Source organism: Peromyscus leucopus, chromosome 7, assembly GCF_004664715.2.
Source record: "Peromyscus leucopus breed LL Stock chromosome 7, UCI_PerLeu_2.1, whole genome shotgun sequence".
Taxonomy (NCBI): domain Eukaryota; kingdom Metazoa; phylum Chordata; class Mammalia; order Rodentia; family Cricetidae; genus Peromyscus; species Peromyscus leucopus.
The window spans coordinates 38,191,362-38,263,450 of NC_051069.1; the positions used below are offsets into that span (position 1 = coordinate 38,191,362).

The 72,089-nt window shown below is 44.0% G+C and overlaps 1 protein-coding gene across 3 annotated transcripts in view; it reads right to left on the reverse strand.

Annotated features, from left to right (window-relative positions):
• Nucleotides 1–1,890, reverse strand: part of Kirrel3 (kirre like nephrin family adhesion molecule 3) — a 559,151-nt gene extending 557,261 nt beyond the window's left edge. Inside the window, exon 1 of one of the 3 annotated variants that reach the window (XM_037207646.1) lies at nt 1,159–1,890. In XM_037207646.1, coding sequence (XP_037063541.1) covers nt 1,159–1,213 — 55 coding nt within the window. In that variant the 5' untranslated portion in view covers nt 1,214–1,890. The remainder of the gene's footprint in view (nt 1–1,158) is intronic. The other 2 variants (XM_037207647.1, XM_028879069.2) reach the window with 2 other exon arrangements.
• Between the last annotated feature and the right edge of the window lie 70,199 nt (nt 1,891–72,089).

The following is a 72,089-nucleotide window of genomic DNA, read 5'->3' on the forward strand; positions in this document are numbered from 1 at the left end:
GAAGGATGACCGCCAAGTTTGACCTGCATGGAAAAAGGGGAAATCTACAGTGACAACAGGGATCAGGGAAAGATTGAAGGAAGCCTGGTTTGACTTATATTTGGCTTCTCCTGATGAGAGAAGCAAGGAATACACGCTGTTTGCTTGCAAAGGCAGCCACCCATGGTGATGTTCTGCTTTCTCGAAAACTTTTACCCTTCATTTAATCAACAGATGGACGTTCTCTGTTGTGGATTTTTCTGAGAGTCCTGTCCCTCCAAGAGCTGGGCTGGCTGGCACAAATGCTGCCTCAGATGGCAGAGGCGGCATTGGCATTCCAAAAGAGTGGGAAGGAACGGGTTTACTTGGCCCCTTCCGTCTCAATTCCACAGGTGACTGTTGATGCCTTTAGCTAAGCAGGCACTCAGGTCTCCTCTCCCTCCACCATGACCAGCCCCATGACTCTCAGTGCCCAGGAGCCCAGAGGTAGCAAAGTTCTTTCTGGAGAGTCCACCTGCTAGGCTGCAGAAAGGAAGCAATCAGCACCAGGGGCGAAATTCCATTTCCTACACAGAATCCAGTGCTCAGTAGGATTCAGAATTCAGCCTTGCTCAGGGAAACGGGTGACATTCAATGAAACTCTTTGCAAGCTTTCTTTCCCCAGTCACGGCAAATACCCGCCCTAGTACGTTCCGTAATCGCATCCCTTTCTGCAACTGTGCAAACCTCGCACATTTGCTTTAAACACACTCGGGCAAGTTAGACCTATTGGAGCTGAAATCTCCACCTACGCCAGGCTCCCTTTCTCCAACCTGGCTGTGAAGGCGAGCAGGCTCCTAGAAGTTCCGAATGGCCTAGCCACAGGATACTACCTAATTAACATACCGGGTGCATAAAGAACTCATCTGCATCGGAGAGTTTGAGTTGGACATGGACAAGAGAGAGGAGAAAAGTGCAGCCTCCTCGGTCCTCCCAGCCCCTTCCTTCGGTAGGGAAACCAACAGTACCATTTTGTTGCATTTTCAAAAGCAAAGAAGCGACGTTACAGACTGCCTCTGGGCCGGCTCGGAGACCCGCAGCCAGTGCGAGCTCCGGAGCCTGCCCACCTCCCAGCCCTCAGCCTCCCGCGCCCTCCGCCGCCGCCGACTTTGCTCCAACTCCGGCGCGCCCTGTTCCTACCTTGACTGAAGAGGAAGAAGCAGAGGAAGAGCAAATCCAGCTGGAAAGGTCTCATTCCTCAGCGCGCGGGCAGCCGGCGGGGCAACTTGGGCGTGCAGTTAGTTCTCTGAATTCAAGCGCGGCGGCTGGGCTCGCGGTGCTCAGCCTCCGCCGCCGGTCCTCCCGGGTTCGCGCCGACCATCTATCTGTCCGTCCGTCCGTCCGTCCCTTCTCCGGTCCTCTTCGGTCTCGTCGTGTCTCCGGGTATCTGCAGGCAGTCGAAACCAAATGCTTGTTCTCAGCCGCCTCGGGAAGCCAAGATCCTCAGCAATGTCCCCACTCGGAGCAGATCCATTCTCTGGCTCTTGGCATCCCAGGCACACGGCTTCCTCTGGCGGGCTCCTCCCACAGAGAGCGAGCGAGCGAGCGAGTGACGAGTGACAGAAGGGCTCCTTTCACAGAAGCTGGGGCGGGGGGAAGAGGGAGGGGAAACAGGTCATAATTAAAGAGGAAACACTTTGCAAAGGGGAACGCTTTGCAAAACGAGAGGGTTGCAGAAAGCCCGTGCTTTCCTTCTTTTCCCTAAACAGGGGATTTTCAGCTTTTGTTACCATATTGACCAGAACGCATAGTGAGCACCGAGAGGAGCTGTGACTTTTTGTTCACACGATGTAATGTTGTTAAACGGGAGTGAAGTTACCAATGATTAGACTCATGCACATGCATCAAAATGTGCCTGCCTTGCTGTTGCTCTAGGGACTGGCAACTTGGCTAAAGGGGAGTAGGGAGAGGCCAGGAGGGGTACATCTTTCCCCAGAAAGGACTTGGCCAAGGTGTGTGCCAGGAGGCTAGGGAGTTGAAGAGCTAAGCATGCTTTGCATCTGGGGGACTTTCCTGGTGTGTGTGTGTGTGTGTGTGTGTGTGTGTGTGTGTGTGTGTGTGTGTTTAGTGGTGGTAGTGGTGTGTGTGTGGGGGGGGGGCGGGAATTGGTAAGCTCTAAGTGTTTGGATCTTAGTTTGCTTTGCATTGCTCCTAGACAACAAAATGCAGGAGCAAGAGCAAACGCAGGCAGGTTTGTGACAGATACCTATTTATTATTATTATCCCAGTCTGTGCCTTTCCTAACAAGGACAGGGAGCAGTCCGTCTTTGCATTTGGAGCCTCTCCCCTAATGAGCACTCCATCACTCTAAGCATGCCTTTTCTCCAAAAGGTGCTGTGAGTCTGATTGCGAAGGAGAGGCCAAGGTCACAGGCAACCGTTTCTTGAGAACCTGCAAGTCTTTTACCTGTCATGAAACCCACACTCAACTCAAACTCCATTTCCTCCAGGATATCGACATGAATTTATCTAGGGCTGTTTACTTGATAGACATTTAGGCATGCCTAGAATAAGCAGGCCATGGGGGGAAGTAAAATAGCCCATGCCTCCAGGAGCTTATAATCCGAAGTGGAAGTGGAGTGCACACAAGGCACAGACCATAAGTATCTTACAAAGCAGCACATAAAAATATGTAGTGTTATATAGAGTGGATGAAGGGGGACTGAAGGCAGAGAGGAAAATGAGAGATGCTCTCTCAATGTGTGCCATTCAACATTCAATTATAAAATCAATCATTACTTTCTGCAGTCCTTGGACCTTAGGGAGTCCTTTTAGGAATCTCTTACCCTTCCATCTGTATTACAGATATGGGGGTGCGGGGTGCGGCTGGGGGAGCTTTACTGACAGCAAGGCACATTCCAACTCGGAGTTTCCATGTGGATGTTAACTCAAAAACACATATCTTAGAATTTATGAACAACAAAGAAAGAAGCGGGGACACAGGCATAAAGTTTGTACTGGTAGGGGCCGACACCTGGTAGTTGACATAGGAGATCTATAAATTAGTAGGTGTAAGCTTTGTTGACTTTTCCATTCTTAACGTAATAGTTTATTTAACCACATCTCTTAGAGGTCGTTAAACATATCAAAGGGAAATCTCTAAGAAAGCTGGTGTGTGTGTGTGTGTGTGTGTGTGTGTGTGTGTATGTGTACACATGTGCGTGTGCGTGGGGGGGTAGGTGGTGGGGAGGATGCTGAATAACAGGAGCAACACCATCAGCTAAATTAGCAAGGCACAGAAGCAACATTAGCATGGCCTTGGTCCATTAGCTTGGCACGAGAGATAATGCAATAAAACACAAGAGGTAAGTCAGAAACACACAAAAGATGAATAATAGTCCCAAGCAGTATATGAAGGGTGAAAACTTGGTATGTATAGTAGTCGGTTTCCACTAAATATTCAGGGCCAGGGGAGATGAAAGGTCTGCGTCCCACTTCAAAGGCCAAACCATGCAGCGAACGAAGCTGTTAGGATGTAGAAGGAATGTACCTACCCAGGCAGCATCTGATATTTTAACTAAAGATTTATCCTCTCAGCTGTTGGTTAATTTTCATTGCAAGCTTCTAAATGGCCCGCGGCCCAGGTTTGCTCAATTCAGCCCCTCTGGGGGAAATATTACAAAAACAGGGTCATGGGGCCGGGGAAGTGTGCAATACACGGCAGGTCATCAGACACACAGAGCAGTGTGTGCACACCACACTGGCAAGGAAGGACTCACACTGGAAGTGGGAGTCCAAGGTTGGGAGGACCATGTTTTGCTTTCGCGCAAGTCCCCAAGATCCGCCTCATGATCCCCAAGCTGGTTCCGGACCTCCCCTTTTCCCAGCCGGTCGGGTCTGTGCACCTCCCTCTCCCGCTTCACTCCCTCCTGAAGCCTCCGGTCTCCCGCAGATAGAAAAAAGGCTTGGATTAAGTAATGAGCTGCCTGCCTCTAAAAGGACCAGGAGGCGTTTCAACCCTGAGTGCCGGAAAACCAACGGCAATCTTCCGCGGCCACCACGTGGGGCAGAGAGAACGCAAGCGGTACCTGCAGGACCCACAGGCTGCCGGGCTCTGGCGCCGGCCCCGACGGCGGCCCCACCATCTCCGCCTACGCGGGCTGGCGGCCTCACCTCCTCCCGGGGCTCGGTTAACCTCCGGGCGCTGCAGAATGGCCTGCTCGCAGTTCGCTGCGAGGGAGGAGGGAGGCAGGCAGCGAGAGGACGGCTCCACCTGATGGAGAAGCGTGGAGAGTCCTTAGACTCAGAGTGCGGGTCCACGGGAGTCAGGGAGAATGAGCACCAATCCCTGCAGGCAACCTCACCATCTGAGGGGGTGACACGCAGGAGATGGGGTCTCAGAGCACACAGCCTAAGGAGCTAGTAGCTATCAAGAGACAGCAGAAAACCAGCAACTTGGGAAGCTGCCCAAATTCAGCTTTCAATGCACATGCATACTCCAGGTCTCCTTGGCATCCACTGTGCAAGGCTCGGTCCCTCACCAGCAGGTGGCACCCTCTCCAGCCTTTCTTCTCCAGGCTTATAGCCTTGGAGGGGGACTTCATTAGACCCCGACCCTTTCCCCAGACCTTTAGGGCCAAACGCTGTCATTTGAAGCCCCCACCCACCCCACCACCTCCACTTACTCTCCTGCAAGGCAAGGCAAGCAGGCGGGAGGAGATCTCCCCGAGAGGCCCACGCAGCTGAGTGCCCACAGAGAATCATATCTAGCCTTTGGTGGTGCTAATTGCTGCCCGCTGCCCAAGAAGTTGCAGAAGGACCAAGTCCCACCGGATAGCTTCCAATTCCTGCTCTTTGGCAGTGAGCATGTCCTCAGGTTTTTTTTTTTTTTTTCAGAAATTAAAGGAGAGTACTACTGTCCTGAGCAGTCTGGCCGTCAAGCACACCCTACAGATACAGGCTTATTCTGGCCCCAGTGCTCACCTTTCAATGACTTCCGTGGCTCTCAGTCCACTACCAATAACATTTATGATTGCCTGGTTTTTCTGCAAAGGCTCGTTTGGAGTTTTTAAGGACGTTAAGAAAGAATAAACCAATCCCTCTTCTTGGAAAGTTTGTCCTTTACTTGGGGGAGAGAGATACATAGGTGCACATCCACGGAAAACCATACAACACCTCACTGGCTTTTTAATCAGACAGGAATTGCCCTGAAGGTCCTCTATCACAGACCATCCTTTCTAGATGGGATCGCCTAAGGCCTTGCAGGAAGCCGCTGAACTGAAGACTGCCAGGACAGGACATCTAGCCCAGAGCCTCTGCTCTTCTGTCCTTCTGGCTCCCAAACAGCACACACTGTCTTGATATGCCCATGTGTACCCTTAGGACCCCCTAAGGGGAAGGAGTGGCTTCTTTATGAGTCGACAGTCAGCACTGGCACAGAATTCCCAGCTTATGAGTTCTTTGTGGTAGTTGTGCAGATACATTATAAATCACATCCTCCTTTTGATTTTTACACGTTCTGCCTGTTCTGGTGGAAACCTTCTTGCCTAGAGAGTTAACACATTTTGAATTGGTCCCTACTGGGAGTTCAGAGCAAGCTGACTCTCCATGCCTAGTGAAGTTAATAAGGGCTGGAAACTGCATACACTCCCAGAAACCAAATGGTTTGCAGAGGCCCTCTCTGGGTGGCAGCCATCTGACCCGGGCAGGGACAATCTTCTAGCCTATTTCTTTTTCATTTCTCTGAGCCCCATTTTTTGCTCACATCAATGTAGGTGGATTATAAGACCTTAACCCCTGTTCACTGTGGTTGGTCTCTCTGTTTGCAATGGAACTGGCCTGAAGAACCAGGTGTTCAGCTTTGTAGAGTATCTTCCAGAGCGCAGGGTGTCTACCTCCCTGATTCATCCAGGATTAGGTCCAGGTGGGCGGGTCATGGTCTACCTCTGGCACAGCCTCTAGCCTGGACACTGCTAACTGCTGTACATATTTGATGAACGTGGGTATGTCTCCTTCATTTTTAAAATGACTTGTCTGAGCCCACAGATCTTTGAGATCCTCCTCAAACCTAAAACCCTTCTGTTTTTGAGAAGCCACAGTTCTCGGCAGAGAGATTTACAGCAGTCTCTCGAATGCTATCAGCATTAGGGTAGGCTCTTTTCAGGGGTCCATCCCTGAGAAATCAGCAGCAACCGTGAAGTCTGTTGGGACCCTCTGATTTCATGCCTTTCAACTTTCCCTCATTGCCTCTTGTTCCTTCTACCCTGGGCCCACAACTTGCTTTTTGTGTTCCCCCATCACCTTATTTCCCCCCTAACCACGTTCACATGAAGCCTAGGTTCTGGATTCCAGAATAGCTTTTCTTCACCATAAATCCTATCATTATGCTGAATGCAAACCCTTTATTAACACAAGAGAATGATGACATCTGTGTGGCTGATGGGAAAAAAGTTCCTTTAAAGTCTGTGAAGACCACAGCACTTTGCATTTGATCTTAACACAAGTCCTGCTTTACTGCAAAAAATATTTTTTTCTCCGATACCCCGGCTGCACCATGAGTGTAGGAAAAGTGTCACTCTAGTGGCTTGCGTCTCTGCCCTCATTCTGGTAGGCAGGAAACACCAAACGCACTGTTGAATGAATAACAAAGCTTTACCTAGTGGCCCACATCTTGCTTCCTGTTTTCTAAATCCAATTTAACTTCATCCTCACTCTGTTATTAGACCATTGTCAAACATCTGGCATGTGCCTGCCACGCTCTGGCTGTATTTTATGGGGATGGGTAATGAATTGAGCCTATATATAGTTTGTGGAATGTGGAACACACTTTAAGATGCATGGCACTATAGAAATGAAAGATATTTTTATCTCTCTTCAGCATCATTCTGCACAAGAATATGATTCTCTCGCGGCACTGTTTAAGAACAATAGACCTGGTTAGCCTTGACACAGTCATGCATTCAGGGCACTGGGTATTCAGTTCACACAGGAGAGGCATTATCTCTCTCCGCAGAGGCCCAAAGAGTATGCACTTTACAGGGAAGCAAAGATGGAGGGTGTAACAAAAGGAGGTGGTGGTGCCCCATGCTTTCTCTCATTGCTAGCTGAGTACACAGGCCAAGACCTGCATCCAAGCTCCAGGGACAGCAGTGAGGAAAAGCCTCAGCATCCTCATTCAGAGCTTGGAACAGGTCTGGTGTCATTTTGGAATACGCCGTGTGCTCTTTTTGTGTATACGAACAGGCTAATTATGGAGAAAATATTGGAAGACAAAGTGAAATTCCTGTTAGATGACTAATTTTTGGTATTCAAAGTCAGAGAAATTACACTGAATTTATTCTTTTTTTCTCTATTATTTTCAGCTCTTCCCCCCACCACCTAAGCCTATGTTATAAACTAGTCAACTTTCATGCAGCTAAGGGAATAGCTGCATTTCACATGAAGTTCCCATGAGCTTTCTTACAATAACAAATCTCTTTCTCTTTTCTGTTTCACACACACACACACACACACACACACACACACACACACACACTTTTTTTCCTTCCTTCCCTCCCTTCCTCTTTTCTATCTTCACATAGTAAAATGAAATGATATACTTCTGTGGTGATATTTCATTTGTATGTTAATAAATAAAGTTTGCCTGGAGATCAGAGGAAATAGAAAGCCATTTTAAGTAAACAAAAAGTCAGGCAGTGGTAACATATGCCCTCAATCTGATCACTTATCAGGCAGGGTCTCTGTGTGTTCAAGGACACACTAGGGAACAGAACCAAGCGTGGTGACACACGCCTTTAATCCCAGTACCAACCATAGAGACCTGGAGGTCTGTACAGACAGGCAGTGACAAGGAAGTGAGGTAGCTGGGCTAAGAGCCAATGAGAGGGCAGAACAGCAAGGTAATAAAGGCACAGGTAGACAGGAAGTAACTCGCTTTGGAAGCTGCAGCGTGCTGAGGTAAGGTTAGCTGGTCACTGTTCCTATTTCCCTGATCTCTCTAAGGCTTTCACCCCTATATTTGGCTCCATGTTTTTTATTTAATAAGACCACTTAGAAAGTTGTCTACATACTTCTTTATACAAGATATAGAAATTACAATGTGCAAAGTTGCATGAGTTTATGCAAATATAAAACTTTGAAACACACACACACACACACACACACACACACACACACACACACACACCTCTTTACTGTTTACATGCTAGCAATGAATGTCCTTTTCCAAACATTCCAAACTCCTCAACACAAGGCCCAACTTCTTTCATGGCTATCTCCTTGTAGTGCAGTCCCCAGACAAACATGCTCCCTCCCTGTCTACCCTGCTGTTCTACCACAAAAGTCTGTTTGAAATTCATTTCTGTAATATCTCCACATGTTTAAAAATGCAGAAAATAGCCATCATAGTCCGCTTAGGAGGCCATAACAATATTCTTCAGACTGATGACTTAAACAACAGGAAATTCTTCCCTCATAGTTCTGAAGGGCTGAAAGTCCAATATCAAAGCGCCAACATGGTCAGGCTCTGGTAAATGTCTCTTTCCTGCACTGCAGCCAGCCATTTTATTGTTACTTGCTCACTTCTCACTTGGACTTCCTCTGGGTTTGGGACATTCTTTCTTCTTATGGTGGCACTAATCCTACTGTTTTGTTACCTGTACCTTATAGTTCCTTTTAGTCCTTATTGCTACCCAAAGGTTCTATCTCGAAATACAGTAATATTTATCATAAATATTTGAGGGGAGATAATTCTGTCTATCGTGTCCTTAAAACTAAGTACATATTTTTATATCACATTGTATAGGACAGGTCAAGCCAACATGCCTTTCTGGTCTCAGCATCATTCTCCTTTGTGACCTGAATTTTAATCATACCAAATCACTTCACTGATTCCAGTCAGCAATGAACTCATCCACACTGTACAGTCGTACTGTTTCTTCTTCCTGGGACGCTCTTTCCCCATCACTTTATTCTGTCCCTCTAACAAATGCAGATGTTCCTTGTTCAAGAACCAGGAGGAACACTGTACTAGTCAGCTTTCTGTTATTTTAATAAAACCCCAAGATCATCAATTTATAAAGAGAAAGGAATTATTCTGGCTCACAGTCTTGGAGGCTTTGCTCTGTGATCAAAGGTTGCATCGTTTTAGACCAGTGGTGAGCAGCACATCATGGCAAAAATGCTCACCTCATGAGCCAGGAAACAAAGAGAAAGAAAGAAGGCGAGACAAGGTCTTTTATGACTCAGTGACCCAAAGGGTCCACCAGCTCTCATTAGCATCATGTGCTGGAGACCAAACCTTTACCACATGGGCCATTGTGAGACATTCATCCAAACCACAGCAAATGCCGTGTGTGTGTGTGTGTGTGTGTGTGTGTGTGTGTGTGTGTGTGTGTGTGTGGTGCTTGTTTGCTTCTTCCCCTTGGCCAAAAATGAATAGCTTCTTTGTAAAAACTATCTTTTATGGAGATTATAATATAATTATACCATTTTCCCTTTCCTTTCTTCCCTCTAAACTCTCCCGTATACACCTTCTTGTTTGTTTTTCAGATCCATGCTCTGCTTTTCATTGTTATTACATATATGTATATATAACTAAGTACATAAATACAGCTTGCCCAGTTTATATGTTACTTGTATGTATGTTATGAAGAACTTCTTCATCTAGGTTTCTTTAGTGCCCTTACAATCTCTTGTTACATAACTGTTATGTTACAATTGTATTTATTTATTTTCAAAACTAGATGTAAGATCTTCAAGGCTTAAGACCATTTCTTTTGGCTGTATATTTGCATATCCCAGAGTATATAAAACTTAACATCTGGCATATGGTAATTGTTTGCTGGGTGGTATGAAAGGAAGTAAAATTCAGCTAAAATTCCTAGTGTCCTTTGTATACCCACCCCAGTGGATACCTGTGCTTTGGAATTCTCTTTGTTCGTCACCCAGTGGCTTTAGACCCAACTGGAGCCAGAAAAGTCCACCTTCATCTGCTGGAACAAGATACACCTGAAGGTAAGAGAGAAAAATTTCTGACTACTTTTGAACCCAACCTGAGTCTCAGGCAAATGTGGGAAGCAAAGCCATCAGTCTGCATAAATCACCACCTAACTCTAACACTCACATAAAAAGAGTTAGAACCTCTGGTTATTCATATTGCTTAACCACACATCCCCAAACCAGCTCAGAAGCTGTCACACTCTATAACAATTATGCAGACATAGGTTCAAAGTAAATGAGGAAAACCAACATTAATTTTCCCTACACTAGAACCAATTTGAATAGAGTTGATGGTTCAGTGTTTTCCTGAAGTCTGTGTCTCTTCTTCATCCTTTCAGCTGCTGACTGGCTGAGATTAGAAGTAGGCAGTAGCACTAGACAATTCTCCCTGAATCTTGCTTTTCTATGGCAGCTCAGTACAGCTCCACTTGATTTTGACTTTTTTTTTATCACATAAAAATAGAGGGTAAATATAATACAGTGAATCTCAACATGAAGTCCTTGGGCTACAGCATCTGCATCCCTGTGTTGTGCTTTGAATACGGGATGCTCCCCCTCAGGCTTGTGTTTTCTTATCCTGGTCCCCATTTGGGAGAGGGGCTTTAAGAAGCAAAGATTTGCTCAAGGAAATAGGTCACTGGAGGCATGCCTATAATGGGCGTGTCTTATCCTGGCTCCCTCCTGCTGCCCCAAGAGAGCAGCTCTGCTCTGCTAATGCCCTTGCACCATGTTGTTAGGGCCTCACTGCAGCTCAGAAACAATGGAGTTGGCAAGCATGGACTAAGACCCCTGAAACTGTAACTCCAAATAAACCATTCCTGCTTAGTTATTGCTCTCAGGTGTTTGTCACAGGGACAGAAACAAAAACAAGACCAAACATCCCTGGCTAACACCCGGAGAACTTGTTGCAATTTAAATCCTGAAGCCCTGCCCTAACCTGCCATAATCAGCCTCCCTGATATCTGTGTTTTAGCAATCCTTTCAGATAATTCTGATGCATTAGGGACCTATTGCTGTGAGCACTCCTGTGTACGTGACCCGGTACAATAATCATGAAGCTGGATCTAAACCAATTTTACCTAGCTTCCTTGTTTCCCTCCATCCCATTGGATTGTTCTTAAGCAAATTCAATTCAGATATCACATGCTTTCACCCACAAGTAACCTCCCATGCATTCAAGGTTTTTGATACAGGTAAAACAATACTTTATTGTGTACATTTGTTAGATCTGGGCCAGAATCCATAGACCCTTTATCCTTAGATGATCCATTCTTAGAACATACTCAACAGTTTTAAAATGATAGTTTTTGGTCAAAAAGTCAGCTCAACTAGGTGAGGCAGAAAAAGATGCTTTTATTTGTGAAGATTAAGAATTTATTACCTAGCCAGGTGGTAGCTCATGCCTTTAATCCCAGCACTCTGGAAAAGGAGGCAGAGGCAGGTGGGTCTCAGAGTTCAAGGCCAGCCCGGTCTACAGGGCAACTTCCAGGACAGTTAGGGCTATGCAGAGAAACCCTGCGCCCCAAAAGAAAACAAATTATTACCTAGAGATGGATGGATGTTTGATCATTATGGTGGGTATCTCAGTCAGTTTGGGGTGTTATTACAGAATGCCATATACAAGTGCCTTAAACAAGAGAAATATATTTCTCACAGTTCATGTCCAACATCAAAATGCTTGTATAGCTGGTATATGTGTGGCCTTGCTTCCTGACGTGACAATGGATATCTTCTCATTAGTCCCATTCACAAGCTTTCCATACTCACGATTTTCTTACTTCCTATGGGTAAGGTCCTAAGACCTACTACCATCCAGTTGGAGATTAGAATTTCAATTAGATTTCTTTTGGATGAGGAGAACACAAACACTCAGTCCATACTGAGGAGGGAAATACATACACATCAAATAATTGGGTCCCATTGGAATGAAATATGTCTTTTGTTTGGAAGAGACTGAATCAGGGGAGTTGATGAAAGTGTTGTGGAATGTGACTCAGTTGTTTTGCCAGGATTCTGATGTATTCACAATATATATCCATGCTCCTTCCACCTAGCCTTTGTTTTGATATGTTTGCTTGTATGAAATTTGGCTAAAGGTAAGTCAAAAACCACAACCTTGACTAGTTGTTATTTGATGAAGAGGTGCCAACCCATTACTGTGCTTTCATCAGCCACATGCTCTGTTACCCCAGTAGACACCTCATCATAGGGCTGTGTTGTCTGGTCTCCCCAAGTCCTGCTATGCCTGTGAGTTTTTATTAGATGCTGAGAAACTCAAGTGAATATTTGATCCCCTCTTCAGATGTCTGTGGCATAAACTGACACTTGCATGGAGCATGATTTGATAGCAATATCTGCAAAGTGTCAGAAAGGGGAGGGGATCGATACACTTAATTTACTTGGAATAATTCATTGCCTAACTGGAGTTTTCAGTGAGGGCAGACAAATTCTACTCTAAACTAACTCACCCACCTGGCCTGGGAGGAAGGCAGTGAATCCATCTTTCCAATGAGATGTAAAGCTGAGTTTCTTGCTCTCACTAATGGCTCCCCTGCCTTTCTTGAGATGGGATGCTCATTCAGTCAGCCATTTTTCAAAGGAGGGATGTGTGCTATTGACTGAAGGCTCCCATCTTCCTCCCGCCAGAGCCAGCTGCTCTTGCCTCTGCTCTTATAGAGGGGTGTGATGCTTGCTCAGAGGTTGTTGGTTGGGGAGGTTCATTACACCTCAAGAGGCAGGAAAAGTACAGAGAATCTTTCTGTGATGGGAATGGGAGGTGATTTTTCATTCCTTTTCAGGCTGAAGCAGTAGCAAAGCTGTTTTTCAGGGGACTGGAAGTTGGAAATAAGGAATAATTGCTCATGGCAGTGAAAGGGATCTTTGGAGTGGCCTACTAAGGTCAAGGAGTCCCTTTCAGATAAACACTCTGGAGACTCTCATGACGTTTAAATGGCTGTGTAGTGATTTCTCAGCTTCCTGTCTCAAAGATCTGATGCTCACACATCTGGGCAAAATGATTTGAAGTAGAGTCTGGCATATGGTAGCAATGGTCACCTGAGAGATTTTAGCTTTTGAGTAAGAATCCACTGGAGGCTTCTACCTTAATAAGACACAACCAGCTCTGATAAATGCTTAATATTGGCCAGTGGCATTGTGTTGGCAGGGGACAGGAAGGGGACCAGAACTAGACATTCCATTTGAAGAGGCTAAAGAAGCCCAGGGCAGGGAGTACTGTAATTATAAGGTGCCTTCAAATAACTATGCTATTACCATCTAATTAAGAAGTGCCACTTTCTACTCTAACTACCTGAAATTCAGAGATGGCCTTGCCAAAGACTCTAGGGAGCTATGGATGCTCCCTGAATTTGGGGAAGAGTTCATGGAAAGAAAATAGTGGACTCCAGAAAGTTTCTTGGAGCGCAGCCTGGAATGTTTGGGAGAAAGTGGCCATTCTTTATCATCAAACTTTTTACCTTTGTGGGTTTCCTTAGAATTATCTGCAATAAAAGATGAAAGAATTACTCTTGCTTGTCAGAACGTTGTTAAATAAATCAAGATGTGATGTGATGTGTGTGTGTGTGTGTGTGTGTGTGTGAAGATTTTTAATCGCCTGCTCAAAACAGGGAAACTAATCAATAGATGTTTGTTGTGAGCTTCCTTTTTAAATACATCACAGGCAATGCAGAGGGTTATAGCTGGTAGACTACTTGCCCACATCTTATTCTTGGGGCATGGTGACATGTGCCAATAATCTGAGCACTTGGAAGGTGGAGGCAGGAGGATGAGAAGTTGAAGGTCATCCTCAGCTGCATGGCAAGTTTGAGGTCATCCTTGGCTATGTTAGATCCTGTCACCTAAATAAATAAATAATAAAGAAAGAAAAGAAAAGGAACCAAGATGTACAAGCTGCTGCCCCAAAGTACCTTCCAATCCAGTATGAAGCTATAAAAACGGAGGCATTATTTGATTTGGCCGCTATTTATGCCTTCATTCAAATGTTCCTGCTATAAATATTTATGGAGCACCTGAGCACCAAATTTGCATCAGGCACTATGTGTGGCCACTGGCAATACAGAAATGTAAACGGTACACATGTGTCCTTAGAGATCTGTCTGGAGGAGGTAAGGGGGGGGTGTGGCACAAACTTCAGCAAGAAGCCAAAAAGGATCCCGGGAGGCAGGTCCTCTGGAAAGCAAGCACTTAGCTGTTTCCCAGGGGTCCCCGGCTGGGCCTTTGAAGCAGGAAAGGACTGGATTCAAGCCTGAGCTTGTCCCCCCTGAGTCAGAGACCCTGGTGCCCTTTGCCCCCTCGTTCTCCCGGAGCACAGTGATGAAGCAGAGTGGGAGAGGCATCATGTAACTGAGGAGATTAATTCCTAATTTTGATTTCCTTTGAAGCATTTTTACTTGCCTGAGTCAAATTTGCTGTGGAAGATGATTCATTACCATCTATTTTAAATCATGATCAGGAAGCACAATGACACCCCAAAATGACAGGGAATGTATTTCAAGAGAAGAAATCTTATTTTTTTTTAAACTTTCTTTTTTGAATAATTGTTTTTTTCCCCCTTGTAGAATCTACTGGAAAGGAACGGTCTAAAAACATTGTTGAGGAATTTACTACCAGTGATAGATTCCACATAATATTTTTATGTAAGCAAAATGTAATAAAGATACTTTCACTTCTTAAAAAAACAAACATTATGGGAGCATATTGATTACAATGGGCATGTCTTTTTTAAACCTACCCTCTGCTCACATGCAACCACAGAGAAAACCACTACTGGTAATTTGGTATGGACCTTTCTAGTCTTTTGCTAGGCATTTTTACATACACATGAAAATAAGTGCCTATACACACACACATAAACGGAGTCACCCATAATAGGTATTATTTTGCAATTATATCTTCTTTGAATTTAACAATACACCTCATAGATTTTTTCCAATGATATTCTGCTTTAATATGCCTGGAGGAAACAGAAATTGAAGGATTCATTTCCTTTTGTGCTCTGCTTTCCCAGGGAAGGCTACCTTCTTCCATCCATATCTGATCCAGCCCCCCAACAAAGCAGTAATTGCTGGCCAGGTCAGGGAAGGGGGCAGGGAAGAGGAGGTGAAGGTATAGGAGATAATACGAGCCACAAAGGGTCTCCAGGTTTTAAATCCTAGCCCAAATACAGGGAATAGAAACTGGGCTGAAAATTAATTTTTGAAACTTTTGGATGAACAATAATTGCCTGGCCTTGGGGAGTAAGGTAGTCTTGATCTCAAACTGGGGAGGCCATATTTGTTGATTGTTTTTTACGTGCAAAAAAAGTGCAAGTGTTTGAGTGCCAGTCTTCCCAGCACTGCCCCTCTACTGAGGGAAAAGAGAAAAAGACAGGAAGGGAGGCAGGCTTAGAGGGACCCAGAAGGAGAAGGAGATAGGGAGAGAAAGGGGGAGGTGGCTTGGGAGGAGGGAGAGAGGGGGAGAAGGAAAGGCCTCTGTCATCGGCAGGCATGCAGTGAGTTTCAGGTATCTCTCTTATGTAATGATTGGAGACTTCATTTTCTCAGCCATGTAGAGGAAGAGAGAAATGACGTCTCAGGAGTTTGTCCTAAGCACCTGTGCTCTCCATACTCAAAGCTATCCTCTGTGGAGAGGGCTGAGTCTGGGGAAGCATTCTAATTTATTTGGTTGTAAACTCAATTAACTAGAGAACTTGATCCACTGGGTCCTGACATCTTGTCCCTTCCTTATCTCTCAAACCATAAGCAATCAACTCTATAGAAGCATTGATTTTATATCGGTAAAGGAGAGTAATTCTTGAATGCACAAAATATAAAACATCTTGGTATGGGGACTGGGGAGATAGTTCATGGGTAGTGGCACTTGCTGCCAAGTCTGATGACTTGAATTTGATTCCTAGCACCCTTATGGTGGAAAGAGAGAACCAACTTTCCAAAATTGTCCTCAGATGTCCACATACTTGCTATGGTACACACACACACACACACACACACACACACACACACACACACACACACACAGAGACAGAGAGAGACAGAGACAGAGAGACAGAGAGACAGAGATTCATAATACATGAATGTGGTTTAAATGTTTTCTTAGTGCAGCTGGAGGAACAAGTAGAATATCTAAGTCTTTGGTGAAGATTCCCCAAGTCCTGGAGAGCACAGAGGAAATGCCACCCAGGGCTTCTAGGGACGCTATCAGAGAGAATACACTTGGGGAACAGCTGGAATATGATGGTGGTCTTTGCATGGGGAAGAAATTTAGTGTTGATGTTGTGTAGTGACTTTGGCAGAGAGGTCAGGGTGACTCCTGGCCTAAGATAAGGTGCCCTTGGCACTTGGGGCCTGGAGGGATGGTGGTTCAACTGTGAAGGGCACTTACTGCTCTTGCAGAAGACAGAAGTTGAGTTTCCAGCACCCACATGGCAGCTCACAACTGCCTGTAACTACAGTTCTAGGGGATCCGGTACCACCTCCTGACCTCTATAGCCTCATTCATACATGGGGCACACACACATACACATAAAATAAAAATAACTAATTATTAAAGATAAGGTGCGCTCAGATGGGACTTTACATGAAATTTCATAAAATGACTCATTAGATCAGTGGTTCTCAACATGTGGGTCAAGACTCCTTTGCAGGGGGGTTCAAACAACCTTTCCACGGGGGTGGCCTAAGACCATAAGAAAACATAGGTATTTACATGTTCATTCATAACAGTAGCAAAATTACAGTTATGAAGTACCAACAAAAATAATCTTATGGTCGGTAGTTACCACAACATGAGGAACTGTATTAAAGGGTCACGCCGTTAGAAAGGTTGAGGACCACTGCTGTAGAGGGTCTGTGTAGAGTTAAAGAAAACCAGTGGCGGGTGATGTGAACACTATCAGAGGTGCAGAATCAAAGGTAGGCTGTTATCACTCTATGTGACAGAGTGATAAGTAGGAAAGGGAGGGAGCAGAGTAACTGAGCCTCATAAGGATAGGTCCACTGCGATGTGACCACCAGCAGGAAAGGCCTATGTAGGAGACCCTTGCCCCTCTTCCCAGTACGCCCATCTCTCCTGGTGCCTCTTGATGGCTGAATCCAAGGGGAAGGCAGGGGGCAAAGTAACCTGAAGCTGAATTCCATAGAGCCAGCGCCTGAGGGCACAGAGGAAAATGAGGAAGGTACAAGAATGAGGTTTAGTGGTGATGGTGGGGCAGACGGGATACTCATCATGTTGAGAGGAGATGCAGACTGGAATGTAGGATTGGTCAGGGTGGAGAACTCTGGCCAACTTTCATGAAGTTAGGGATCAGATAAAAAGGGCAAAAAAGGTGCTTTGTGTTTTCTCCAGTGTCACAGGAGCCTGGAGGGTACAGAGAAAGCCACCCGTCACCGAATCTTCAGAGCCCCGATCCTTTGTACAGAGCACAGGCTGATAGAGAATTCCAGAGACAAGGCTCCTGCCCCTGAGGATAAAGCTAGACTATGCCATGGAGATGGGGAATGTCAGCGTTTTTACTGACACACAGGAGGATGTGCATTTTGATACATTATCTGCCATATAGGCAAAGCAGAGAGGAATGAATGCAATTACAAGCACTTAAGCATTGACTCTGGCATGCCAAGCTTTCAACTTTGTCCTGGATACAGCAACAGACTTGCTGTGACCCTTGCTTTTTCTTCTGGAGCTTATTGTTCAGAATGAGTCAGGTATGGCGGGGGATTATAATTCTAAGTGGGATCTGATTAGCGATCCAACAGAGGCAAATGCAACATGTGCCAGGAGAACAGCAAAGTTGGAAGGTGATTCTGACTGTGAACATTAAAGAAAACAGATAAAAATGTCAGAAGTGGAGGGCAGTGATGTGACCGCAGGGAAGTGGAGATTCATATGTAGGTCATGTGTGGGAGGCTATGGAGAAGCTGAGATGCAAGGAAATGGCTGGGCACTGTGAGAATGGGGCTCAAAAAATCAGTTGAGGTTGGACCACAGAGTATTGAGGTCTGAGCTGTCTGCGACTGAGACAGCCGGTTCAATATTTTTCTCTTCTTCGTCCTTATTGCAATTGTTTGAAGAAATGTTCTCTAAAGGCCGATGTGTTGAAGTCTTGGCGGTGGGGTGTCATTATGACAAGTCCGTAGGCTGTTGGGACAGTGTCCTTGAAGGGGATTATGGGAACTTTGGGTCTTTTCCTCTTTTCTTCCTGGCTCATGAAGTGAATGGTTTTGCTCTACCAGGCACTCCTGCTATGCTGGGCTATATTACTCCAAGCCCCAAACAATGAAGTCAGCTAACTACAGATAACTACTATAACCATCAAAAGTGTGAGTTAAATAACTATTATCTCTTTGAAAGTGGGCTGTCTTAAGCACTGTCCAGTAACAGAAGGCTGAGTAACACACTAACAAAGCCCACATTTTCTTTTCAGAGTGGTATAATTTTTATAAAAATCATGACCTTCCCCAGGTAGGTTTACAGCTGCAGGTGCATCATGTGACCTCATCCTTACCTACAACATGTAGGTAGATACTTACGAGGTGAGGTTTCTTGGAAAGTTATTGTATGAGTACTAAAGAGACTCAGTTGCACATACCCTGTGCCTCTAGCTCTTGTTTCCATCTTCCTGGGTGGAATGGGAAGCCTGATTAAGAGCAGACATCTTGTGAAAAGGAAGGAAGGAGAAAGAAGCAAGGTGAAGGACTTCCTGGAACAGCTGCTCCTGTCTTGCAAAGTTTTCTCCTTGACTTTTTGTTTCACGAGAAAAAGAAACCCATAGTCATCTTTTCGTGAAATTGAACTGTATAGACTGGTCTATGAATGAATCCTGGAGTTTATGTTGCATATGTTGGAGGAGTCACTGGAACCTGGGAAGTGACAGAGCAGACCTGACATGTGTGGATTATACCTCTAATGTGGATCTATCTTTAGACTGAATAGTCTGGCATTGGAGTGTCTGGCTACTCCTAGTTTCTCTTTCCCCAGGCTTGGGCAGGTGAATCTAGGGCCTCACTCAGTGTCCTCATGCTGAGAACATGGTTTTTGCAGGAAGTCTCAGAAGGACCATCCAACTCCATGGTCTTGACTTGACCAATGTATTAGAAAGGTGATAGGTGGAAATGTAGGGGCTGATTATAAAGTGAGAGTATAGAGTGAGCCAGCCAGCCACATGGTTATTCTGCCTGGAAAGGCAGAAAACAGTGAGGTGAACCAGGGGAGTGTGGATGTAGGAAACAAAGCTGGTTATGAAATCAATGGGTCTCTCAAATCAATTGAATGGAAGCTGTGTTATATAGAGAAGTTGTAGTTGAATGACTCAAAAGGTGAATAAAACACAAAGAATGTCAAAAGACTGATTCTTCTCCAATATTACAAAAATTTAAAATAGATTTTTTTCATAAGATGCAGAAATAGCGTGTGGCCTTATTTCACACTCTTGGCAAGTCGGAGATGCAGAGGGCAACAATAACAAAAATAACTTTAATTCATGTCACACGTCCATTCCCCACCCCCTCCAAGAGCCCAAGGCAAGTTTATACAGTTGTTACAAGTTTGTCATTGCTGTGCCTTTGCACGAAGAAGTGAGGCCAGTGTCATCTCTCTAGAGTGACAGAGAGACTGTTGCCTGAAGGAGGAGGCAATCTGCCGATGGTGCCAAGACCAGACAGGACAACGTAGAGCTGGAACTAGAAAATAAGCCTGTCTCACCCCTGACCTGGGGATCCCCTGGAACCATGAGATGTGAGAAAAGCTAAGATTTGAGTGTTCCTTCGTTACATACTAATGATTCTGAACGAATATTCTAATTAGTTCTCTCTACCTCTTCCTTTGTTTTGATACATCAGATTTTTCTCTGGAGTTGGACCTTAAAGCTCTTGTCTTACGTACCCAAAGCTTTAAATTCCTACATGGAGAACACGAACAAGGCTCCTTGCCTCAGTTCCCCACACTGATGGGGTACTATGGAGGCAGTGTTTTTCTGGCTTCCTCTTCTGGCTTGTCTACCTGCTGATTTCGCTTATTCGGAAAGGTCAGCTCTCCGTTTCGAATTGTTTTTTTAACCTACATTGCACTGCACTTCAATCTCCTACACAACCCTTCCCCTAGACTTCTCTTGCAAACAATGGGGCTGAAGTGGTATATTTTAATCCCAAAATGGCATCGGAAAGCGCTCTGCAATGCCGCCAAGCCAGCACTTTCAGAAGCATCTGACGATATTAATTTCAGTCTATTTCCTGAGGTTTGCAGGAAACTCAAATGTAGAAAGCGCTGTGGCAAAAAATTAAAGCTTCATGGGGGGAAAAAAAGCAAGATTGACAGGAAGCCGGGGCTTCAATAGGACAGCTTGCAGCGAGGAGAGCTGTCCTCTTTTTCTGCATATCAACATATGTGTTGAGAAAAAGAGCTCCCTCTTCCCCTTGCTTCGCTGAGATCAGGATTGGCCTTGTCTATCTGCTGTAGGTATGTAACCACTTTGACAGACGTACATAGGGAGATGCTCTGGGCCAGACATCTATAAAAACGCACTTCCTTTCAATTTTCATCAACTTAAAAGAATCTAAAAAGATGTTATGATCGGTTAGTTTTATAACCTATGCTTATTTTAGGGGGCCTTGATGTCTCCACTCCCAAATGTTTTAAATTTAACTCTTTTGGGAAAGAAATTTTCTCCAAAACATCCACATTCACAGGTGGTTCAGAAGGATTTCTACCTCTGAGCAACCGTCTTTGGTCTTGAAAGGATCTTTCTGTGTCTGGTTAGTTTGCTTTAGATGATGGAGCAGGTGTCCTTGTCGGCTTGGAGCCCGCCCTCCCCTGCGGTACTCTGAGGGTCTCTTCCTGTTTCTCACCAGGAGACGGATGCTGCTCTGCTTGGCATAGGCAGGATTTTTTGGTATTTTCACTGGTAGGCTGTACACCTTCTTTGAAATGGCCAGAAACAGTTCACAAATATGTCATTGGTGGGCTACTTCCAAAGCCTGTGAGGGTGGGAGGTGGAGAGGGACAAGAACTGCATCTTCCAAAGATAAAACAATCCAGCTGCTTCCTCCACAGTGACATGGTTTTAAAAGGAAGACTCCTATCTTCTCCAGCTGTCTCTGCTTGTTGCTACAAGATGGCTGAGGGCTACGTGCCAGAACCTGGGAACGCTTGTGGGTCTGCAGTTTTGTGCAGGAAAGAGGACACCTTAGAGTTCAAGGAAAGATTGCATTCCTGGGAAAGTGTGCAAGGAAACCTGAGTCCCACAAAGGTGGACTCTCCGAGGGACCCACCTCCACGCAGGTGAGTCTGAAAAGCAATCAGAAGGAATCTACAGGTGGAAGGAGCCCAGGCTGTGAGGCTGGGCTCTGCCCGGGTCTTCCTGTGTCACTGGCCAAATTACACTTACTTCTCTTTTCTTTCAAATTTGTAGGTGCAAGACATGCCCAAATGGCACCGTGGATGTGTGAGGCCTGCTATGATCTGTTGTTCTTGGGACTAGGTGAGAAGATGAGGGTGTGAGAAAACAGTTTTAGCTCACACCTTGAGGCAAGTTTTAAGGAGACAAGGAATCAAATTCAGCAAACACCTGAGCCTGTAGGTGGCTCCTTTAAGGATCTGACATATTCACTCCCTCTGTTAAACATCCCACTATCAATGAGGCCGAGCCAGTTTCTCTTATGATCTCCAAGGGATGGTGGAGGAACAGACTGTGAGAGGTTAAGGGATTTTCTGAAGAAAGTCAGGATGTGATGGCCACTGCAACCCATCCTCAGGGAAGTGCATGGTCAGTGGACAATCATTCTGTGGACTTTGCTTCTTCTTGCTATTTTTAAACTGGAAGTCAGGATGTGTAGAGAAGGATAACCACTGGGTTGGGTCTGTTAAATGGATAATAGGATTAGAACAAGACGTTGCGAAAGCCACTTGGACACTACAGCCTTTGTGCTTCTGTGGTGTGTGTCCAGACAATGTGGATGCAGTAAATCTGAATCCTAATAGTGTCTAGTAAGCTTCAGTGACCTGTAAGATTCAGCAAAGGCTCAGGTTTCTCAGAGGGTTCTAGGCACAATTGTTTGCAGAGGGAAGGAGGGGTATTAAATGGTTTTTATTGTTTTGTATTTTGGAGGAATGAAGTCTCTGCAGAGGGCATTCTCGTGAGAGATCTCCAATGTCCAAGACTACTGAGCTATATGAAGATGAGCCCAGTCCCTCGTCCATGGTCTGCAGCATGTAGTCCTGGCTTGATAGCTCTTGACACAGATGTTAAAGGCCATCAGGAGAGGGACAATAGGAAGCTGTTTGGGGGATGAAAAGTAAGCGTGGGTTTGGCCCACTGATCTGACCACAATAGGCAGTTTTTATAATTCGACTGCTATACTGTCAGACACACAAAGACGTTGGCTCCGTCATGAGCTTAGTAAGTACAGTTTGGGAGTGTTCGTGGCAGGGGTGAGACAACCAGTAAGGACAGGGGGAGAAAATTGAGGTTCAGAGTACAGAGAAGTAGCTCTCAAGATTCTGAACACCCTGTGACTGTGGCTAATGACAATACATTGTGTGCTAAGATAATTGACTTTCAGTGTTTTCACCACAGAAAATTGATAAGCATATGATGTAATGCATATGCTAATTAGCTTAAGTCAGCCACATTACAAATGTATGTATTTCAAAGAAGCTGGCTATATACCATAAATATATGCAATTTTATTTGTCAACTAAGAATAAAAATTAAAGTCCCATTATCTTCTTTATGTAATCAGCTCTCAGAAAACTGCCATTTTCATAAAATGTCATAAGAAAGAAAAGGAAAAATATCTCAAAATGGAAATTGAACTGTTTTGCAAAATGTAAGCAGAATATATAATGATGTCATATTTTTATAATATTTATTTTTGTCATCATATAAATAAATGTACACTTTAAAGAAATTGAAACCCCATCCACAAAGAAAGCTCACTAGGAAGATAGTTGAAAATAATATAATGTAACTGCTTGGAATGTTAATCTGTCCTATATTTTCCTATGCGAAGTTTTCAGTATGATTAGTTAAGAAATGACTTTGGTATATACTATTACCTCTGCTGTTAAGGATCCTGTAGAAAAAAAGAAAAGAGTCTGTATATCTTATCCAAAAGCTAGTATTTTTTCAAGCCCAATTTCCCAGTGATGATTTGGAGCCCTCTCTTCCACTTTGACTAAAAACTTGGAGCCATTGCTTCCATGAATCCCCATCCTATTAAGGAGCCTGGGGTCCCCTCCTCGTTTGAACTGGGCTTCAGATGCTCCGGTCGTTTGCATTTCTCCATCTTCCTTGGTTACTGTTAAAGGATCTGAGGGCAAACGGCAAGCCTAGGAGGGGACCAGCGTGGCCTGACTGGTGATTGAATGCCCTGAGCTTCGTCATCTTCCACGATGACTCGCTGCTGTTTGGACCCAGGGAAAATCATTTGAAAAGCTGAAACCCTTTGAAGTAACAAGTGGCTGCGGTTTTTTTTTTCCCTCTTCTCATTTCAGGCATGCTGAGTTTTACTTCACAGTGGTTGCAGAGGGACCTCTCCATCATAAGGCTGGAAGCCCTCCATACTTAAGGGATATTTCATAAATTTCCTGAAAGTAAAAGAGGAATAGGAAGGGTAAAAATTTGATGTTTTCCCAGTGCTTGACCTTTGAGGCGCAGGCCAGGGCTGTGCTTTCTCAGAGCCTCTTCCCGCTTGCTTTCCTGTTGCTGCGATAAAACACTCTGATCAGAAGCCCTGGGTAGGAAAGGGTTTCTTTGACTTACATTTCCAGATCACAACCCATCACGGAGGGAAGACAGAGCAGGAACTCAAGCAGGAACTAAAATAGAAACCATCGAAACACACTACTTATACTGTCTCACTGGCTTGCTCATGGACCTATGCTCAGCATAGCTTTCTTAGTCCACAGTCTGGGAATGGCACCACCCACATCAATCTTCAGTTAAGATAATGCCCCATTGACATGCTCACTGACCAACCTGGTCTAGGCAATTCTTTACTTGAGGATCTCCTCTTCCCAGGTGACTACAGGTGTGTCAAGCTGACAGCTGAAGCTAACTAGGACAGGGCCATTTCTTGCAGCTCTGGACTTCCCTCCTCAATGCCACTCCTTTATCATTCTATTGTGTGACTTACAAAAACCTTACTCCTTCATTATGTGGGCTTGAAATTCCATGCCAGTTCCAAGTGTCTTTTCCCTTTCCTCTACAGTCCCATCTGTCCCATTGTAGGTGAGGGCAGCACTGGGTACCATCTCGCACAGATCCTCAAGAGCGAAGTAAGAGGGGAGAGATTAGCTGTGGAAACAGCCACTTCACGGTTGGGGGGCACAGTTGCCTGACCTCATTGGAGAGACACTAATTTCTATCTGCCTATGGCTATTTACATTTAAATTAATTGCAATTAAATAAAATTCACAACACTCAGTCACACTAGCCACTGGCTAAGTGCCCAGGGGCCACATCTGGTTAGTGAGGACCATACTGGGTAGGTAGATTGTGTAGTCTATTTTGTAGACCATTTCCATCATCACAGGAATTCCTATTGGGCAGAGCTCACCTACTTTCTTCACACAATCAGATTGAAGCTGGTGCTGACAGGGTTAATGGTGGACAGTCGGGGTTTGTCTCTTAGGAGTGACAGTCACAGGGATGGCCAAACCTTGGTTTGATAACAATAGTATCTTTGAGTGGAGCGAGTCAGAAATAACAGAATTAACAACAGTGCTGCCTATGTCTCTAAGTACCAGTGGAACTGAAGTCTGTTTGGAAATAAACGACAGCCTGGCCAGCTGCTGTGGACTGCACTGTGTCCTCCAAGTGCCTGTGTTGAGGTCCTGTTGTCTAATGTGACTGCGTTTGAGATGAAGCTTGTAAAATGTAGTAAAGGTTAAATGAGGCCCCGAGTGGGGCTTAGAGACAAAGGGACTCCAGAGAGCTCTCCCTTCCTACTTCTTTCCTTCTCTCCTTGGGTGCAAGAAGAGAGTAGGATGTGAACACAGGGAGATGGTAGCTGGCTGGCTGTTAGCCAGGAAGAGAGCCCTCTTCCAGAAACTACTCATGCTGGCACCCTAATATATGACTTCCAGGGGATATGCTGGTTTCTGTGGTTTAACAGCACGTAGTTTATGGTATTTTGTTATAGCCACCCGAGCAGACTAATACAAGGAACTTGTATCTGCTGCTACTAATACAGCTAGTGTTTGTGTAACATTTTATATGATGGTTTTATGCATCTTGAATTCTTTTCGAAGAAAGCCCTAAGGCTGTTAACAATTTTCTGATTTTTACGGATGAAAAAGGGAAGTCTGAAAGCACTCAGTTAATCAGAGATCATGATGATACCAGAACTCAGAGCTCCCGAGCATAAGTTCCAGGCCTGTCTCCATATTGCTTTAGAGTCCCTAGATTGCTCGGTTCAGACTAAGACTGGAAACTCTGAACGCAAGGCCTTATCCCTGGATACTCTCACACTGGAGTCTGTCCAGTAGAAACTGAGAGTTCAGAAACAAGGAAATCAATATTTCACACTCAACCAAAGAGTTGTTCCCAGATTTTAGGAACATTTTTCTACAAACGCATTTTAAAAACAAAATGAGAAAAGAGCAATTGGAAAAGGACGTGAAAAGAAATCTAGAAGGGATTCAAACAGCCAAGAAATTATTTTTAAATGTGAAAATTTGTTGGTAAAAAAGAAAATGCATGTTAAAACAAAGAAAGGTCATTTGCATTACTTTCCAATTAGAAACAACACTTAAAAGTCTTGGAATATCAAGTGCTGAGGAGGGGAACAGGAACCCTGACTAGCTGGGGGTAGGAGCATGCGTTGAGGTGGAGACGACCTCATCAGTATCTACTGAGGTCAACATCTCCATACTACAATCCAGGGACTGACTTTCAGATGGACAGTCTAAGACAATATTGCACTTGTTTCTTATCCAGGATGATCAGAGATGTTCACTGCAGTCCTATTACTGATCACAAAAATCACATAAAAGCTAAAAGTCCATCAGCAAATTAATGGAGCAAATATAGTTCTTTCATATAAAGAATTACTCATTAGCAGTTTAATCAAATGAACTTGACTTAAATGCATCAATATAAACACATCTCAAGATCATGATACTGAGTTAAAAGGGCAAATTTGAAAATATATGTAAAACACTTAAGACCAAATCACTATTACATATTTTTGTGAACACATAAATAGTAAAAAATAAATTATATAGATATAAAAAAAAGTTCTTTTCAGGGTTGCATGAACCAGGGAGAAGGCAGCTGGCTGGCTCTGAGCCAAGATATGAGGCCTTTTCTAGAAACTAATCATTCAGGCATCCTTCCATTGGTCTTCCAGCTGATGAGCTGATTGTTGTTTAACACTATCTAGTTTGTGGGATTTTGTTATAGCCACCTGAGAAGGTTTCAAGGTGGTAATTAGCTTTGGGGAAAAGTAAGCAATAAATGGTACAGGGGAGGGGAGGGCTTGGTTACTTTTTCCGTGTTTGTGTGTGTGTGTGTGTGTGTGTGTGTGTGCGCGCGCGCGCGCGCGCACGCGCGTGCATGTGTACTCATCCATGTATGTGGCAGAGGTAGATGTCAGGTAGCTTCCTATATTGCTTTCCATTTTACTTGGTGAGACTGTCACTCAACCTGGAGTTCACTGGTTTCGAAACTGGCTAGCCAGTGAGCCCTAGGGGTCTTCCTGTCTGCCTCCCAGTCCTGACTTTTAACCTGAGTGGTCAACATAGGTCCTCATGCTATCTCTCTAATTCCTCAATTACGTTAAGGAAAATTATTTAATTACTTTCCAAAACTGATGGAAAAGGGGCTCTTGACATACAAAGTTTAGGCAGCAAAAGGGTCTTTGTAGAATCATTTGGGTATTTTTATTTGTACCTAATATATATGAAGATCTTAAAACGTTTTGCCAGGCCAGTATTGCACTGACCATGTAGTATCCAAAGCCAGATTCTAGCATGTGGGCAGGAAGAAGCACTCAGAAAAACTGCCTTCCTGATAGTTCCAGCAGGTGGAAGGCAGGCTGGGGGATGATATCCTAGCTGGGATCAGGTACCATGAACACACTGAGCTAAACAGATAGGCAGCAGGGAGTCTGAGATCTTAACTTACAAAGGTGTAGAAAGGCTGGGAGCTCCCCTCTCCCCACCTCGGCCCTGGATAGAAGTCACCACATGACTTTCGATTTGGCTACAATACTCATTTAGCATGTTGAAAAGCAGACCCCAAACTTCGAATTTAAAATGAACTTTTAAAAGCAATTAATGTGAAACTCGAGCAATTATATTCTTGGGTCTAAGAGAACTCTGTATTGCTAAAAGTGGTGTGCTTGTTTTACGGGGAGAAAAAGAATAAAAAATGTAATTAGTGTTTTCCCCGAATCACGCTGCTGACATACACCTTTTCCTTTTAGAAGCAAGCACCCGAGACACCCCTCCCATTGAGCAGCTTCCTCCTTCCCTGTTGCTGCCCCTCTCCCCGCTCTGATTTCTAGTTCCTTCAAGCTCTCAGAAATGTTGTGTGATGTCCGGCACTTCAGTTATCTTCCTCGCACATGTCTCTTCTAAGTGCTTTCTGAGTATCAGCTGACAGAGACTCAGTGACACCCAGTATCACCCACTATGTGTGAGATGCTGTCTCAGTATTTTACTGGGCTAGACTTTAGTGGGATTTTATCTTATTCTGTCCCAGTGGGTGCTATCATTGATATTACCCTCCTCAACAAATTAAGAAATCTGAACCCCAGAAAGGTCAAATGTCTAGTTGCCTTGATACTTAAAGTTTTGGGTTCTAATTCATGATCACTCAGCTATGAATTCCATGATCCTGGGTGGATTACTTCACCAATCAGCATCTTAGTTTTTTTCATCTCTGAAAGGAAGGGACAAGAACATATTTAAATTTCCCCTTAATTCTTATGACATGAAAGAAGAGAAGAGACAGTTTATAGCATGTTCACCATCTTTCTTTCTCTTTTTTCTGTAGGTAATGACTTGAGAAATGAGATGACCAATTGAGGAAAAAAAGAATCAGAGAACCAAATGTTTCAGAGTCAATCAAATGTTCTAATGTGCAGTCCTCATACCTGGCTCCTAGCTCCTGCAGTATGGCGCAATTGGAAGTCAGCTCATTTATTACAGTTACCAAATGCCTATCAAGCACATACCCCCCCTCAAAAAAAAAGATCAAAACGAAAAAAGACCCCATTCACTTTCAGAAGTTGAAAAGCAATGTCTTAAACTATGGTACCTGCATGACTCCGAAGGTTCTTACCTCAGAAGTGAAATGACCTTCTGTAAGACTCTGGACTCTTTTTTTTCTTTCAAGAGATTTGAGCAGTGTCAAGCTGCTATCAAGACTGCAGCTGAGCAATCCAGAGTCTGGGACAAATGCAGTTGAGACCTGAAGACAAGGTATCTGTTTGCTCCAGTGGTGACTCTAGATTAGGTCCTGAAAGGTAAGTGCAATCTGGACATCCTATCAGATGGTGGTGTTTCTGTGGGTGAGAGTTAGAACTTCAAGATCCAGTGGATTTTGATAGAGGCTCATGATACGGACATGAGACTCACTCAAATGAAGGAGGGAGAATAGAATAGAGAACGCAGGGATGGTCTGTGATGAGAAAACACACGAGCTTGTCAATAGGCAGTGGAGAGGATGGCAGTTTAAGAGAAGAAATGTTGACCCGTGGCTGCTCATTCGGAATTCTAGTTCTCACAGTTACAGTTCTTGGCAGATCGTTTGACTCCTAGACTCTAGCTCCCCATCTGTAGTATTTGCCTCATACTGCTGTCATGAGGCATAAATAAGAGAAGCCCTACATCTTTTCACATACAACACTCAGGAAAAGCTTGTTATTGTTGGCCTGGGGTTAGGGATCATGGACATTGTGTTCAGAGAGAGCTAATGAAGGTTTGGAACATGGTAATGGTGTTTTGGGGGCACTGGCAAGATGCAATTGAGTTTTGATGGAGTCAGGAGAATAGTTAGGAGGTCATTATGATGATCTGGGGATGAGGTAATTGGGTCATGGCTTGGGACGATGTTAATGAGAATAAGAGGGAAAGAGTAAAAGTGATAGACATTTCAGAATTAAAAACCTTAATGAGTGAAAAGGACAAAAGGGAGGCATGAGTCAAAAAGGATGGAGAGTTGTTGGATGTGCCTACTCTAGTAAGCACCTATTGAATCCATGTAGGAACTGGTTTAGGGGTTAGTTTACTGATGGTGAGGGTAGGGTAGACCACCCAAGTGGACACCTTCCGTGGCCTTTAGAGCTGGCCACCCACTAAGGAAAACTGACTACATTTCTTATTTGAAAGTCCAGCCTGTGGTTCTTACATGTCATTTACCTACTACTTACATTTTCACCTGTCTCAGACATTGTGGCATTGTTTATTAAGTATTTTACTTTAATTTGACTTAAACTGATTTGATTGCTTCATCTAAGCTATAACATTCTCAGGCTTTATGTGATAGATTTTCTCTAATACCTATTAAAACGGAGTCATAACTATTAAAATAGAAACACTCAGCCATGTAACTTCTAAAATCATCCCCAATACCCCCATTGTTATACATGCATCTTGTGAAGCGGGAATAAAAATGAAAAATAAAGCTACATGGAACCCTGATTTTTCTCATGGAAACAGAATAACGAGACCAGGAAGCTAAAGTAAGGGGAAAAAGGAATCAGGGGATGAAAGGGAAAAGAGTCTAGGAGAACCATGAAGGCATATAGTCACTTGAATATACAGGGGCAGGGTGAGAGGAGTCATTGTGAGAATGATACTCTCTAGAATTAGATGACCAAGGTAGGTAATGAGGTGGGTCACACTTGCCTTGTGTTTGGAAAGTAAGCCAGCACACATGGCTGGCTGATGGATGTGATGTAGGATGACAGGGATAAAGAAGAGAAAACAAAGCACTGTGCTTTGAGCCTGAGCAGGAGGAATGTTAAGCTTGGGTATTAACAAGAGATGTAGACAACTGGAGACTGTCCAAACTGGGAGTAAGTGGGAGATCAGGATTCCAAGTTCGTCCAGTTTGTGATATGTTCATTTATTTGTTTATTTGACTATTTCTTGTGAGACAAGTTCTCACTCAACCCAGACTCGACTTAGCTTCAGATGGAGAACGACCTTGAATCTGATTCTCCTCCCTCTGCCTCCTGAGTTGTGGGATTACAGGCATGAGCCACCAGACCCAGTTTCATGAAGGTTTGGGGACTGAATCCAGGTCTTTGTGTATGCTAAGCCAATACTCTATCAGCTGAGCTACATCCCAAGCCCATATTTGAATTATCTTTGAGAATGGATTTGTTGTGAACAGTAAGAGCTCAAGTCTAGGCAGGAAATAAAATTTGGGTGTTGTCAAAATATAGATTATTATACCTAAACTAAATGTCATCATTGTGACTATAGCAGTTGACTTGGTGATTTAATACAAGCAATGTGTTCCACATCCAGGTATTCTTGGCTTATAACTTCAGGATTTTTATTTTCTGTTTATGTTGTGTATCTACATGGGTTGTCTGAGACTCTGGGCCCACTTTTTTCACTCAAGAACCCAGTATGAGGAAGCAGGCAGTAGGAAAGGAGAATTCTGGAAAGTTGATATCCACAATGGCATAATTCTGCTCAGAAGAGACACATCCACTCCTACTCACAAATCATTGAGGACATCTAGTCTGGTAACCCCATGCAAGTACAAAAGCATCAAGAGGTATAGGTATCTGGGTCCCACCATGTTCTTGGAAGCCAACGAACAGGTGCCTTTGAACTATGGAGCAGTAGTGGTGAGCATAATCACCAGGAGTTGAGGGAAGGCAACTGCACACTCAGAGATGGAGGAGGAGCACGGGGGACATTCCATTTTGGGGAGTCAAAGAAGCTCTTGTGCTTGAGTTGAGAAGTTTTCGAGAACGGGAAGAGTTGGGAGGGTAAAGGAAGTTGTCAAGGTGAATCCCACTGTTGAGTGAAAGAAGGCAGCCATCTGAACAATAGCTTCAGCTGGCTTTGATTGATTTGAAGGGAAACCAGACAAGTTCAAGCTATGCTGATAGAAATTAGGGCAGCTGATACCTTTGGAAGGAGAAGGCCAGCTTATAGGGGAGGGGAACAGATGGACTTGTTGGGTAAATGGGTGTATTCCATTTGGGGAAACTGAACTATGTATCTATCATGTACGTCTACCTCAAGAAGATTTTAAAAAGTAAAGACAGGGAGGAAAAGTCCTAAGATGCATTTTAGCTTTCAGGTAAGGCAAAGTTGGTTTACTTGGCTGGAGAGACATGTGACCTACTTGCTTTTTAATTGCCAGTTGCTTCTTTCTCTGCCAAAATGTCTGGTTCCAGCCGGGAGAATAAATATTTGTATAAATAGGATGCATATCATTTTGATGTGATTGGCAGTTTAATTAGGTACATGTCCTTTTACTGCTATTGTAATTAGATTGCTGGAAAATCCAGAAATTCCAGGTTGTTACATTTGTCTCCTGATTGCTAGGTGTTTTATTTTATTTTTTTATAAACCTATTTATTGTGCTTATGGACATTCTGGTGGTCTTGGCACGGGGGAGGCTGCACACTCACTGCAGCTAATCTTGTTATGTTTACAAGGAAATTGCAATGCTAAACAAGAGGTGAAATGGGAAAGAATTGCCCTTAAATGCTCTACCTTTCCCACTGAGTGTCAGTTAGTAGTGAAATAGGGCTCTTAGACCATTAAAAACCAGCCTTGAATTTAAAAGTACCAGCAAAAAAGCAACCAAAAGTCCTTGCCAATTTACAAGGCAATCTCTCTCTCTCTCTCTCTCTCTCTCTCTCTCTCTCTCTCTCTCTCTCTCTCTCTCTCTCTCTCTCTCTCTCTGTGTGTGTGTGTGTGTGTGTGCCCCCTCTTATACTGCAGCCAATTTACAGTGATATCATAGCTCTGTTGCTAGGAAGGAACACAGCCCAGAGCCAGTAAGACTTGTCCAACAAGGGTTAGCATAGAAGCAGAAGAAATAATGGGGACCATCTGATCCATGTCTGTGTCAGGACGGGATTGTAAAGTGTTTGCTCAGGAAGGCAAGCCACTGGAATCAGACAGATAGAGATAAGGGTTTGGTCCCCTTCCGTGACTCACATTGACCCTTTTGGATTCAGCTTGTGGTCTCAGGGAGTTAATTTTAGCTTTGTATATTTAGGATTGAGGCAATGTTTTTCTCTCTCTTCCCTTTAAAAATAATTTACATTTTCTCTTTTACATTTTTAATTATGGCAGATAATTAGAATCCCTTTTCCTCCCAGAGTAAATGAGAAGGTGTTTGAATGTAAGTAGGTATGCATTTTTAAAATTTTTATGAAGATTTCAGCTCAAATCTACACACTTTGTAAATATATGGCTCTTAGATATTAGTTACAATATATTACCTCTAATGCAAAAGATAAATGTGGGAAGGCATATATATTAAATCAAAAAATCTTTGGAGAAGATCACACATGGAAAAAATTCATCACAAATTCTGAGATACTGTCTATGCCATCTTAACCTAATTTTTGTCTTGCCCTAGATTTCTGGAACACCCCTTTCCAGGTCACCTTCAGCGCTGTCTTAGGAATGAAGGCAATCACTTCTGTCCATGGAACATCTCTGGGTGTTCCTTACATATCTGCACTTTGCTTGGCCAGTGACTGGAGGTGGGACTGCTATGGATCAAGGTATCATGGGGAGTTAAGAAGTCATTGTATTCTTTGAGGCTACGTATGACAAGAATTTGGACAAAAACACTAGGACACTTGGAAACAAGAGGACACTTGGAAAGTTGTTTAGCAGAAAAGCCAATAATATCCTGTGGAGAGATAGCCTTAGCTTAAGTATCTCCAGCTCACCTTACAACCTCTGAAATATCTGTTGCCCACTCTTCATCTGCAGCTCCCAATCCTGCCACAATATTACCCAGAAAGCCAAAAGCCACAACCAGTCTCTTCAAACCTAGAAGTTTTCTCAGACACTTGCTAGAAGGCGAGTTGAACAACCTGGAACGTTTCTTCCCATCTGCTCTTGAGCCTTTGGCTGGCAGCTCTTAACTAGCTGGAGCATCATTTAAATCCTTTCCTGCAGAACATCTTGCGCTCTGACTCTGCCTTACTTTACAGAATTCCATTTATATGCCTGAAGACACATTAGCACAGGATGTATTTTTAAATGTATCTTTACAAAACAGGTAGCTGAAGAGTGCATGGGCAGATACTAATGGATTATTTATTTATTTTAATCACAAAGAAAATAGTCCAGATAAATACATCTTAAGTGTCATTGTTAGGACTCTTAGGGTTACAAAAACTGGGCGTGGGGGACCTTAAATTAATGAGACCACAAAGAGGATTTATTTGTTTGTGTAGCACAGAGAAGAACATACATGGCTTGGTACAGTGAGGTCATGATGTGAGATACAGTCTCTGTTTCCTATCACTCTTCTCCAGGGTGGCTCCATCCTTAGCTTCTGTTGGTCAGTCAGGGTGGTAGGCAGTCATTTCATGCCTATCTACACACCTGGACTTCATCTCCATAGGCAAAACAGGGTCAGGAAGATTTGGTACTCCAAAGATGGCCAGGACTGGGAGTGACATTGTTTCCCTAAGGAAATTTCAAGTTCAGATGCCCAGAGGGAGGATGGATGACAAGCAGGTAAAGATAAGCAACATCTGCTTTTATTAACCAATTCAAAAATTCTGAAAGGAGCTGGAGACCTGAGTTATTGATTCTACGACTTCATTTGTAAGCCACTCAGCAGCTATCTCGGTGACAGAGGCAGGACACCCAAACACTAAATATTTGTAGGATGAGGAAATGAAGAGCCGAGTGTGTAAATACAGTGTGCTGTTCCTGCCAACATTGCTGTCTGACTTTTGGAATCTCAGAGACACGGTTCCCTGGGAGTCACGTGGCTCTGTGTGCATCCCCCATGTATTCCACAGTACTCTTAGAGAATGACAGTCACATGCTGTCTGAGGACATTTTGTTCAACTATGAACCACATATACAGTCAAAGTCCTGTAAGATTGTTTCATTACTGGTGACATCATAGTAGCCCCTTTGTTTGCTTAAGTGTACTCTGTGATGTGCACACAATGACAAGATCAACCAATAAACATATTCTTCAGAACAGGTCTGTCATTAAGCAGTGAATGACTGTCATAGAGGGCTCGGTTCTGCTTGTCTCTCTACTCCTCTGTACCTCTTCTGCTAGACTCAAAAGCCTGTGAGGGCAGGGGCTGTGTCTTTTCCTCTTTAAATCTTAAGGATCCAACACAGCAATGGCGCAAAATCTGTCCTCAGTAATTATTTGTTGTGTGCACGCATGAATAAATAACTAAATTAACGATCAATTGAGAGGTAGCTCTCGTGAGCCCTTCAGAATACCATTTTTCTCCTATCTCATTGCTTTCACTTAATCAATATACTGTAACAGTTATTCTCAGACTTGTTTGCACATTGGAATCACCTGAGGGATTGTCTTTACAAAGCCCAAGACACAGCCCAGGCTGATTAAATCACAATATTTTGTGGACTAGACATCAATGATTTTTCTAAGCTCTACAGGTGACTCTGGTGCACAGATAATGTTGGAGAGCAGTGCTTTGTAGCTTACTCTGAAATACAGTGAAATAAAAGTGATGTCATGATGGCTGTCCTGATGCGTGCCACAGGGAACAGAAGTGTCCACCCTGCGCCTTCTGTGAGCCAGCAGGCAGTGTCATGAGCTTTTCTACCCAAATTTCAAGTATGTCTCTATGAATATGGAAAAGTGTCATGCGCTAAAATTTCTGCACGTGGCTCTCTTAGTTATCTGTTTCCCTTTATTTACATTGGTTCAGGAGAGGAAGCTGGACTATTATTGTAGTAACCATCAAATTGGAGGCCTTTGCTTAAGGCATTGGCATATTCAAAGATCAGTGATGGTCAGTTCTGAGTGAATGTAGTCAGAATTGGTTTCTCAAACTGTCCTCAGCACAGAGGGTGCTGGCCTACAACCTAGTCAAAACTGTTCTCATTGCTTTAACAAAATGCCTGACAAAGTCACTTTAAGGAAGGAAGGTTCATGTTGGTTCACAGTTCCATGGAATACAGGTCCTCATGAGGGTGCCAGCGGCTCTAACTCTGGCAGCCAGGAGCATGAAGCAGATGGTCACATCCACAGTCAGGAAGTAGAGAGAGGTGAATGTTGATACTCAGCTCACTTTCTTTTCTTTTCTTTTTTCATTCAATCTGATACCCTGGTCCATGGTATGGTGCCAACCCATGGTGGCTCCTCCCTCTTCAACTAAACTGCCCTGGAAATGTTCTAACAGACAAACTCAGAGATGTGTAGGTGGTAGATAATTCTTACATCCAGTCAGGTTTACAATGGAGATTAAACATCACAGTCAGTTTTAAAACTTCGGTTACCAACGAATCTTTAGAAACCATGTGTTCATTCTTATGGCATTGAATCATTATCATTCAAAATACAGTGCTGGGTTTCCACTAGAAAGTTTTTGGAGAATGCAGATTTTCAGGCTCCTGCTGTGGAATAATCCTTTTGTACACTGTGAAGATGTGTTGCTCTCATTATTAATAAAGAGCTGACTGACCAATAGCTAGGCAGGAAGAGATTAGGTGGGAAAGCCAGACTCTGAGGATGCTGGGAAGAAGGATAGAGTCACCAGCCAGACACAGAGGAAGCAAGAGATGAATATGACATGTTGAAAAAGGTTACTGCCACATGGTAGAGCAAAATAGATAAGAAATATGGGTTAATTTAAGTTGTAAGAGCTAGTTAATAACAAGGCTAAGCTATTATCTGAACATTTATAATGAATAAGGAGTCTCCGTGTGGTTATTTGGAAGCTAGTTGGTAGGCAGAGCTGACCCATGGTCCTGATTACCCCGCCCCTCCACAGGCTCCCACGGATCCACTGATTCAGGATCTGCCCATTATGAAAACCTTGGTTGTCATGACTGCACCTTTAAGCAAAGAAGCATGGCCTTAGACCAGCAGTTCTCAAGCTGTGGATTGAGACCCCCACAGAGGTTGCATATCAGATATTTACATTACAATATGTAACAGTAGCAAAACTCTAGTCATAAAGCAGCTAAGAAATAATTTTTATGATTGGGGGGTCAATACAACATGAGGAACTGTATTAAAATGTTGAAGCAGTAGGAAGGTTCAGAATCACTGCCTCTGACCACCTTGATGTGGAGAAAAAGTATTCTTATAGATTAGAGAAATTCTAAAATATCTTTTGATTTGGTGGTATCTTGATTGCTTTGTGTCTCTACTAAAAAATGTCCCAATATCCAAATCCTATTGCTTGTAAAAATAAAAAAAGAAAGTATTTCCATCTTTAGGGCTTTTTAAACAGTAATTGCCCTTGTGTTTGTGTTTTGATGACTGGGTCTCTGCATTTACCCAGGGGATTCTCAGATCTTGATTTCTGGTTTCTTCACACTAGGAGTTGCAGAGACTCAGCAGGTGACTGCAGCGGAAGGGCCATGCCTTTCTTACCCTTCTGATATTTGCACTGTAAGGGTTCCCTGCATAGATGAGAGGGGAAAAAATCAAATAAAAACATAATAAATGCCTGTCTGCTCTCAGATGGAGGGGCTGAAGCAATCAGGACCAAGGAACAGAAATGCACTTGGCTAGCTTTGTAAAAGAGGGGACCGGAGGTCAGAGGTTAGAGGTCAAATTTTTAAAGCCCAAACCCTGGTGGGGTGAAAAGGGAAGGATGGGATCGGAAGAGTAAGAGTGGTGTTCAGAGAGGGGAAGATAGGATGGGTGTGAGTGACAAGCAAGGATTTCCCAGTGCTTGGCTACGGAGCTCGGGGGAGGAAATGCCCAGCATTTATGGGTATTGCCAATAGATCATGAGCAAGGGCAGTGAGGAAAGTCTGATCACAGGGAAGCAGGCTACTGTAGCAGGTTGGTCGGATGATGGGGTGTTCTGTAATGAAACGTGAGATTTCTGCATTTAGCGTTTAATCTGGATTTAGTCCTAAAGCTCAGTAGGCATGCATGAGTCAGCTCAGGCTGTCTTGGTGAACACGGCAGACTGGTTCACCTAAAGAGCAGGAATTTATTTTCTCACAATTGCATGAGTTAGAAGTCCAAAATAAAGATGCCGCCGCCGGGTTTGGCCTCTTTCGTGCCTTCTCTCCTTGGCTTACAGATGGCCGCTGTGTCACCATGTCAACAGAGGCCGTTTCCCCTGCACCGTGGAAGCCTGCGTCCTCACCTGTTCTTTTTAGTTTTATTCTAATGTACATCAGACAATGTAATTACACATTCATTCATTTGTTTTTGTATGTACGTGTATGTGTGTGTGTGTGTGTGTGTGTGTGTGTGTGTGTGTGTGATGCCATAGAATACAGTAAAGGTCAGAGGACGACTTATGAGAGTCCTGTTCTTCCATCATAGGGGGCCCAGGAAATAAATACAGGTCTTCAAGATTGGTGGCTGGAGTCTTTACCTGCCTCATGAGCCATCTTACTGAACCCCTACTCTCCCATTCTTGTGAAACAGCCATCAGCGTGGAATAAGGACTACCCCATTTGAATTCATGTTTCAATTCGAATTGCCCCATTAAAAGCCTTATCTAAACATATAATCACATTCTGAGATAGCAGCAGTTAGGACATCAACATACAGATGTAGATGGATATAATTCAGTCTGCAACAATGTGTAAATATCAAATTAGAGTTACAAGAAAGAAGGGAGGAACGAAAGCCATTGCTCAAGTAGCATCTGTGGCACATGGCTATAATTCTAGCAGAGGCTGAAGGCAGGGAGCTAGCCAAGGCTGCACAGCAAGACTCTGCTCTCTCAAAAACAAGCTTACCCACTGTGGTGGTGACTACCTGCAATCCTGGCACTCAAGAAGGTTAATCAAGAGGATGTTGAGCATTGGAGGCCAGCCTGGGCTATAGTGAGTTCAAGGCATGCCTTGTGCTACCTAGTGAGACTTTGTTTCACATACAAACAAGCAAGCAAGCAAACAACAAACAAACAAATTTAGTTCAATCTTTTAAAAAATTTAATAACAACAAATAATTTTACAATTTTACATGTGTGAAATTATGTATGAGAACATGTATTCTGACTGTTCTTGCCTCCTATTTTTCTAACCATCCCCACTCCTCGTAAATCCCTCTCTCAGCTTGTCTATTCATTTTTTTCTGTGACCCATCAAGATTAACTAGGGCCGTGGGTTTTTCACTATCCATTGGAGCCCAGTGAGCTCATCAGAGGATATACAACTAAACACAGCCATTTCCCCTTACCCAGCACCTACTTATTTTTTTCAAGCCAGGATTGTGAAACCACCCAAAGTGGAGGAATTTGTTATTAGCTCAAAGGTCATCAGTGATCCTGCTGAGACTAGACCTGAGGGCATTCCTGCAGCTCACCACTCCAGCAGCCCCTTCCCCCAATCTGGCCCTCCCAGCAGCCACCTTCAGAACCCACAGGCAGCACTTCCTACACTTAAAAGTATGCACTGGGTCCCATGGGATCCTGTTAGATATAGATTAGGATACATTAGGCCTGAGGTAGGCTAGTGGTTTTGCAGTTTCAGATGTTCCCAGATGTTACTTCTGCTGTTGCTATGAGAAAGGTATTTAACGTGTGGGTCTCTCTCACCTGAGCGCTTGTTGGAAAGGCAACAATTCTCACCTGTAGCCCCAAACTTTCTGAAACCCTTGGGATGTGGTAGAGCCCGGTGTCTGAATTTATGAGTCTTTAGGACACTTCTGTTGCAAATTTACCTTTTCTGTTCCAGAAAATGGTCGTTTGCTTTGCTCTGTCTCAGAATCACCGGATGTATTGGAAATTGCAGACCAACTGAACCTATAGTTCTAGTGACTGCATGTGTGTGCATTTGGCTGTGATGAGGAGGGGGTTGAAATAGCTCTATTTTCTAAAAGGACGCTCCTGATAATGTCGCTAAACAGCTAGATTTGAGAGGCACTATTCTTGCCCATCTCCTCAAACCTTCTAGTTTGAAATCAATCATAGCAAAATGTCCCGTTTATACCCACCTGTCCCACAAGCACGTTCCCAGCTGAGCGAGCTTCCTTTTCTCCTCCTTCACTCTTTCTCTCCTTCATTCCCATGTCCCCAACCATCTTCTTCCAACTGAGTTATTCTGGACTTCAGATAACACCAGCCATTCCCAGAATGTCACTGAGCTGAATTTCATTATGTCCCGACACATTTGCTTGGCAAGTCTGTGATGTGCTGTGGCTCACCTTTATGTTAAATGAGTTCTCAGACACCTGTGCTATTAATAGCTTGGCCTTTTGTGTTACCTCCACCCTTCACTGTACTCAGCAACCCCTCCTCATTTCCACATGTACCGCAGCTTTGGATTTGAGGCGGGGTAAATTATGTTTAGGCTAAGTTGCTTATACTCTGTAGAGTGGGGCTCATCATAGCAATGGCAGAGATAATGTTAGAATGGTACATATTAAAAAGATTGATAATACTCAGTGTTGGTGAGGTTGGAGGAAAGCCTTCACTCTTACAGACCACCAGAAGCATGGACTGATAGAGTGTATTTGTAGCACTTGGCAATGTTTAAAAAATACCTGCTTTTTGGCTCAGTAGTTTTATTTCTAGCAGTTTATCTTGCAGAAATCCCCATGCAACACATAATGGTAGATGGGAAAGAATAGGTATAGCTCTATTGTTTATAGTGCCAGAACTGGAAAGGTCTACAATATCTATTATTAAAAGAGTGGGCAAATGAATTGTGGTGTGCTCGTACAAGGTTACAGAAGTATGAGTATGTTACAGAAACACTAGATGAAGCTGGCCAACTGAGTTCAGAGTTCCACAACACAGCTTTTCCAGAAAAACCATGTTAGGGAAGCTGACTTTCTTTGCTATCAAATTGGGGCTCCCAGAAAGAGTGCCAGGTGATTGCAGTAGCTGCTTCATGGCCTTTTATGACATATTCTTGGAAGTTATAGCGTCCTTTCTACATCGCTACATGGGTCGGCTTAGTCAGAAACTTGCTCACATTCATGGGGAAGGATATAAACTCCACCATTTGGAGAGAGGTGTCAAGAGTTTGTGGCCATGTTTTATAGCCATCTTACAGATTGTATTTCTAAAAAGTTGGAGGTAAAGGAAGAAGACTCCACTTTTTACTTTATAACCGTCCACATTGTTTAGCTTATTCTTTAAAATGCTTCCATTGCATTGGAGAGTTCAAGAAGGATAAAATAAAAGGAATTCAATGGAGGGGGAGGGCAGAGCACAATTTGCAAATGGAAGAAGGGATAAAAAAGAGGAAGAAAGGCAGGGGCAGGAAGAGTAGGGTGGGGGCATGAGGGGAGGGGACTGGGTGGGATTGATTGGTGAGCAGAAGGGAACAGTTTGGCTCCTTCAGGATACCATTGACTCCTGCTGACTGACCATTACCTGCTGGGTATCCTTTAAGACGCTTCTTGTGGGAGCTTCCCAGTCCTGCTCTTCCCTATCTCCTGTGGACTTGATCCCATGAGGCCTGCATGCAGCAGTTACCAGCCTGAACACCTGTTACCTGAGGAGAATTCTAGCTCTTCCTGGAAACTGTCCTTAAAGCTTAACATAATGTTTTGCTAGTGTTCTTTATTCCCACATTGTCTTACACATGTCTTACCGTGGACAGTGAGTATTCCATAGATGTTCTTAAGATGAAAAAAAAAAAAATCCTGTATCTAATAAATCCTTAGAACTGTTTTCTGTGGTCTAGGCAATGCCCTCATAGAGTGGCTCATTTACTGTCTCATCACATTCTTGTGAAGAAGGCACTCTCATTAACTCCCTTTCACAGATGATGACATTGGTATAGAAAGAGGTGGAGGAAAAGAGGTCAGAAACCTAGCAGACAGCAGAGCTTGGAATTAACCCAAGGAGCTTGACTTTGGCTCTCCTGGCACTTCCCTTTATCTGTGCACACTATCATAACGGAGTTCTTGGTTTTCCCATTTAAGAGACAAAAAGAATGTTTTACTGTGTTCTGTAAAGTGCATCAGCGACCTGACAGCATTGACATTCCATATACAAGTCACCCTCTGTGTGGACATTAGCAGAGGAGGGAGATTAGCCATCGGGCTGACTGATTAGAGACTTAGTCATTTAATCTTGATTTCTTCACTGGCTTCAGCTTAGACCAGACAGAGCCTAGAAGTGGTAAAGCTCCCAAAATCATGATCAGTGGTCTATTTGGTCTACAGGAAGATCATTGCAGAAAAGAAAATGCCTAAAGAAATCACTACAATAAGGGATTCCATGCTCAGAAAAGGCTAGAATGTGGGCTGTGGGTGGGAACTAATTTGAAAATGAATATCCATGGGTTCAACGTGGGCCAATCCTATCATTGCAAACTCCAAAATAACAAGGTCACGCATTTATTCTACCAATGACCTACAGCCCCTGCTTTGGCAGAGCTCTTGTTGTTTGATAAAAGCACCCAGCATTTTAGCCTTTGTTATCATGGCCAGCATTAAAATTAGAGGGAGGACCTGGAGCAAGCTGCCACCTGACACTGTGCTCCAAAATTGGAAGGAAGTAGGATGGCCGGACAGTTTCACTGGATCTAATTAAGGGAGGAGGAAGACGGGATTGGTGTGACGGGGAAGTGCAGTAGAAGGTGCATGGCATGAAGTTTTACTTCCACTTTGCCAACGGGTCACAGAGATAGGCTGTAAAAACACCGGAGTGTTGAATATTAGCCCTCTTGCTTGCTTGCTTATTGCTTTTTTATCATCTAAACAACTTGGTGCTAATTTCTAACATTCAACATTTATGGACTTCCAGGAACTCATAAATGTCACATCAGGCTGCCTCCTGGTGAATTTTTAATCAAGGGGGAGAATTTCAGCTACAAATAGACCAAGAATCAAGAGGCCCAATATTGATCGGTCAAAGTGGCACTTACGAACTTGAGGTTGAAGCAGTTTGGATAAAAGGATGCTGGGCTTTCTATGGCTCCAGAGACATCTTTTTCCCCCATCAAGTCCAGGTGAATATCAGACATCCCCTCCTAGTTATTGAGCAGGAGGGGCAAGTACTATGAGGTCAACTGGCTGCCCATATTCACAGCTACAAATAGGAGAAGAGGAGCCGAACCTCAAGGGCCCAGGGCAAATCCTGTCTCAGAAATGCTCTAGATGTCTCTAACCAATCCCAAGCAAGTGGCATCTTCTTCCCCACTCAGTGTAGCACTGCTTGGATGGAATGGGCCAGGCCCAGCTGCCCCGCTGCAGCCCTAGCTAGGGTCTGGCCTCTGAGGCCTTGAATTGTCCTCTCGGAGATACAGAGTGATGCTTGTTATGTCAGGGCTCACTCAGCCCATGAATGATGTCTCTCCCTAATGCCAAGCCATGAATCATTGGTCTGTGGTACTGTAAAATTAACATGCACCGCTATAAATAACTCATCTGTAATGGGCTGTCGTTGATGGCTTTTTGGAAAGGTTTGACTCAGGAGTAAGGGTTTTAATGACTGTAATTGAAATTAGATGAAAAGCATCAGTATTGGGCTTTTTTTTCTGACCCTCGAGAGGACAAATTCCATCATATGTCAAAACAATTATGCTGTGTCAAACCTGAGGGACAGGATGTCATGGCACCTCTCCTCCAGCACCTTCAACTGCTGTCTCCTGAGATGTCCCTGGTGAGTGACAGGGCACAGGCTGGCAGCTCCTTGGTGCTGTCTCTTCACAATGGGCTGTGGCATCAGAGAAAAGCAACCCCACCCAACTCCCAGGTGGAAGCTATTATCAGCAGAAAGAGCCATTATTAGCAATAACAAGGATGGTCCTTTGTACATTGGGATACGGTTTAAACAGCTTTCACTTCCATTATCCCCTTCAATCCTCAAGCGAGGCCCAGGAGGGTAGGTCAGACACAGTATTGTTACTATCATTCTCAGGTGAGTGAGAGGATGAGTACTCAGAGAGCTAAGTGACTTGGCCAAGGTCGCACAGCAGTGGGTGATAAGCAGAAACCTGGAGTCTGTGATACAGAGCACAGTCTACACCCTCCTCACCATGGCCTGGTGGTTGGTGTCAGGTATCTTCCCTCCTGGCTAGCTAGCATCCTTTGGGCTGCCATGAAACCAGCACTCTCCCAGGGAGTTCTCGCTGCTCTATCTTTTGGGAAGGTCGGGACAGTTTAAGGAAAATGTAAAAACTGGGCCCTTTTTGCCAGCTGATTCTGAGGCTAAACAGCTTTTTCTAGAGCAATCCGAATTGTGAGAGACATTCTGAGGCTGTTGGTGAAGAGCATTTGAAACAGGAGAGTCGGTGCTTCAGTAGTGTATTTTCATTTTGCTCCTGGTACAGCCAAGCACTTCAAGAGTTTCATCTCAGCTGATGCTGGCTGTTAGGAGGGGGTCAGACGCTCACGGGAAAAGCCCCAGGATCAAGGCTCAAGGCCCTTCAGGATGCTCATTTTCCAAAGTCCAACCACCCCAGGCTTCCTTAAATTGAGAGCCAGTCCCACATAGAGACTGGGTTCTAGGAGGGGTAGGCTGTGAAGTTACTGTCAAGCCATTGCGCTCTGTGGTAGCTGCTGCCGGCCTTGCTCTCAGGAGACACAAAACCTTAGAAGCAGTAGAGAGCATATGTTTCAGCCATTATGTTCTGAACCTCCAGGCCCCAGACAATTAAACGCAGGAGCTGAGCCCAAGTGTGTGCCTCCAGCCCTAATATCTTCTCCAACTGAGCTTGCGCCAGGCTGGTGGAGGTTTGCAAATGAACACACAGCATACCTTTGTTCCTGCAGCATGTCACCATTCCCCACCTGGAGACAGCTCCGTAATCCTCCTGTGCAAAAATAACAAGGCCCACATAGGATTGCGTACATGGTCTAATTACACGTAACAAAACATCTCCTCTCAGGAGAGAAGGAGTGTTTGGTAGTAAATTAAGAGATGCAAAACCACCATGAGCCGTGCTGATTAATCCAGCTCTCTAGCAATGGGGAAGGATCCTTGAGAAATGGGTTTGCAGTTTGATGATAATTATATGCCCGCTATGGGGGCTTTTCATGTGCACTGGCTTTTGTGTCAAGGGGAGGGAGTGTGGCTGGATTGGAGAGCGCTGAGCTGATTCAGTCAGTGCTGTGTTGACTGGATGGAAGCTCCAAACCTGCTAATGCTTATTAAATGGGCAACGAACCAAGGAGTCCACCTGCCTCAGCTCCCGCCACCTCCTGCCCTGGGCTCACAAGGTTGCACCTGTCGAAGCCCTTCTGCAGCTTCGCCAGTACGATCAGCGCTTGTACTTGACTCTCCTCACCTCTTTCAGCATCCAACCAGCAGAGCCACCCTGGGCTCCGGTCCACAGGGACCTTATTGATTAAAGGGAAGATAGAATGAACACTTTAGAAAAACAGAAAAGCATGCTTACACAGTATTACATACATGCAAAGAGGGATGTGTACAATGGTGGGATCCACACAAAGATGAGCATGCATGCCAGGCTGGTGTCTATGCAAAGCCAGTCTTTCATGTAAGGATAGATATACATGCAAACTTGGGCATGCATGCCAAGTGAGCATCCACAAGATAGGCATCTGTGCAATGGGCATTTATGTTAAGATGGTATTCACATGAAGATTATGAAAGGCTGGAAATGTATACAAATATGGGAAACCATGAAAAGATGGACATCTGTGCAAGGCTGACCATCAGTTCAAGAGTGGCATACATGCAAACATGGATATCCATACAAAGTTGGGCATCTATGCAAGGATGAACATGTCTACAAAATAGGCATTCATGCAACAATGATATCCACACAAAAGCATCCAGGCAAAGTTGAGCATTACTGAAAAAATAGCTTTCTGTGAAAGTGTATGTTCATACTGAGATCCACATAACAATGGACATTTATGCAATACTGGCCATGAATCTAAAGATGGGCATAGATACAAATTTGGGCAACCATGCAAGGATGAGCATTAACTCAAAAGTGAGCTTTCCTGCAAGAATAGATATCCATGCAAAGATGGACATGCACTAAAGAATTGGCACCCCTGCAAAGGGGAGCATTAATGTTGGCATTAGAATTCATGTAGGATCAACACTGGTGCAAAGATGGGTACCCATACACATGTGATCACCTGGCTAAGGATGAGCATCCCTGTACAACTAGGGATCTAGATGAGGCTAGGAATACTTGCAAACCAAGAGACATACAGATGCAAGTGGTGAACAGACAGAAGGAACACACTCACATCAAGCTCCCATAGGAAATCTCAAATCCCAGACTCTCCTATTGTGGTGTGGTCAAAACTGGGCAGGAGTGAAAAGGGGGTGGGATGAAAATCATGAGCTTGATTGATGCCATTTCCTAATGAAACATTGAAGGGCCCCATCCCAATCAAGCACTGCAGGATATCAAGAAATGGAGTCATTCAAGGACATCAGTCCTAAAGCGGTACCCCCCCCCCACCGGAACCAAAACAGCATGTGACATTTCCAGGGGAGCTGCACTCTCCTACTTTTAACATGTGCACCTCTAGAGTCTATGATATGTGGAGATGAGAGGGGAAAAAACCACATTTCCACTACAATAGAGGGAACTTCTGTTAGAAGGGAGCTGTGTTTTGAATGTTTTAATACACAGAAATTGACACCCATCTACTTCCCTATTCAAAAGCCCTCTCTCTGGAATAGCATAACAATGCTTTCCCCTCTATATTTTTCTTGCATGCTGCCAGGAGAGCTGCTCTTGCAAAGCAAAATCCTTCTGTTGCCTTCCTTTATTTTTACCTCCCCCCGCCCTGCTTTGCAAATCTTTCTTTTTCTAAAAGATTAAAGTGCAGTAGAAACTGCTAAGTGACTAAGAAATGGACCCTTCTGAGTCACCACATCTGCCCCTCCCATGTGTCTTTGAGTCATAGCTGTTAACATTTCTTGACATAATTCTGTTCTTTTGATTTTTTTTTCTTCCACTAGTACAACTTAAGGCACTGTTGTCGAGTGTCTGGGGGATGGGCTAGTTCACCCCAAGCATGAACCACCCTTACCATCATGGCTTCCCGTCAGAGCAGCTTGTGAACACAACAGGGTATTTTAACTTCTTATCCAGGGCTTTGACATCCCTTTGTTTCTGCTGTCAGGCCATTTTGGGGAAATCACTTCTCCTCTTAGCGTGCTTCTTGTGTTCCAAATGGCCATTTGCACAATGTGACCATTCACTTCCTGAGTACCTTCCTTGTGGCACAGAGGAGAGAGTGGGGATTCAGACCCAGATGCTGGCTAACATCTTTGGAAAAGCTGCTTTGCTCCTTCAGCTTTTCATTTACACAATATGATAAACATAATAAACCTGGAAGAGGATGTGATGATAATTCCGATGAGGGGTACATGAGTGTCCTAGCAGTCTTTCTAGGGAGATGAATTAATATTCCTTCTCTTTTGTTTTTAGCTCCTCCCTCTCGTTGTCTCCCTGCTTCCGCTCCAACCTGCACAGGATCAATATCTATGAAACTGACAACAGCAATTGCTTTTATTTATTTATTTATTTATTTATTTATTTAATTTTATTTTATTTTACATAGGGAGGCATGGGAACGCCACAGTGCATAGTTGGAGGTTAGAGAACAACTTGAAGGAGTTGGTTCTCTCCTTCTACCACTTGGGTTTCAGGTATGAACTCAGGCCCTTTGGCTTGGAAGCATACACCTTTACTCGATGAGCCCCCTGGGAAGTGCCTGGTTGCATCTAGAGAGGATATTATGGTTTTGCTTTTCATCATATAATTTTTCATTTGAAACCAGTTAGCAGGCATTGATTAAAATAGCAAGCAAAACATGTTGGGTATGGTGGTACATGATTTTACTTTCAGGACTTCAGAGCTACAACAGGAGGATCAGGAGACCAATGCTAGTTTCAACTACAAAATGAGTTGAAGGCTTGCCTAGACCACATGACACTGACTCATAGCAAAATAAAACAAAATTAAGCAAAACACACAAGCTTAGAAATTCTGAATTCCTGATTTCTGGTCCCCTTTCCCTCCACTGTTTTTCTTTCGCAGTTTGGCAGTTCATATTGAACATGTACAGAAAGAAAATTTTGTGAGTGTTGGGTTCTGTTTTGACATGCCCAGTATTGATCGTAGAACTCATTTGGTGTAGAATGCTTCTGAATTGAAGAGGCTCTAGGTCATAGACAGACTTCAAATGCTAACAGCTTGGTTGGATACCTGCACAGGCATTTGGGAAGGGCTAAAAAAAGTCACAACCTGACTCCAAAATAACATTAAATGGACCAGAGAGTTAAATAAAAATGTAAGCTTATGTACAAACAAAATAAACAATAGGAAACAAAAGTCCTACACACAGATAGTAGAAGAAAATAAGACCCAGATTTAATACAAGAAAACACAGATTATCATTTCTTTTGCTTTGTTGTTTTTTTATTTTTAAAATTATTTTCTGAGAATTTCATACATGTATACAATATATCATAATCATATCTGCTCATCCATTTCCCCTTCCAACTCCCCACACTTCCCAATTCTTCTAAATTTGAAACTGATAAAAATCCAGCCCTTTGGAAAACATGGTGAGGAAAATCACAAAATCGAAACCCAAGTGATGAATTTGGAGAAAGCATGTAGTATCCTTATAAAGGTTGCTAGCTTCTTAAAACAGTTATTAAAGACTCAATAAATTAAAGCACCCAAAACCTAAAGAATTAGGAGAAAAAAAAAGCCATAGGCACTTCACAGAAAAATGCATGCCAATGGCCTGAAGCAACACATAAATTATAACTGCTCGCAAAATGCAAACTAAAACTGAATTTTAGACACCCCTTTTCACCTGCTGGGTTGGCAGAATTCAACTTTCATGAGGTTGCAGAGGAATAGGCGCCCCTAGAAATCATTTGGTAAGTAGAATAGCCACTCTCCATGGAGGAAAATATCTAGCAAAATTATGCATTTCTCCTGGGAATCTTGCAATTTTCCTTGATGAGATTTACTCTGAGATAGGACTCCACAGATGTGAACTACTTACGATAGTTTTTCTTTTTTTAAAATTGAGACATTATTTACTGTAACAAAACATTGGCATCAGCTTAAATTCCCTCTATAACAAATCTGCTGAAAAAGTTTTGGTACATTCTCACAACAGCATGCACACAATGTAAAAATGAATGAGGAAGCTCTGTGAATTGATATGCAATGATTTCTAGCAAGTGTTATTAAGGGCAAACAGCAAGGTGTGAAAGAATACAGGTAGTGTGTTATATTTTTTGTGGAAGAAATAAAGAAACATACCTCCTGACATGTATTTATTTGCTTATTTTTATACACACACACAAAGGTGGCAAGCATGACTCGGAAGCTGTTGGAAGGCTTGTCTACTGGGGGTGTGTAGGAGTAGGCCAACAGGGGTAGGGATGGTGGTGAGACTTCTCTGAGGAGACCTTTTAATACACTTCTGTCTTATAAGTCATATGACTGTTTTATGTATGTTAAAATAAAATTAAACCAAATCAGGGGCAACGAATACAAAACAGATCTTAAAGCTTCACACCAGATGAAATGAAAGAAGCCAACCACATGTTAAATTTACAGCACAACCCCATGGAAAATAACTAACTTCAAAACCTTGTGAATGCAGTATTCTGATTGTGCATCCTTCGTGAGTGATAATGTAAGGAAAACTACCTGAAAAAACTACTTGTTGAAAGAAGTCAGGAGCTGGCTTGAAGGAGTTTCCACTGGCTAAATTTGAGATAATGTGAGCAGCGAAAAAGAATAGTAATGACAACAGATTATAATACAATGAAAAAAGTGAGCGTTAAAGTGATATTAGAAATGTAAAAGTGTGTAATTCAAGCCAGGCCTGTAGTCCAGTTAATCCTATCATGCCGATGTCAATTTCCTGGTTTCATATTGTTTTCTGTAAAAGCCAGGTGTTGTGGATACTTTCCCTTGTTAACTTTGCAATGCTTTGTGGGTCTGTTATCAATTCAAGAGAAAAGAAAAATATTAATGAAACAGAGTGTAAGTGTGTGTAAGGTGGGGTGGTGTTCTCTATAGAGTGTCACTTTCTGCATATGGAAATAGAATATTAGCAGAAACATCACCGTTTGCAATCACATTGCAATAGCTGACTCAGTGGATAAAGATCACCAGTTGATAACAGCACTGGGAGAAAGCTCTTAGGGAAAGGCTGTCCTCTCACCCTGCAGATTACTGAAGAAAATAATTATTTCATAATTTCTGGATACTGTCTCTTCAACAGATCATAGAGATGTACCAATGTGGAAACAAAATGGTATTTGGAACTTCCTGATATGCTGGTATGGAAGATGCCACCGAGGCAATACTTACACAAGAAGTATGCAGTTGAAATGCATGAAGAAATACATTTGTAAATTTACTGGACATTCTATAATAACCCTAGCCCCAAACTCAGAACTATCAGCTCCATGAAAGACCAAAAAGAAGCCAAAATGTATTAAAGGCTTGTATGAGCATGCTTTTATGCAATCCAGTACTGTGTACGATAAATAGTTCCTAATAAGAAAGGAAAACATGAGTTGGAGAGATGATTCAGTCATTAAGAGCACATACTGCTTTTCCAGCAGACCCAAGTTCAGTTCCCAGCAGCCATGTTGGGGGGGCCTATAACTGCTTGTCACTCCAGCTCCAGGGGATTCCTACACCCCTGTCTTCAAGGGTTCATACACAAATATGGAGGTACTCATGTGCAGAGACACATGATTAAAAATAATAAAAAAATGAATCTCTTAAAAATAAAAATAGAACTCCAGCAAAGAAACAACTTAAAATCCAACAGATTCTTTTAAATTAAAGACACTAATGAGAATGACAATTGTATGCAGTAGATGATTTTTTATTGGACCCTGGATCAAACAGTGCTACAAAGAACATTATTAATGCGCTTGGGAAAATTTGCATATGAACAATACATTAGATAATATTATTGTGTTAATATCATGGGAGCTAAGAAGCCTGAGAATACAAAATCATTGTGCTTATGTGGAATAATGATCTCTTTAGAAAAAAAGCATAGTGAATATTTCAGGGGTGAAGTGTCAAGATATCCACGACTCATTTTTAAATGGTTTGGTGGAGGAGGAATCTTATGCACACAGGGCAGCATTTTAGCAATCAGGATGAAAGAAAGGTATGAGACTTTCCACTCCATTGCATTTTTATTTTTACCTTTTTATGGATTTGATATTTTTAAGTAAAATCTTGGGGAAAATATAAAAATTTGAAATCACTTCATCTATAAATTATTTCTTTCTCCTAAATCCAAGCTGGAATTCCTCCTCTTAGATCTCATGCCTCCTTTTTGATCTCAGCAGAACACAGCTAGTGTTACTTGAAGCCTAACGGTGCAATGGTGCCAGGGTCTACAAAATCAACAGAGAGGGCTTGCCACACGCTGTCACCTCAGCACTGCATTGCTACACCAGTAGGATTGTTAGTGGAAACTACTCGGCTTGCTTATGAACCTAAGAGCGTGTCTCAGAGCATCCGCACCCAGGTTGCTGAGCCTTTGTGGTTACAGAGTGGATACCTGCATCTCTGCATCGAAAGGACGTAAAGGTGTGTTGCTGCTCAACAGCTGGAGCAGCCTTGCCCACCCTTAAACCAGGGCTGAAAATAGACTTGGTTATTATTATTATTTTGTTTACAAGAAGAAAGGATCTTTATTATTTCTTATTATTTAGAGCATTTTTAAATTTAAATGTATTTTGATCATATTCTTTCCCTCCCCAAGTCCGTCCAGATCCCCTCCCCATCCCTCCCCACACAACTTTAAGTTCTTTCTCAAAAAACCAAAAACCTAACACAACAAAATCCCCCCAAACCAAGAACACCTTCCAAAAGACAAACACCAAACTGTAACCAAATAAACACTCATACATACATACATACTGTGGAGTCCATTATAGGTTGGTCAACTACTGAACATCAGACCTGGAGTGGTTGGTATACCCAGTGTCACTCTGCTGGAGAAAACTGATTTTCCCTCTCCAATCAGGTATATGTGACAGTTGAGTTGTTAACCTTTACCCTAGTGGTTGAATATTCATTCATTCATTCATTCATTTGAAAAATATATAACAAAATAGAATGCAATAAGATAAAACACAAACTGTCACACTGAAGTTGGACAAGACAAACCAATAGAAGGGAAGAGCCCAAGAGAAGGCACAAGAGTCAGAGACCCGCTCATTCACACACTCAGTAGTCCCTTAAAAACACTACACTGGAAGCGTCGTGTAGATGCAGCAGACCTGGTGCAGAGGGTTGGTTATTTTCAAGAGTTAGGTTCACACTGGTTACTTTTGGATGGATCCATCATAACTGTGGAATAGTCAAATAATAATCCACAACTGTTCAAAAAGCCAATAATCCACCCATTTAACAAATATACTTTTCTTTTGCTGTGAAAAAAAAAAAAACAATATCAAAACAACTCAAGGAGGAAACAGTTTATTTAGCCTACAGGTTACTGTCTGAGGCGGGGACATGAAGGCAGGAACTGAACCAGAGGGTGAAGGAATGCTGTTTACTGGCCTGCTTCTGCTTGGTATTTTCATTATATGGTCTAAGACTATCTGCCCATGCCTGGCACTGCCCACAGTGAATTAGGCCCTCCCTTGTCAACTAGCAGTCAAGAAAATACCCCATAGATATGTCTACAGGGTAATCTAATAATCTAATGGAGGCAATCCCTCAGTTGAGGTTCCCTTTCTCCAAGTGTGTCAAGCTGACAGCCAAGAACAGACATCACAGATGTGCCAGATGCTTGCTTTGTCATTGGGGCTGTAGGGCCGGTTCTAGTGAAGAGCAACGCTGTGTGTTTGGGAAGTTCTGACTGCTGGAGGTGGTTATGTAACAGCATGAGTCCATGATGGTGACCTTCCTATTGCAGTGCCAAGGTCTGGCGCACATAACCAGAACTGGGAGGCGAGTCATGGAAAGAAACTCCTTGGTAGGAGAAACTTGTGTTTCAGTTATAAATTTGTTTCACTTTGTTTCCAAAGTTGAACATAAATGAGGAACCAGCACCGACAGTAGGGGATGTGGGGAGGGTGGGTTTTCTGAAAGCTGTCTTATGTTACTTCGATTCCTTTTTCTTCTTCATCTCATTAATAGGATTACAGAAACCATTCTATCCTTGTTTGCCGGACACTCTCCTGACTTTTGCATTACAAGTTCTGGAAAAAAACCTAGTCCAGGGCAGACAGTTGTTCACCCTCTGACCCTCTGACCTCCACCCTAGCTTCTTCAGCTGTGAAGGATTCTACATGAAGAACAAGTCAGGTGAAACCCTTGCTCTGAAAGTCTGAAGTGGTTGCAGAGAAAAGAGGAGGGGGAAAGGGGGCAAGCCTTCCATACAGATCAGATCCAGAAAGCAAGTTCAGGGCCAGAGTGGCCATTCTTTCCTGCCACTGTCCATTCTTTCTGGGGTGTCTTTTCCTCTCTACCAGTCTCCCTGAATAACAGTGTTCTGACTAGTTTTATGTGAACTTGACATACGCTAGGACTTTGTAGAGGGAACTTCAGTTGAGAGAATGTTTCCACCAGATTGCCCTGTGGGCAAGTCTGTGGTGCGTTTTCCTGAGTGATGATTGATGTAGCGTGGCCCAGATTACCACTGGCAGTGCTATTCCGGGATTGGTGGTGCTGGGTACCAAGTAAGCCATGGGGAGCAAGCCAGTAAGCAGTACTCTTCCATGACTTTTGCATCAGATCCTACACCCAGGATCCTGCCTTGCATCCCTTCCATAACTTCCTTGGCTGGTGGATTACAAGCTGTAAGGGGAAGCAGACCCTTTCTTCCCCAAGTTGCTTTTAGTCATGATGTTTTATCACAGTAATAGAAACCCTGACTAAGACACATGGCCATGCTCCAGGCCCAGGTGAAATCTTCTTTTGTCTTTTAAAGCTCTTCCCATCTGTTCCGCAGAAAAAACCATACTCCCCTAGCCAAATGAACTAGTTCTTATTGTCTGTGTGCACACACAGAGCAGACAATAGGAATTACAACCAGAATTATTTTAGAATTAGGAAACGCCTTCAAGAATGCAGAGGAAAACTGAAGGTTTATTCATGCACAAATTCATTCTTTTTTTTTTTTTTTTTTCGGTTGTTCATAACAGAGTGTCAAGAGCTGTGCCAGACACTGGAGTAACCAGGTTAGATCATCTTGACCTTGAGCCCACCTACCCACCTCCTACCAGGTAAGAGAGGCAGACACATGAGCAGCTAGCCTGGTAAGATTACCATGGCAGGCCAGTAGTACCTCTTCAGCACCTTGAGAGTGGCAGACACACACTAGGCACTTAAGAGTCACAAAGCCCTGTTCTCAGTTTGACGTCAGAGGCAGATCCCAAACACATGATTTTTAATACCATACGGTAAAAGTGCTGGGAAAATGTACACCCAGGGTCTTTGAGGACATAGATGAGGGACACTGAGCAAGGCTGTGGGGTAAGTCAGGGTTCTGGAGGGCATAACTCCCAGGTGACCAGTTGGAAGTCTGGAAAAAAAAAGAGATTGAAGACAAGGGGGACAGAGAGACAGACTGGTGCACTGCAGGTGAATTTAGCAGAGCCAGTCAGTAGGGCTTCATGGTTGGATATACGTGCAGGGTGCATGCATTTTTATTTTTCTGCGTCTTCTAGGAAGTACTGTACAGTATGCCCCTTGGTCTCCATTTAGCATCTGTCCACTGAAGGAGTTAGTCAGAATCTACAACAACTCAGAGTTGATTATCCAAGGGATCTTATAACTGAGGTTTCCTGAAGTATATTCCTGCCAAAAGCTCTACAATAGAAGGGTAGACAAACAGCGTTTCCCCAAATTGAGATGTTACTAAGCCGTGGTGTGTGTGTGTGTGTGTGTGTGTGTGTGTGTGTGTGTGTGTGTGTGTGTGTTTGAATGTGAATTAGAAAATAGAACATATTTTAGAAAATACTGCATAGAATTTTCTTGAGAAGAGTTTATTATATGAAGGAAACAAGAGAGTCCACATAGAGAGAGTATTTTCTTTATGCCTGGTTCCCACCCCATCCACTTAACAATGATCAAGGAATAAAATCAAGTTAAAATACACTAGAACATGCCTCTCTATTCAGCATGTTTTGTGTACCTTTGCACTGACACACACACACACACACACACACACACACACACACACACACACACACAGAGATTTATTGTGTTTTGTCCTCTGTGATGGATTCGTCTGGGTTCTCTATATTCAAGTTATAAATCCTTGTAGTTAGGGCTGCTGTGGACCCCTGCACAAGGCTTTAAATATACCTTGATGCTGACCTCCAGGGATACAGCCTCAGAGGCCCCGTTAGGAGGAGGAGGAGGAGGAGGAGGAGGAGGAGGAGGAGGAGGAGGAGGAGCAAGACATAGCCTTGATGTGGATTTCCCTACCCATTTTTTGGAATTTCTCAGAGCCAGAATATAGAACAGAGAGACAAGCTTCCCTTCTGCTTTTACATCTGGACCAGAGACTTCCCGAAAAACCCCTCAGTCTGCTCTCTGCTGCTTGCCTCCCTTCACACCTGCCACTGTAGAAGGAAGACTGGTACAGGCCCGTGGCACCAGAGAAGGGAGCGAGGCGTCAGGGTCAGGGGTGAGGGCAGAAGACTGGCTTTGGATGTTCCAGTGGGAGCCTTGCCTTTGCTCTTGGAAGCAGAACACGTAGGTTATTAAGGTACTTCTGTCTCGTGTGTATCTTGGGACACTGCATCAAGAACTCAGACTCCATCTGGGGCTCAAGGGAGGCCAAGGTTCACTGAATGTCTTTCCACCACATCTTTAATCACAGCGCCACCTACAAAGCGCAGGCACCTGAGAGAATGTGGGATGGTTGCCATGTGGAGGTGCTGGCTATGCACCTGCGTCGTTTTGCTAGGTGACACTGACTTTGTTTAAAGCAGAGGGAATCTTAAGTCTTCAAGGCTGGTAAGCTGTGGAGCCAGGATTCATTTCCAGAGTTGTCTGGGGTACTTGTTTTCACCGTGCCACAAAGTCCCTGTCAACAGCGGGCTGTATGTGGTGGCGGCCCTAGGCTCTTGGTAAACTGCTTGAGAGGAGAGACCATGCCTTCTCGATGCTTCACTATCTGGTGCCTATGAAACAACACTGATCTTTTCATTTCTTTTCACATAAATCAGGTTGAATGTCTCCACCAGTCTTTAGCATTAGGGGAGAGTGAGGCGCAGGCTGCAGGCATGAAGGTCCCGTTGAAAACTCCCGGAGTTCTTCTGCAGACCCTGCCAGGGCTCACTGCCAGATAAACAGCCTCTCAGATTTCTCCCGTGTTAGGAGGCATGGCAGATGACTCTGTATAATCAAATATGCCATTCCACATCTCATTTGTAATTTCACAATTTAGCTCTCCGCGCCCTTTAAGCACATATAGAGCCTCCGGAGAAATCCTTATTTTCTGGCTGAAGCTTTTATATGTAAGCTTTGTGCTGATTTGGGTCTTTGCTGTGTCTAATAAGATTCTTGTGAAGTTTTCTCACAACGAAAGGCTTTATAAAATTCAAGGAAGCATGGAAATAAAGCCCTGGCCGGTTACAAATCAAGGTAGGCCTGCCTGGGAAGCATCAGACAGGAGCCTGGGTGAAAGGCTGGATGACTGTCTCCCTGTCTGTTTCTTTTGCATCTGATGTGACTGGCTCTCCGAAGAACGGTACCATTGTTCCCCAATTATGCAGTATTTGGTAATTTACAAACACATAATTCTATGTGTTGTATTTGACTTGAACCTACAACTACTCAGTGAAGCGCATGCTTACTCTCATCTTATTGATGAGGAAACTGGGGTTTGGAGAGGTTAAGTGGCTTACCCTATCCAATCCATGAGGCTGATCATAACTAATTAACTGATAAATTTCAAGGCTGAGAACCAACAGAGAACTTCCGGTTGGAATTCCACGTCATCTGCTAATCCGGTTGCCTTCCGCTAGGCAGCACTCTGGATAACTAGTTTTCAGTGAGATGAGGACTGGTGGGTTCCAGTGTCTATTTAGTTCTTGAGTCCAGCCACCTCTCTTCATCTCCACTACTATCCTCCCAGGGCAATGCGGAGCTGTTTGAGCCGTGCCCTGAAGCACCGCCCTTAGTGAGGCAGCTGTAGCTGTTACACCTGCCTATGACCTTGAGGAACCTGCCCCTGGGGCGAGGCCACCAGGACCCTTAAGACCTGGGATGCACATATGCCCCCTCTCTCGGCTACCTTGTGGTTCTGGATGCTGAGATCTTGCGCCAAGCCATTCAGCATGGGACACAGCTCAGCTTTCCTGGACCCTATGATATATCTCCTATGGTTGTGAGTTTACCCCCAAATAAATTCCTTTGATCATTAAATAGACTCTATGGATTAATCCCAATATTTGGTGCCCAACATAGTGCAAACTCCAAAGACCTGGGTGGCCTCTGCCCTCAGCCTCCATGGCTACTGTGGCACACTTCCCACACTTTCCTGTCTCTTTTAAAATTTCTTCTCCACTCACAGAGTCTGTTCCCCTCTGCTCCCAACCACCTCACAGCTTTCTCCCTTCCAGCTCACCTCAGCCCACTGAGTACTTCAGTTCTAGCTGCCTTCTATGTTAGCCTGAGGAAAAGCCCTGGTGGCTAAACCTTAGTGTATTGAACTGCTGGTCAAGCCTGACCCAGCTTTTTATTTAGATAAATTGGGACCCAGAGCTTACCCACTTCAGCCCATAACCACAGGGGTACCTCTCTCCCCGGCTACATTTTGGCACCCAACATGGTAGCAAGAATTTCCACTCAAAAACCCGAGAAAGCTTTAAAAGGGGGTTCTAAAATGGAGCCAAGAGCAGCTTCCTAATTCACGTCCCTTATGGTGGGCTGCTATATAGAGATGCATTCCCTGGCCGCAGGACTCCTGTGGTCTCTGATGGGCTGGGCCACAATACAAAAAGGCTCCTCCTAGCCACTACCTGTGGGCTTGGGAGCATAGCCATAGACTTCAAAACACAGTCATACTGCTTAATACTTCTTCTGAGAATTGGGGAGCTAAGCATGACCCGGTGCAGTGCCTGCATCATGTTGAAAAGCTGAGATGGGAGGAGTCAGCAGCCCAAGCCACCACTTCAGTCCTAACCATACTGCAATTTAAAGCAATGATCTGAAAAGGATTATAGATACACAAAAGACAGTTTCAGATGGAATAAACCTCTAGATGGTTTACAATATATATAAAATTACATAGGCTTGAGAGAGAGAAAAAAAGATATAATCATAAAAATAAAATAAAATCTTAAAAAATAAAATTATATATATATATATATATATATATATATATATAATAAACCACATATAGATATTACACAGACTGAATTATATTGTCTTTGGGATTTTTAACTACAGAAAGACATTTGATTATAAAGGCTACTAAGTTAAATATAAATATAAAGATAAATATAAAGATATATATGTGTGTGTGTGTGTGTGTGTTTTGAAGCTATCTTGACTTTGAAACCTGAATCTAAGGTTATGTTTCTTTGGAAAGGAAGCTCTGCTTTTGTTTCCATAGGAATCAAGAGGCTATAGATTTGTTCCAGGTTAAGATGGATCAGATTTGATTAAGCGAGACCTCTTAAACCTTAACAGATGGTACCTATCAACACAGGTTATATAGTTGGTCTTCCCAGGACTTGACTATTATCTCGAATTTTCTCAGGATCTCCATAAGATTGCCAGTACCCCCAATCAGCAGGAAGTATACTAGAACACTAAGCTCACATTCCCAAAAAATGGATTATGGATGTTTGTCTTTGTTTAGGTTTTTTTGTTATGAATTATTATTGGTCAATCTCTTTCTAAAAAGAAGAAAGGGGGGATATGTTATAGAAATGTAGGATATAGATATGATAAAATAAAAAGGTAGATTATTGAATCTACCTTTAAAAAGCAACAACTTGTTTGAAATATTTTACACTGCTATGGATTTTAGTTTATTGATACAAATTTAAAGTTAATTTTGTTATACTGTATGTATATTTTTACTCATTTAAGGTATTATGTTTATACAACTCATTTAAAATTATAATGTATCATTAAAATACAGATTAATAGTTAATCATATATAATTATCAAACTTATAGTCATGTTAGTTAAATTCTCTAGGTATACATAGATATATTTCAATTAGGTAGGTAATCTTCAAACACTTCAAAGACCTACAGAATATGGCATTTAAAATGTTTTAAAAACAGACTTTCTGGACAATGAGACATGTATGCTCCTGGCAGCACCGATTTACTTCAAAGAGAAGGATGGACATTGAAGACACTCCATATGGAATTTATCTTCTTCTTGGCAAAACTGGCCATTTGGGCAAGAGACTGCTTGTGCCTGGACTGCTTGATAATATGTTGTATAAACTGGACATGCAGGACCAATAGGAAAATGACCATTAAATTTTGCCTAAACAAGGGAGGATGGTCTTTCAAATATTCCTGTTTCTGAAAATGGTCTGTCAGATATTCTAGGCCTGTAGCCAAACTGGATGCCCCAATGGTGCTGAGAAACTTTAGGTGACTTTCCAGGCTGCCAGTTGTCTCTGTCTATTCTCAAAAGATTTCTGAAAGTTGCTTGCATTCATTTCCCATTTTCTCAGGTATTATTATATTCCTTCTCAAGTCTTTGATGGGGTTGAAGACTAACAGTTATAGTTACAATCTTCTCATATTTGAGCTAGCACATACTAAGTCCTAGATTCAGATTTTTCAGGATAGGACAGCTTTTGGAATAATCTATTTAACGTACCATTTACCTATGTTCTGGACATCTCTGGATTTTAGTATGTGTCTCTTGTTTGATGTTGTTCTTGTTGGTGGTCGTTCCATTTGTTTATGTCATTAACCTTTATTTCTCCTTGATAATCATTCCTATTGTATATAGTTTTGTATTAGGTTAGAACTTTTTCATTTAGACAAAAGGGGGAGATGTAATGGGTAGCTGTTTTAGCCATGCCCTGAAGCATGCCCCTAGTGAGGCAACTGTAGCTGTTACACTTGCCTATGACCTTGAGGTACCCCTGAGGCATGGCTACTGGGGACTCTTAAGTCCTGGGATGCACATATGACCCCTCCCTTGGCTACCTTGTGGTTTTGGATGCTGAGATCTTGGACCAAGCCATTCAGCGTGGGACATAGCTCAGCTTTCCTATGATCTATCTCTCATGGTTGTGAGTTTACCCCCAAATAAATTCCTTTGATCATTAAATAGACTCAGTGGATTAATCTCAATAGCCCAGCCATTGTTCTCTCTCACTTGGATCACTTTCAATCTTGGGAAATCCCAGTGTATAAGAATCAGCCAAGACAGACTGAAGGTGCTGAGAAAGCAAAGAATGACAGACAAACACAAATATATACAGTGTAATTTATAATGGATGGAAGGGTAGATGAAGATGTGTCTTGAATGGTAACAAAGCAAGAGGATCCCTTTCCCCCAAGGCAGGAGGAAGGGGCTTCTATGCTAAGCCAGATAGCACTGAGTCATAGCTACCATAATGCACCTCAGTTTCCTCAGAAACTACTAAACTGTAGAGCACACATCAAGACACATCTGGTCATGAGTCCAGTACTAAGTACCAGTTCAGCTGACTATTTGTTAATTTTGTTGACTGGATATGATTTGGAATGCATTCTGGGATCATCTGCAGGGCCAGACAGTGGTCATGATGAAGATGTATACAATCATATCAGCCTGGATTCCTAGAGCCACAGCCTTAAGCCAGTTGTCTCTCTTTCTGGTTTCTCTTGTCTTGGGTCTAATCTCCATATTGCATTAAAAAGATTTCCTTGAACGAAAAACTTTACCATGATCCTCCTCTGTTTTAAGACACTTTACTTGTTCCAAGGATCTTCAGAAAATATCCAAACTCCCTAGGGTATCCTCCAAGATCTGTATGAGCTAAGACTGTTGATTTTCTCCCTCTGTTACTTGCCATCCCTACCCTCTGAAATCTAGGCCCTTTCTTCCATCAAACTCAGCTTGGGGTCTTTTCCCTCTTCCTATGATCCATTGACAATTTCTTCCTCCTTCTTGCTTCTCAGCGATTATGTTTCATAATTTGGGTTCATCGCAACCAATTTCAAAAATCTATTTATAACATTACCATTGTCAGTTGTAATAACCTTTATGTTTACAACATGACCTGGAGCTCATAAAATTTGGACATTATCTCCAATCATATAGTGTGATAGTTGTGATGGACAGGGGTCAGTTTTATTAATGAAGTCTTCAAGACTTGGAGATGCTAAGACATTCAAACCACTTTCTTATCATGAACAAGTAGTAGACTTGGAAGAAATCCTGTTTGGAACTCTCATATTTGAGTGTGCACACAATCATGTAGATTACATGCATTTTTTTCCTATAAAGTGTTTTGATATTTAGGTTAAGGTTCTGAGGAAACTGGCTCATTGTAGGGACTAGAAAGATTTCAGGAGTTCCCAAGCAGATGGGGGAGAGGCAAAGAGAAAGCAGAAAAACAATCCCCTTGAACCACCAGCACAAGGGCTCATTAAGCCTTTCTAAACAATCTTTTATTGCTCCTGTCTTCCCAATGGACCAGAAATAAGTCAGAGGGGATTTGTGTGGTAAACTTCCACCTACAGGGACCCTATCCCAGGAGAGAAAAAAAAAACATCACTGATGGGCGGAGTTTGCTGTTGACTGCTGAGTCATGGGGCCAGTTCTTTCTCAGAGTAATTGGAACTGTCACTCTCCTGGGGAAAATATTAGTGTTGCCTAAATGATGTGAGTGCCAAGGCTAATGTGGCTCTAGTTAAAACTCCCAACATGCTAAATGCCTGTCCAGACAGACTTAATCATTCCTTCATTGCTTTCTCATGCCACTTACTTAGCAACAAGCAGTAACAAGGAAGACTGGTCAAGAAATTAGCCCTAGAGGTGGTTAATGGAAGGTAAGTCACTATAAAAGAGGAGGAGCTGGCTTGTAACTTGTGTTCTATAGCCAGAAGTTTTCCTGTGCTCGCCTGGCACCAAAGTCCCACAGCCACTTATAAAATTCCTATGTCCCTCCTGATCCTTAGCTGCTCAAACCTAAGTAAACACACAGAAGCTTATATTAATTATAACTTCTTGGCCATTAGCTCAGGCTTATCACTGACTAGCTCTTACATCTAAATTAACCCATAATTCTTACTTACGTTTAGCCACATGGCTTGGTACCTTTTCTCAGTTCTGCCTTGTCATCTTGCTTCCTCTGTATCTAGCTGGCAACTCCTGACTCAGCCTTCCTCTTCCCAGAATTCTCTTTGTCTCCTTATCCTGCTTATTCTTCCTGCCTATCTGCTGGCCAATCAGCATTTTATTTATCAACCAATCAGAGCAACACACATTCACAGCATACAGAGTGGCATTCCACAGCAGTGTTCCATCACAAGTACTGAAAAAAACAGAAGGTGGCATTTTGTTTAGCTGTAAGGAAAAAATTTACAGTTGGTTTTGAGCACTTGCTGCTCTTGCAGATAAATAACTTAGGTCTGGTTCCCAGCATCCACATGACAGGTCAGAGACACCAGCAACTGCAGTTTTGGGTCATCTAACTTCTTCTTTAGCCTTCTAAGGTAATAAGCATGTATATAGTGCAACATATGCACATGTACACACACACACCCAATAAACAAACAAACAAAAACAAATCTTTTTTTTTTTTTTTTTTTTTTTTTTTTTTTTTTTTTTTTTTTTTTTTTGGTTTTTTGAGACAGGGTTTCTCTGCGTAGCTTTGCGCCTTTCCTGGAGCTCACTTGGTAGCCCAGGCTGGCCTCGAACTCACAGAGATCTGCCTGGCTCTGCCTCCCGAGTGCTGGGATTAAAGGCGTGCGCCACCACCGCCCGGCAAAACAAATCTTTAATAAAAAAGAAACAAACATTAAATTTGCAAAAAATGGATGGAATTGGAAGGTCAGAACCCAGACTCAGAAAAACAAAAATCCCATGTCTTCTTTCCTATGCAGATTCCAGCTTTCAGTGTTTATATGTGTGTATGTAAATGGGTTGATTGTGGGAACAGGCTAGGAACTAGAAAGGGGCAAAGAGATGGAAAAAAAGAGGCACTGAAGAGGGAGAGGGCGACAGGATACAAGAGACCTGAAAGTGGAAAGGATGTCAGGAGGGCAGGGGATACGGGAGGAGCTAGGGGCTTGGGAAAGAAGAGAGAAGAGGAACATCACCAAAAAAAATCTTGTTTCAAAATTGCAGAATGGAATCTAATACAGTATATGGTAATTGAATTTTAAACAAATTTTAATAAATTAAATTTTAATAAAGTTTTGTTTTTTAAATAAAAATTTAATTTGATTACTAAAAAGGAGGAAATGTACCTAAATTTGGGGAAGACTCTGTATGAAGAGGCAGAAGTGATCGAAAGTGAGTTCTTTGTTCCATAGAAATTCACAATAAAGAACTTTTAGGACTTAAAAGCTGCTGGAGCTGGGAGACGTTGGGATGCAGCGGAGACTGAGACCATTCCTAGGTGTCTGGCTGTAGCTTCTTAGTGGATGGCTATGTTGTTTCATGAGACTCAAAGGAAGCTCTCTCCTTTCTTTCCTCTGTCCACTTTCTCCTTTCAGGCTGACAGTCAGCATTCTTCAGAATACCTGGGATTTGAGGCATCTTCAGGTATATAAACCTGGAACATCTACGGTACAGATTTGGGGGCTCTCAGAACACATGGCCACTGACACTGTGGATTTGATGGGATCATGAGGGAGAGTGTAACAAGAAGAGAGTCTTACCTGAAGTGGCTGATGATGCCTGCTCATTCTAAAGTTAGAAATAGACACAGGAGAAAGTGAATTTCCACAGTTGTAATTGGGAAGGCAATGGGGTGTGTCGAATACAAAAGGGGGAAACAAGGACAAAACCAAGAGAAGTGGTAACTCTGAGACAGAAGGATCTAGTTAAGAGTAGGAGAAGAGGAGCAGATTAGGTGAGGGCTAGCAAATTGTGGCTGGAGTGACTCAGTCCATTGTCTTTGGAGAAGCTCTCTCCAGGATTGAGAGATCTTGCCTGGTGATGTCTGGTGCTTGTCTGAAAGCAGCCATGGCCTCTTGAAGAGCACAGAGCTGGTTAGGCAGTTACTCCAGAGTTGCCTGGGAATCCTTGTAAAGCTATCTTAAAAAGAAAGGGCCTTTTGATGAGCACCTTGGACCCAACCCTCCTTCTTCCAAATTCTCTGGGATGTTTCTGACAGCCATTTGGTGATATTGGAGAGGAAAGAAGTTTATGATTTTTTTGGTACCTCTTTTTGAGAGGCCACTTGAAGGTCAAAGTCATGACAAGTTGACCATAGAGTTAAGAGTCACTCACTGTTTATAGCCTGTGTACAGTCCATGTGCCTCTTGGAACTGAGTCCATTCTCCTATCTGATGTTGCATGACTATCTCATTAATCAGGGTGTCTGACTTTAAAGTTCCTCTAAGGTTTAGACTCATGACCTTTCAAGGTGCAGAGATCAGCATTTCTGAAAGGTGCAGGGTTTCCCACTCAGGGTCCTAAATGCGTTCTTAGTCCTGCTTTAACAAATACACCTCCGGGCTGCTTAACTCAATACAAGTTCACTTGCCATGGATGCCAACAAAAGGAAAATATGACCCACAGATCAGCAGCCTTGATATTGCCTGGGAGCTAGATAGAACTTACCCTCCAGACCCACCCCAGACAAGAGCATCGGCAACTATATTTAGCAACCCCCGCCCCATCCTGCCTCACTAAGGGACATTTAGGCACATTACTGTTTGAGCACCACCACCCAGTATCCTTGTGATGCATAAACAAGATGGTTTTCCAGAATCAGGCTCATGAATTAGAAGTTAAAGAAGCAAAGGGAGGCAGTCTGACCTGCTGTGAATCGCTGAATTATGCAGAACCATGTAGTCTATCCTTGAAACCCAAACATACAGGTGCCAAGGGCTTGGGCTACTGGAGCTAGCTTTAGCTCTTAACTAGGGTCCTGTTCAGCTAGGCTGTCCTCCTGGGCCTAGTTCCTGGGGGACAGATGCCAGGGCTGCTGATTTCTGTTTCGTAGCTGGCATGTTTTCCAGCCAGCACTGCCTGGACCTGAGGGTGGGAAGAGGGGGACTAATCCAGGAACTAAGTTCTGTTATCAGAGGCAAAAATCCAGCACTGTTTTTCCCCCCACATGGCTCCCCAAAGAGATAACGTTAATGGGGTGATTACTCGCCCTTTATTATTCTAGTCTTGGTAAAGCTGTTTTGTTCACCCCCACACCTATGTTCAAGGTTAATGCTGTGTTATTTTCTCCCCGCAGGCCTGTACTGAGTACCACAGGGAATGGCATTTAGCAACGCCAGGCAGGAGAGGCAGAGAGAGCAGCGTTAACTCTGCATGGAAATTGGCTGAGTTGGAGGGAAGGAGATGTGTGTTTTTATGGTGTTAACTGTGAAGAAGGGAAAAGCAGCAGGTGCCCAGGGTGCCAGCGCGGCTCCTTCTCAGGAGCCTGGAACACCAAGGCTGCTACGGGAGCCTGGAACATAGAGACTGCTACAGAGCTGCTTTCCTGCTGTGGAGAGTATACTTGGAGCAGTGTGGCAGGCAGAAGACCTTCATCTTGCCTTAGAGGGATGGGGGCACTTGGGAAACGGAGTGACTGGGTGTGGGATTGGGGCTGAACAAAAGGGGTGAGTGAGATGCTTGCTTCTTAGATGGGTTTTTACTTGAATTGAGATAGTTGGTTGTGCTCCAACCTCTAGTCCTCCTCCCTGGGTAGGACTGTGCTAAGCACCCCTGCCTGCACCCTGTGGGCCATGGAAATCAGAAGCAAGCCCTGCAGAGAAAGCAAGAGCTGGCCAGTGCATTACAAATCTGAGTTATTCTTCCCAGTCAAAACTACACCTTCCCTCTCTTTAATAGGCTCGTGTTTTCCTACTCAATATTCAATCTCCCTTCTCTACTAACGAACCCCATTTGATCTTGGGTAGGAAGACACCCAGGCAAAAGGTGCAGCTTGACGGGCTCCTTTGCAAGTCAGCCACAAGGAATCGTCAGGTGTGACTGTAGGAAAAGCCATTGGTGGGCAGACAGCCGAGGTCTCTCTCTGTATGCCCATCTGTCTCCATGCCTGTCTGTCTGTCTGTCTGTCCGTGTGTGTGTGTGTGTGTGTGTGTGTGTGTGTGTGTGTGTGTATGTGTGTGTGTGTGTGTTCCTCAGGTGGTTAGTAACAGAACTGCACACTGGCTACAATGGAACAGTGAGCAGTCCAGAGGACAGCTGAACCTGTCTATTCAGAATTTCTGTCTACAAAGCCATTTTCTTGAGTCTTTTGTGTATGCAGTGGCCCTCAAGTCTCAGGGACATACATGCCTTCTCCCTGCTTTCCACATTAGGTTGGCAGGCAAGTCCCTCGGCTATTCCAAGCCAACTTGGAAGGCTCAGTAGTTTAACCCACTAACACTTGGTCATTCACACCTCATATCCAGTGCAGAAGGAATGAGTTTGCTGCTACCTTTCTGGGGCACAGTAGCCTATGCTCCCTGTGTCTGGACCTCCACTGAGTAAAATCCATGCACGGCGTCATCCAGCAAGCACAGGATGAGATAACTGAGCAGGAATGACACAGGGTAGCTTGTCCAGGGCCAGGCTCCATTGAAATGGATGCTGCTTTCTTCAAGGTGTATCCCCGGAACTCAGTCACAGGGCTGCAAAGGTGCTGGAAAGTGAGGTCTGTACATGTGCTTGGGGCAAAGGAACCAGTTCTGGTGAGTGTATCTGAATTTGCCAAACAAAAATAGAGAAAGAAAGAGAAGAAAAGAAGGAAATGGAAGAAGGGAAAAGGGAGGGGAAGGCAAGGCAAAAGAAGGGGAAGAGAAGAGGGAAGGGAAGAGAGAAAAAGGAGATGAGGGGAGGGGAGGGGAGGGAGGAGAGAGGAGATGAGGGAAGGGAGGGAAGGGAAGAAGAGGGGAAGGAGGGAAGGGGAGATAAGAGGGAAAGAAGGGAAGGGGAGGGGAGGTGAGGGGAGGGAGAGAAGGGAAGGGAGGGGAGGTGAGGGAAAGGAAAGGAAGGGCAGGAGAGGGAAGGGGAGGAAAGGAGAGGGAGGGGAGGGAAAGACTAGAAAACTTCCTGGAGATAGAGATCATGTTTTCTAAGACACAGACCCTGCCAGGCAGTGGAAGCACAGAACCAGTACTGCCTGAAGCTGGGCTGGCTTTGTGTGTCACCAGCCTCCATCTCTTCCTCACAGGACACCTGCTGTGCTCAGCTCGCTGAGACACTGCCCATGGGGAGCTTTCTGTGGCAGCCAGTGTACACCCACAGCCCCACCCAAGGCCAGGCCTAGAGAAGCTGATCCCTCTGCTCAAGGGGTCTGGCTCAGGAGTCCCAACTTGAAGCGGAATTCTTTCCCTGGCTGACCTTGAGCAGACGACAGACAGCAGACAGACAGCTTTCCTCTCCTGAAATTTGACTCTCTGTTTTCTGATCCGTAATGCAGACATAATCTCCACACCACCCCACCCCCCGCCCCTGGAAGTTCCTTAAAGTACCAGCCCTGAGCAGAGCAGAGGCTCAGTAATTGCCAGCTGTTACTTCCACCTACCTGAGCCTCTCTTTAATTGGCTCTGTTGTCTGAGAGCATGCTTCCTGGCCGCTCAACCCACAGCCTCATCGGCCCCTCTGCTTTCGTTTCTTCTGTATCTGCTTCTCACCGGCACCTCTGCTCTCTGGACCTGCCAGACCCATGCACAACTTGATGCCTTTGTACACAGTGTTCCCTGTATTCCTAACGGGGTCTCTATTGCCAACCATAGATTAAACCAAGTGGAGTTTCCCTGCCTGGGGGACTATTCTGTGCACTGTGAGATGCTGAATACCACCTTAGACCTTTGTCTACTGGAAGCTAGTACTCACTTGCCCATGGTCACATCAACCAAACCATCTCTGTACGTTGCAAAATGCCCCGTGGTGGTAAAATTTCCCAAGGTGAGTACCCTTATTCTTATGTCCTTCTCTCTCTTCTGTCTCTAGTAAACTCCTACATATACTTCAGCACCCACTGGCAATGTCAGTTCCCACTGGAAAGCCTTCCCACCTTCTCCAGCAAGAATCAAATACTCAGTGCTCTGTGTTTGCTTTCACGGTACTTTGCCTTTGTGTGGTACTTCCTCCCCCTATCACAGTCTTTGTGCCCACACACTTGCTGATGTCTTTGTTCTTTTTAACCCCCAGCTTCCAAGTCAGCGTCTAGCATGGAGTAGATGATAACTCTTCAGAAAGATGAACAGGGGCCAGGGAGATGGTCGGTTGGTAAAACGCCTTCTCCACAAGCACGCGGACCTCAGTTCAGTCTCCAGCACCCACATAAAGAGCCGTGCACAGTAGCACAGGCTGATTCGAGCACTGGGGAGGTGGAGGCAGGATGATCCCGGAGGCTCCACTGGCCAGCTGGGCGAGAAAAATGGGTGAGCTCCGGCTCTCAGTGAGAGACTCTTTTTCAAAAAACAAGTGGGGGGCTCTAAAGAACATAGGAAAGGTTGGCCTCCAGCACTCTCACACACACATATGCCATACACACACACACACACACACACATATACCATACACACACACATATGCCATACACACACACATATGCCATACACACACACACACACATATACTATACACACACAAATACTATACATACACACGGTATACACATACTATACACACAAGCATACACTATACACACACACACCACACACATACACTACACACACACACCACACATACACACCACACATACACATACCATACACACACATACCACACACCACACACACACACACCACACATACACACCGCACACACACACTCACACACAACACATACACACCACACATACACCACACACACACACACACTACACACACACACACATACACACACACACTATACACACACACCACACATATGCCATACACACACACACATATGCCATACACACACACACATATGCCATACACACACACACACACATATACTATACACACACAAATACTATACATACACACGGTATACACATACTATACATACAAGCATACACTATACACACACACACCACACACATACACTACACACACACACCACACATACACATACCATACACACACATACCACACACCACACACACACACACCACACATACACACCACACACACACACCGCACACACACACTCACACACAACACATACACACCACACATACACCACACACATACACACACACACTATACACACACACAACATACACACACACACACTATACACACACACAACATACACACACACACTATACACACACACACCACACACACACACCACAGTAGAAATTTAGAAAATGCTAAATGACTAGATCGACGAGTGTGGACTGAACATAAGCGCCTTCCTTAAAGACGGATCACGGAGTAAGACCGATCCGATTGCTGGACCACCAACTGAAAGCGAATCGAGGGCTGCTGAGGGCTGGCTGACCAGAGCAGCTGCTGGACGAGGCCAAACGACCCACCTGACACATGTCTATTGCAGGTATCCAGGGAGGGGTCTGGTCTGGCTTTTGACTGCCTGTTGCCATGGCAACACTCTCCCTCCCTGCTTCCTGCCTGTCCCAGTTGGACTTGCTGTTTCTCCACAGGTGCTATGATGCCACCTCAGGGCCTTTGCATGACCAACACGACCCGTCATTCCACTCAGACTCCTGGTCAGATAAGACCCTTTGTCTTCCAGATCTATAATCAAATCCACTCCTTACTCTGCCAGTCATTCAGCCCTGCTTTTATTTATAGCATTAAATATTTGTCTGCTTATCTAACTCCTGATCTCACTGGAGTCCCACGGGGAGGGAGATCTTTGTTTCTGTTTTAGTCACTGCTATCTCTTCGTGCCAAAAGTAATGCACACAGTCAGCGCTCAACACGTGTTTGCCGAATGAATAAGTGGATGAACAGATGGAGTTTGTCGTGAACAGGCCTTGAAATGTGGATGGGAGAGTGGTAGGAAAGGTGAGCGTGGACCTTTTCAATATGGAGAGACTCTGGCTCTCAAGGGCACCAGGACTCCTGCCTCAAACGGTGGCAGGCAGAAGGGAAGGCAGAAGGGCTTACATTTGTCCTGCCACTTCTTTGGGGGTAGTTGTGTTAGGAAGAGTAATTGTAAACCATCAAGTGCCATGGAAACACTTATTAATACCAGGACTGTGGCTCCAGTGGAACCGGCGGCGTGCTCAGCTCTGAGGAGCAGCCAGCAGTTCTGATTCTTGTCCAAAGCACTTGGTTTCTTGGAGCCCACATCCCAGTCCTCGGTACACAGTGATTCAGTGCCGTCTGTCAGAGCATCTCAAAGCCTGTGTCACCAGCCGTCACCCGGCTGGCATCCTTGGGAGGAGGTGGCACTGAGCAGCAGGTGCTTGGTCAGTTTGCTTCAGAGTGACTAGTCCTTGGACACACATGGCCTTTTTCAGCTTCCCGGTGGTTCTTTTGCTTTGGTCTTTGCAGTGCCCATTTTCTCTCAATGGTCAGGGGTATTGGGAGGGGATGCTTCTTCTGACTCCTCATATGGTAACTCTCTGCTCACCCAGCTGTCATGGACGCTCACAGCTCCATTAGGGTGTGGAAGGAGGTGCTGGGATGCAGGCAGCCCTCGTGTTGCCAAGAGGACCAGCCATGGCTGCCGTCTGCCTCCCCTTCCTTAGATGCAGTGGCTCAGGTAGGTGCAGAAGGGATGCTTTGGATGCTCCTCTACTCCCATGCAGTGCTTTTGGGGGATCTGCCCTGAGTTTCTCCATTTACAGGCAGGCCGTGTTCTCAAAGTGACATGTCAGAGCTGCAGACAGAAGGGAAAAGGACCAGCTATACTCACGGGATGGCAAAAATAGGATCCATTCAGGACAGTGGTGAGTCACGCAGGCCTCACACATTTTTCCCTAAGGAAGGGAGCACGATTAATTCACACAGACACTGGAATCAGCAGAAATCTTCAGGTACCTGAGTCATTCCCTGAGGAGGCTGGCTTCTTCTAAGGCAAGCACTGTTTTCTTGCTGTGATGGCCTAGGATCTAGAAAAATATTTCCATTCACAAAAGAACTGTAGCACCTTGAAATGGGGGTCTTACTCTATTTTCTACTGCTAGAATAACAAAATGCCAGGGGTTAGACACTTTCTAAAGCAGAATAGCTTAGTCCACAGATCTAGAGTGAAGAGCAAGATGCCGGTGTCCGCTTGGTTGTGGTGAGGGCCTCCTGGCACCATCACAACAAGGCTGACGGCATTGTAGCAGGAGTGAGTGAAATCCTGGGGCCAGGGGATTTGGGGCCGTGTCCACTTCTTTTGTTGCTATTAATAATTGACCATCATAGAAACTAACTTGGATTTTGTGAGAACTCTATCAATCTATTCTGAAAGGGTTGCCCTATTGACTGACTTGTCTCCCACCAGGCTCCATCTCTTTTTTTTTATTTATTTAAAAGTTTTTTTTTCTATTTTACATACCAACCACAGTTCCCCCTCCCTCTGCTCCTCCCACTGACCCCCCAACCTTACCCGCACCCCACCTTCCACCCGCTTCTCAGAGAGTATGACCTCCCCCATGAGGAGTCAACTAAGTCTGGCATATCAAGTTGAGGCAGGACCAAGCCCCTCCCCACTGTATCAAGACTGAGTAAGGTATCCCTCTAAAAATAGGGAACAGGTTCCAAAAAGCCAGTTCATGCACTAGGGATAAATCCTGGTCCCATTGCCAATGGTGTCACAAACCGACCAAACCACATAACTGTCACCCACATTCAGGGGGTCTAGTTCGGTCCCATGCAGGTTCCCCAGCTGTTAGTCCAGAGTCAGTGAGCTTCAGCCAGCTCGGGTCAGCTGTCTCTGTTGATGTCTCCATCATGATCTCGACCCTTTTGCTCATATAATCCCTCCTCCCACTCTTCAACTGGACTCCGGGGGAGCTCCACCCAGTGCTTAGCTGGGGATCTCTGCATCTGCTTCCATCAGTTGCTGGATGAAGGTTCTGTGATGACAATTAGGGTAGTCACCAACCTGATTACAGGGGAAGGCCAGTTCAGGGACCCTTTCCACTATTGCTTGGAATCTTAGCTGAGTTCATCCTTATGGGTTCCTGGGAATTTCCCTCATGCCAGGTTTCTCCCTAACCCCATAATGGCTCGCTCTATCAAGAGATCTCTTTCCCTGCTCTCCCTCTCTGTCCCTTCCCCAACTGGACCATTCCATTCCCTCATGTTCTCTTGCCACCTCCCCTTATCTCTCCCCACCCCCATGTTCCCAATTTACTCAGGAGATTTTATCTATTTCCTCTTCCTAAGTGGATCCATGCATGTTGGGTTAACTCACTCAGGATGTTTTTTTCTAGTTCTACCTATTTGCCTGCAAATTTTATGATGTCGTTGTTTTTCACAGATGAGAAATACTTCATTGTGTAAATGTGCCACATTTTCCTTATCCATTCCTTGGTTGAGGGGCATCTAGGTTGTTTCCAGGTTATGGCTATTATGAATAATGCTGCTATGAACACAGTTGAGCAAATGTCCTTGTTGTATGAATGTTAATCCTTTGGGTATATGCCCAAGAGTGATATTGCTGGATCATGAGGTAGATTGACTCCTAGTTTTAGGCCCTGCCTCTTAAGGATTCTACTAATTCTCAAAACTGCCACACTAGGGACCATTTTTCTAATGCATGTTCCTTTTAGTAACGAACTTAACCTTAGCCACTCCGTAACTATGGGCACGTCTTGCCAGTCATTTCCTCCCTAAGCAAGTGTGGGCCACTTCACTGGTAGAGTTGGGGAGCTGCATCTCCACCTTACTCAGCAACAGCTCTGAAGCTAATCATGGCTTTGGCCCAAGACTAGGTCCCCTCACCTCTAGGGCCACCAGCCACTGAGCATCTCTGTGTCCATCGGACACTCAGCCCAGATCAGAGGAGTTAAAGGTGAGCTGCAGACAGTGTCATCAGTTTAGGGGAAGCAGCCTGGGTTGA